The 72089-nt window shown below is 41.6% G+C and overlaps 1 protein-coding gene across 1 annotated transcript; it reads right to left on the bottom strand.

Annotated features, from left to right (window-relative positions):
• Window positions 1–19450: 19450 nt before the first annotated feature.
• LOC132403246 (extracellular calcium-sensing receptor-like) lies at window positions 19451–47721 on the bottom strand. Its single transcript, XM_059986677.1, has 6 exons — window positions 47690–47721; window positions 42136–42415; window positions 39530–40354; window positions 37103–37327; window positions 20465–20588; window positions 19451–20370 (listed from the first exon to the last, which is right to left on the bottom strand). Exons 2-6 carry the CDS (start codon window positions 42385–42387, stop codon window positions 19451–19453), a joined length of 2346 nt encoding a protein of 781 aa, XP_059842660.1. The 5' UTR covers window positions 42388–42415; window positions 47690–47721.
• Between the last annotated feature and the right edge of the window lie 24368 nt (window positions 47722–72089).

Below are 72089 nucleotides of genomic sequence, written 5' to 3'. Positions count from 1 at the left end.
TGTGTTTGAGGTAACTTTGGGGAATCTACCTGTGTGTGATAATCCTGGCCTGGGTTGGTAGTTTTATCACTTGAAGATGGTACCTCAGTGAGAATCCATAAGTGGATTCTGTTTGAGTATCCTGTGGCCACCACTTTGGGATGACCCGTAGCTGAAATCGGGTGTGGCACCACTTGTGTTGAAAGGAGATTCGGTGAAGATCACTGTCGGTGATACTTTGTGTGCGGAGTGGAACAACTTCGGAGATAAAACCTACTGCTATTGTTATTTTGGAATATCGACGTAATTGCCTGCTCACAACATACGCTTTTGGATTACAAAACTCTCTCTCTGTCTTACCAACAACAGCAACCTTGTGCGTTGAACTGACATTTGTTATATACCATTGTATGACTGTTTTTTTTCACAACCTGATCTGGAAGAAGTTTCGGGGACCTTTATGTACACGCTTATAATTGCATATACTCTGCTAACCGGTTTGTCTAATATTGTTTTATATTACTTTATCACGTAGTTACTAATAAAATAGTGTTTAAAACTGTGTGTCAATTTCTGCTCGTCCTTTTTAACCCGTTTCATGGTACGTAACAAAGTAAAAAAAAAACATAGAAAACCTACAGCACACTAATGCCCTTCGGCCCACTAACCTGTGCCGGAGATGTCCCTACCTTAGAACTACCTACGCTTTACCCAGAGCCGTCTATATTTCTAAGCTCCATCAGTCTCTTAAGACACGCTATCGTTTCCGCCTCCACTGCTACCGTCGCCAGCATATTCAACGCACTCACTACACTCTGCGTAAAAAAAAAACTACACCTGACTTCTCCTTTGTACTTAATGCTATGGAGTAGTGCCCCTGGGACGACATCAGTTTTTAGACGTTACTTTCTGGACAATGTACACCTTGTTCATGTTCCAAAGTCTTTCCATTTCCTCTTTTAATTCAGTATGATTCTGGTGTTTTTAACTCGTCGTTACTCTAAGTTATGTAGGTTTGGAATGGCTATATCAATTATATAATTTTTCTTGTTGGTTTATCCTCTATTATTATAGAAGAATAATCATTATGGACTGTTACTATTGGTGTTATTGCATTTCCATTGCCTGTTTCTGCACTTCAACTGTTTGTAAGTCTTAGAAGCATAGAAAACCTACAGCACATTACAAACACTTCGGCCAACAAAGTTTTACTGAACATGTCCCGATCTTAGAAATTACTAGGCTTAACTATAACCCTCTATTTTACTAAGCTCCATGCACCCATCTAAAAGCCGCTTAAAAGACCCTATCGTATCCGCCTCCACCACTGTTGCCGGCAGCCCATTCCACGCACTCACCACTTACTGAGTGAAATCCTGACCATGACATGTCCTCTGTACCTAATCCTCTGCACCTTAAACCTAGGTTGATTTGTGGCAACCATTTCAGCGCCAGGAAAAACCCTCTGACTATCCACACAATCAATGCCTCTTATCATCTTGTACACCTGTATTAGGTCACCTCTCATCCTTCTCCGCTCGAAGGGGAAAAGGCCAAGTTCACTCAACCTGTTCTCATCAAGTATGCTCACCAATCCAGGCAACATCCTTATTAATGTGCTCAGCACCCTTTTCAATCCTCCGCATCCTTCTTGCAGTGATGCGACCAGAACTGAGCACAATACTCCAAGTGCGGTCTGACCATGGTCCCATATAGCTGTAACATTAACTCTCACTTCCTAAATTCAATTCCACAATTGATGAAGGCCAATACACCGACCGCCTTCTTAACCACAGAGTCAACCTGCGGAGCTTCTTTGAGGACCCCATGGACTCCGACCCCAAGATCCCTCTGATACTCCACACTGTCAAGTCTTACTATTAATACAATATTTTGCCATCATTTTTGACCAACCAAAATGAACCAACTCACACTTACCTGGGTTGAAATCCATCTGTCAGCTCTCATCCCAGTTTTGCATCGTATCAATGTGCCAGGGTAACCTCTGACAGCCTTCCACACTATCCACAACACGTCCAAACTTTGCGTCATCAGCAAAGTTAGTAACCCATCCCTCCACTTCCTCATCCAGGTCATTTATAAAAATCACGACGAGTAAGGGTCACAGAACTGATCCCTGAAGCACTCCATTGATGACAGATCTCCATATAGAATATGACCCGTCAACAACCACACTTTGCCTTCTGTGGGCAAAACAGTTCTGGATCCACAAAGCAATCCCCGCTTGCATCCCATGCCTCCTTACATCTCAGTAAGTCTTTCATAGGGTACCTTATCAAATGCCTTCCTGAAATGCATATACACCACATTTATTGCTCCCCTTTTATCAATCAGGCTCGTAAGGCACAATCTGCACCTTTACGAAGCCAGGCTGACTACTCCTAACCATATTATACTCCTCCAAATATTCATAAATCCTGCCTCTCAAGATCATCTCTATCAACTGACCAACCACTGAGCTAAGACTCACTGGTCTATATTTTCCTGAGCTATCAATTCTCCCTTTCTTGAATGAAGGAACAACATCCGCGACCCTCCAATCGTCTGGAACCTCCCGCGTCCACATTGATGAGGCAAAGATCATCACCAAAGTCTTAGCAGTCTCCTCCCTCGATTCCCATAGTAGCCTGGGTTACATTTCTTCCGGTCTCTGAGACTTATCCAACTTGACGCTTTCAAAAGCTCTTGCACATCCTATTTCTTAATATTTACATGGTCAAGATTTTCAGTCTTCTGCAAGACGTCACTACAATCACTAACATCCTTTTCCACAGTGAATACTGAAATAAAATATACATAGGATATTTCTGCTATTTCCTCTGGTTCCATACACACATTTCCACTGTCACGCTGGTAAGTCCTATTCTTTCTCAGCTGATCCTTTTGCGGATACTTGTAGAATGTCCTGGGTTTTCCTTAATTCTGACCACCAAAGCCTTTTCATTGCTTCTTACGGCTCTACTAATTTCCATTTTAAGCTCCTTTCTAGTAGTCTTAAAATCTTTCAGAACTCTAACATAACCTAACTCTCTGAACCTTTTGTAAGCTTTCCTTTCATTTTGATTGGATTTATTACATCCTTTGTACACCACGGTTCCTATATCCTACCATAACTTCCTTGTCTCATTGGAGAGTGCCTATACAGAACTCTACAAAAATATCCTCTGAATATTTGCCACGCTTCTTCCGTACTTTCCCCTGAGAACATCTGTTTCCAAGTTAAGCCTCCAATTTCTTGACTGATAGCCTCATAATTCCCCTTAATCCAATTAAACATTTTTTCTAACTTGTCTGTTCCTATCTCTCTCCAATGTTATTGTAAAGGAGATAGAGTTATGATCACTATCTCTAAAATGCATCCCACTGAGAGATCTGATTCCTAACCAGGATCATTTCCCAATACCAAATCAAGTACAGCCTCTTCTCCTGTATGCGTATCTACATACTGCGTCAAAGAATATACCTGAACACAACTAACAAACACCAACCCATCTAAACCCCTCGCTCTAGGGAGATACCAATCGATATTTTGGGAAATTAAAATTTCCCATCACAACAACTGTGTTATTATTACACGTTTCCAGGATCTGTTTGCCCATCTGCTCCTCGATATTCCTGTTACTTTTAGGCGGTCTCTAACACACCTGCCCCAAAATAGGTCCCAATGATCCAGAAATATGAATCCCTGCCCCTGCTCCAATCCCTCAGTCAAGCATTTATCCTCCACCTCATGCTATTCCTATTCTCATTGTCGTGTGGCACAGACAGTAATCCCGAGATTTCTGTCTTTGCGGTCCTGCTTCTCAACTTCCTTGCTAACCCCCTGTAGTCTTCTTTCAGGACCTTTTTTTCTTTTCCTGCCTACGTCATTGGTACAAATATGTACCACGACGTCTAGCTGTACTCCCTCCCACTGCAGGATAACTTGGACGCGATCTGAAACATCCCGAACGCTGGCACGTGGGAGGAAAACTATTATCCGAGTTCCTTACCTGCTTCCATAGAATCGACTATCTGCCCACCTAACTATAGATTCCTCTATCACTACTGTGTTGCTGTTCCTTTCCCTACCCTTCTGAGCCAGAGGGTCGGACTCTCTACTACAGGCATGACCACTGTTGCTTCCACCACGTAGGCTATCCTCCCTAACACTACTCAAACTTATTGTTAAGGGGCACATCCACAGCCGAACTCTCTAGTACCTGACTCATCCCCTTCCCCCTTCTGACTGTGACCCACTTGTCTGTCTCCAGTGGCCCCGGTGTGACCACCTGCCAGTAGCTCTTCTCCATCACCTCCTCGCTCTGTCTCACCAGGCGAAGGTCATCGAACTGCATCTCCGGTTCCCTAACTCGGAACCTCAAGTGTTGCAGTTCGACACACCTGATGCAGATATGGCCGTCCAGGAGGCTGAGAGACACCAGGACTCCATACATCTGGCACTGAGCACAGAAAACTGGCCACACACACACCTGCTTCTTACCTTGCCTCATCCCGTTACCGCCTAAGCCCTTTGAGCCAAAACCCTACACCTTGCTGACTCTTATTCCACTACCCACTCCGACGCTGCCGCCGGAATGGCTGCCTTCCTTTTAAGCCATTCGCGCTCTGCTGGCTGACGTTACGCGCCTGCGCATCCCCGCCTCTCTTTAATCCGAGCTGTGAAATACTCCCCTCGATTCGAAAACTCAGCAGTTCACTCGCAGTCTTCTTGCGTGGACTTCTTAAAATTGATTCTGTTGTATTTTATTGTTTTACTGGGAATGCCCGCAAACAAATGAATCTTCCTTTCTGCGTTGCAAACTGTATTATTTCATGGCACGCATGCATGCATGCATGTACTTTAGCAAACGGCAACAAACTTGTTTTTAACTTTGATCCTGTCGGTGTGCCTGATCTACAGTTAACGGAGTATCAGTCAAATTTGATGACGTGTTATCCCAGGGTAGATTGACCACCGATACACAGGTCCAAGATTCATCATTCAAACCAAAAAATTTAAAAAAAAATACATTCTGTACTATATATTTTTAATTAGCAGAAGATAACACAAAATTAAAATCCTCATAGCAAGTTAATAATAAACGTTTACTGACAGTTTGCATTTTACCGCTTTAGGCTGCGTTCTAAAAGACATGTCTTGATCTTCCACGTCGGCGTGGACACTGAAAACTCCGCCGAGGACAATATCAGCTTCCTTGGAGACTCCGAGCAAACCGAAATCACCCCGGCGCCTGCAATTTGGTTCCTCCGTAAATCGGGCGGACATAACGCCAGAGAGTAACAGCAGGCAGCAACGTAGAAGATGCATCATTACCGAGAGAAGCTATCTCATTCTAATGCCCCGCTCCTTTCCTCGAAGTTATATACCGATGTTTCGTGATAAGGTAAAAGTTCAGAGGCGCCACTTGACTCTTCCTCGTGGGACTGAGGAATAATTTCCAAAAAAAAAAACAATTAATATCACAGTCACTTGAGGGAAAAAGAAGTACTCTGTAAATCATCGGGTTCCGTAACAAAGAGCAGCACCATAGACCTAATCAAACTGTCTTCCCCGGTGTATTCTGAAATGCCTCACGGCATGCACAAGTTTTGGTTAGTCTCAACGAACTAATTCATCTAATCAATAACGCAATATTTTGCATTAATCCCGACCGCAGGGCGGTATTTGTTGCTTCTCATTGTGAATCATGAACTAAACAATGTGAGTTCCGTAGGGAGCTAAGTTACGTATGGTTCTAACAGCACCAGTTCGTGCAAGGTAGGTCCAGAGAAGAGCGGAAACGGGAATTGTGGGTCAAAGGGCATGTTGCTATGCAGATTCACTCTTCGCTCACTGATGCTAATTAAATCTTTCTAGAGTAAATCTTGGAAAAAAGGTGGGATGGATATATTTAAAGAGGCTCGAAGGAGAATCTTCTCGCACACAGGGTGAAGGGTTTCTGTACATGCTGACAATCTGTCCAATCACAGATCTGAAAATACTTCGGATAGATGATTGGACAGAAAAGGTTTAAAGGAATATGGGCTAGACAAGCGCCAAGACGCAACCTCGTCGGCATTGACAACTTGGGCTGAAGGGGCCGTTTTCATTCGGTATAACTGCACAAATCTATTGAACAAAATGAAGAAATCTGTAGTATCGTGGGTATGCTATGCTTAGAGTATTGCATACCTCTCTGCTCTGTATGTTATTGAAAATATCTGCAGACATTTGCAGAAGCGTGGCATCTGCAAATCTACGAATAAACAATTCCTACTTCCTCATCCAAGTCCATAAGACCAGAAGACCATAAGATTTGAGAGCAGAACTAGGCCATTCGTTTCATCGAGACTGCTCCGGCAGTCAATCATGGGCTGATCTGATTCTTACAGTCATCCCCGCTCCCTTGCTTTCACTTCATACCCAAATTACTTACCGTATATGTCATATATAAAAATCACAAAGCACAAGGATACAGAATAAATCTGAATCTCCAGGCAAAATGCACACCATTACAAACGGCTCCTGCTTTCTAAGTTCAAGCAAATTCAGTATCACCGCAGCCATATCTCCTTATATTCCAGGCCTACTGACTTTCTGTATGAGTCTACCGTGAGAAGCGTTTTCAAACGCCTTACTAATATTCATATATACCGCATCTACCTTTCTGCATTTAACATATTATATATATATATATACAACAGAACATATCACAATTAAAACACGGAAACAGGCCATCTCGGCCCTTCTAGTCCGTGCCGACACTTACTCTCAGCTAGTCCCACTAGCACGCACTCATTCCATAACACTCCATTCCTTTCCTGTCCATATACCTATCCAATTTTACCTTAAATGACAATACTGAACCTGCCTCTACCACTTCTACTGGAAGCGCATTCCACACAGCTACCACTCTCTGAGAAATGAAATTTCCCCCTCGTGTTAGCATTAAACTTTTGCCCCCAACTCGCAAATCATGTCCTCTTGTTTGAACCTCCCCTACTCTCAATGGAAAAAAGCCTATCCACGTCAACTCGATCTATCCCGCTCATTATGTTAAATACCTCTATCAAGTCCCCCTTCAACCTTTTACACTCCAAAGAATAAAAACCTAACTTGTTCTGCATTTCCCTGTAACTTAGGTGCTGAAATCCAGGTAACATTCTAGTAAAACTTCTCTGTACTCTCTCTATTTTGTTGATATATTTCCTATAATTCGGTGACCAGAACTGTACACAATACTGCAAATTCCGCCTTAACAATGCCTTGTAAAATTTTAACATTACATCGCAACTCCGATACTCAATGCTCTGATTTATAAAGGCCAGCACCCCAAAAGCTTTCCTCACCACCCTATCCACATGAGGTTCCATCTTCAGGGAACTATGCACCATTATTCCTCGATCACTCTGTTCTACTGCATTCTTCAATGTCCTACCATTTGCAATGTATGTCCCATTTGGATTATTCCTTCCAAAATGTAGCACCTCACATTTATCAGTATTAAACTCCATCTACCAACGCTCAGCCTACTCTTCTAACTGGCCTAAATCTCTCTGGAAGCTTTGAAAACCTACTTCATTATCAAGAACGCCACCGACCTTAGTATCATCTGCATACTTACTAATCTAATTTACCACCCCATCATACAGATAATTAATGTACATGACAAACAATATTGGAACCAGTACAGATCCCTGAGGCACACCAATAGTCACCGACCTCCAACCTGACAAACAGTTATCCACCACTACTCTCTGGCATCTCCCATCCAGCCACTGTTGAATCCATTTTAGTACTTCAATATTAATGCCTAACGATTGAACCTTCCTAACTAACCTTCCGTGTGGAACCGTGTCAAAAGCCTTACTGAAGCCCAAATGGACAACATCCAGTGCTTTACCCTCGTTAGCTTTCCTCGTAACCTCCTCAAAAATTCAATAAGATTTGTCAAACATGACCTTCCACGCACAAATCCATGTTGACTATTGCTAACCAGAACGTGTCTATCCAGATAATGATATATACCATCTCTACGAATACTTTACATTAATTTAACCACCACTGACGTAAAGCTGACAGGCCTATAATTGCTAGGTTTACCCTTAGAACCATTTTTAAACAATGGAACCACATGAGCAATACGCAAATCCCCCAGAACCATCCCTGTTTCTAATAACATTTGAAATGTTATTTCAGAGCCCCTTCTATTTCTACACCAATGTCCCTCAAGGTCCTAGGGAATATCCTGTCAGGATCCGGAGATTTATCCACTTTTATATTCCTTACAAGTGGCAGGACTTCCTCCTCTTTAATTGTTATAGTTTCTACAATTACCCTGCTTGTTTCCCTTACCTTACACAATTCAATATCCCTCTCCTTAGTGAATACCGAAGTAAAAAAATTGTTCAAAATCTCCCCCATCTCTTTCAGCTCCAGACATAGCTGTCCACTCTGACCAATTTTATTCCTCACTATCCTTTTGCTATTAATATAACTGAAGAAACCCTTCGGATTTATTTTCACCTTCCTTGCCAAAGCAACTCGTATCTTATTTTAATTTTTCTAATTTCGTTATTAAGATACTTTTTACATTCTGTATATTCCTCGAGCACCTCATTTACTCATGCGGCCTGTATTTATTGTAGATCTCCCTCTTTTTCCGAACCAAGTTTCCAATTTCCCTTGAAAACCATGGCGCTCTCAAAATTTTAACCTTTCCTTTCAACCTAACAGGAACATAAAGAATCTGTACCCTCTGAATGTCACCTTTAAATGACATCCATTTCTCTATTACATCCTTCTCATAAAACAAATTTTCTCAATCCACTCCTTCTAAGTTCTTTCGAAGCTCCTGCAAGTTAGCCTTTCTCCAATCAAAAATCTCAACCCAAGGTCCAGTCCTATCCTTCTCCATAATTATATTGAAACTAATGGCATTGTTATCACTGGAACCAAAGTGCTCCCAACACATACGTCAGTAACCTGACCTACCTCATTCCCTAACAGGACATCCAAAACTACCCCATCTCTAGTCGGTACATCTATGTATTGCTGCAAAAATCTATCCGGCACACATTTTACAAACTCCAAACCATCCAGCCATTTTACAGAATGGGCTTTCCAGTCTATGTGTGGAAAGTTAAAATCTCCCACAATCACAATCCTGTGCTTACTACAAATATCTGCTATCTCCTTACAGATTTCCTCCTCCAATTCTTGCTCCCCATTAGGTGGTCTATAATATACCCCTATAAGTGTTACTACACTTTTCCCATTCCTCAATTCCAACCAACTAGTCTCCCTAGATGAGTCCTGTAATCTATCCTGCCAAAGCAGCACTGTAATATTTTCGCAGACAAGCAATGCAACAACTCCTTCTCTTGTCCCTCCGATTCTATCACAGCTGAAGCAACGAAATCCAGGAATATTTAATTGTCAATCACACCCCTCCTACAACCATGCTTCACTAATAGCTACAACATCATATTTCCAGGTATCAATCCATGCTCTAAGCTCATCCACCTTTCTTACAATGCTCGTAGCATTAAAATAGTTGCGTTTAAGAAACTTTCCACCTCTTTCTCTCTGTTTATCCCTAACGATGCAATCAACTTTATTATTTTTATTTTTCCTTTTCCCCTACAACTTCGGTCTGAGCGCTTCCCTTCTCTATTGCCTGCCTATCCTCCCTCACACACTGTCTACTATCTTTCTCTATTTGTGAACTAACCTCCACTCCCCTAGTCTCTTCCAATTGATTCCCTCCCCCCAGCCTTTCTAGATGAAAATCTCCCCAGTAGCCTTCGCAAATCTGCCCGCCAGGATCTTGGCCCCCCCTAGGTTTCAAGTGCAACCCGTCCTTTATTTACAGGTCACATCCGCCCCTAAACAGCTCCCAAAAATCCAGAAAATCGAAACCCTGCCCACTGGTCCAATCTCTGAGCCATGCATTTATACTCCACCTCATTCTATTCCTACTCTCACTGTCGCGTGTCGCAGGCAGTAATCCCAGGATTACTATCTTTCTCCTCCTTCTTCTCAACTGCCTTCATAGCTCCCTATAGTCTTCTTTCAGGACCTCTGAGTTACTTCACATTTTGACTGTATTGCGCTGAAACAATCCATTAGCAGCCTTCTTTTCACATTGTCTACGTCGAACTGGTTGCCTACTTGGCAAATGCTATTTAATTGCATTTGATACAGATCTTTCTGAATATCTCGTATTAATTAATGAAGTCAGTGTGATTTCAACTTTGATTAATCGATTAACAATTCCTTTCTGCAAAACGCTTATTTGAGGCAAAATTAGTCAGGTGTGTCCTGGAATGATCCCGGACGTGTTCTTCAAGGAACACGTACAAAATGCTGGTGGAACTCTGCAGGCTAGGGTGCATCTGTACGGAGAAGCGCTGTCGACTTTTCGGGCCGAGACCCCTCTTCAGTGCTATTTCCTCACGCAGACGGTGATGCGAGTGTGGAACGAGATGCCAGCGGAAGTGATGAATTTTCGATTGATTTCAACAGCTAAATAGAAATTGAATGAAGGCGAGTTTGAGAGGGGCATGGGGTCTATACTCCGAGAGCAGGTCGATCAGCTTAGCAGCTTAATAATTCGGCAAGGATTCGATGGAATAAAGGATTTGATTATGTTCTCTAATGTTCTGTGTCTCTTTTACTCAAGGCGAACGAGAGAAGAGACCTTACAAGATCTGATGTTACTCATGAACTAGGATTAGTGTCCGATCACGTGATGGTTATGCACTTCGGAAATTGTGATTACAAATCCCTGATGTTTACTGTAGTCTCGAAGAAAGCCAGGAGCAGATGGTATACTGCATTACCGATTGCAGTGATGTGATTGCAACGCATTTCAGAATCAGATTCAGATTCAATTTATTGTCATTTGGAAACCACAAATGCAATACAGTTAAAGAATGAGACAATGTTCCCCCAGAATGATAACACAAAAGCATATGACAAAACAGACTACACCAGAAAATCCATGTAACCTTTGGCAATCCCCAATCCAGAGTCCGGAGAGGCTGCTGCGTATTAATATCGTGCTATTACTCTATCGGGACAGCCCAGAAGTGTCATCACGGTTCCGACGTCAACATAGCAAGCCCCATCTTACTAACTCTAACTCGTACGCATTTCAGTAAACCGGAACACCCGGAGAAAGCCCAGGCGGTCAAAGGGAGAACATATAATCTCCTTACGGATAGCTGGATTAGTGTGGTAGTGGTGGTATCAAGCCCTAATTTTACAGTTGAAATACGCTAGCTGCTACTCTACAGTGCAGCAGCTATATGATAGGATGTAGGGAACTGCGCGTGTGTGTGTTGGGGAGGGTGAGAGGTAATTAACTAGACTGCAAAACATGAAAGATATAGGAGCAATAAGAGGTATATTAGGCAAATAGGATACATTCTTCGATTATTTGAAGTAAAGATGTTAAGAGCTGAGAGAAGACAGCAAACCTGCTCATACACTTTCCATAACGAGAGTACAAAGCACAGTTGAATAAGAAAATATTCATTAAGATTTTACAGCTAATTAGCATTTGTTTGTTAGAGTCACGTATACAGTATAAAACACGCCCTTCTTTTTTCTCCGAGGTTCGTGATCTTTTCGTGGTGGATTGACGTGTGACGTCCCGAAATCCGGGGAGCTTGACGCCTGGAACGCAGATACTGGGAGGGTTACCAATGCCAGTAAGGTCAATGGGAGAATACAGGCAAGACAAGGACATCAGCGGTGGCGCTGCAGAGATGATGACATATCACAACGACAATGTAGGCGGAGGAAGACTAAGGCAGTGAAAGGACCCGAGTCGCCTTGAAGTGTGTTGGCTGTCCTTCCGTCAGACTTTCCAAGTTAAACTAAGTAATGCACCGGCATTATCCATGGAGGAAATACCATCACACACGACTAGAATGACTACACTGCAATTTAGTTGTTGTTGCTACTGTTACGGATTCAGCAACAATAAATATATGAGTGAGGCAGAGGTTTTGATAACAAATGAAACATTTATTTAACACTGAAAAGCAAAACCCCAAAAGGAAACAAACCACTCACGTAACCGGAAATCAGCTGCTGTGCGGCAGCTTAAACAGTTCTTAAAGCAATGAAGCTTAAACAGTTCTGAAAGCGATGTTGCAAAAACAGTTCTTCGAAGTAGTATTGCAAAACTTCAAAATGCTTACAGTACATTTAAGGGAGAGATTTTTAAGACGATTTAAATTCTCTTTCACGTCGTGTTGCCGCAATTTCCAGTTGATCTACTTTTCCCAGGAAGAATTTACGAAGATTTAAAACAAAACGGTTTAAAGGCACTGACCTTTCCTTTACAAAACTGTACACAATCCTTTCTGCTATTCACCGGGATTAACACGAGCACAGTCAAGGAATTCCCTCCGAAAGAGGATAAAACAAGGTCGAACCTATTTCACCGTCGAAATCGACTTTCCTCGTCTTTTAACTCCCGAACTCCACTCTTCATTCTCCACTATTCTCAACTGGCAGTATTATAAAGAAACTGCTGGAAATGACCTTTTAAACTTTAGGCATTAGATAAAACTCCATCTTTCAACTAAATCACGCAGTGGCATGGAGTCAACATGGCAAATCCAGCCACGAACTGCCCCTCTTCACAGGGAGGGGTCCTCCTTTTATACCCTTTAAAGAAACCTGTCACATGACCTCTACTGGCGGGGAACTGACGTCATTCCACCATCACAAGACTATTACCTCAAGTCCAGTATAGCTTCAGCACCCGTCACGTGACACGTACACCACTGTCACGTGTCACGGGTACGTAACACTACGAATGAAATGCTTGCATTGTGAATTGAAGCTAAAGTAATAAAATAATGAAGTACAACGAGCAGAGGTTCAAAAATGTTTTAGATAGGGGTATCCTAGGTTATGGGTAGAAGACAAGATACTGGAGTTGATAGGGGTAATAAGACAGCCAAGATGAAATGGTTGAGCAGACGAGATGGGGTGAATGTCACAATGGTGCTCTGACATCCTAAGGCCTTATGGAACGTTGTGTGTCCTGAGCTGCTGGCCAAGTTGCTTCTTTTTTTTCTCTTTTTTTTCCAGAAGCTTACATGCCCAAGGCATCAAAACTATCGCTTTTCCCATGGTCCCTACACATGTCCATCGAACGAACTCTGTGTTTTGGACTAATGCTCTTGTATTGAAACTCCGAATGCAGCAGTTACTGCTTTCTGGGAAAATTGTAAAACTCAATCAACTGATAATTTTAAAATAGCACCAAACAGCCTGACGAGGAAACAGCATTTGAGAAGTTGGTCTGTAATTGCCAAGTATCCCCTTCACTTTCAATGCCTGAAGTCACGTAGACACATGGGAATTACCTTAGAGTGGATCATTGAAATCATTTAAACAGAATAATCATGGCAACAACTACAAAGGAAAAGTAGTCTAACAGCAGAAGATAGATGTTTCTAATAGGTTAACCTCAACCTGCGTGAAATTGCCTGATCGACATGACCCGCTCTCCTGAACATATAGCATTCTCTTTCCTGAACATTCCATGTGGAAAATTCCTCTTTACTATGAAGACGTCTTGAAAGCTCTTCATCGGGTCTACTAGAAGCTAAATTATTTTTATTGTCAAAACTCGGTCAATTGAAAACACATTCTCTATATCTGCAGGACAGGTCCCTTCGCTGTGTCATTCCATCGACCCGTCCTTTTGCATTCAAGGGGGAAATATTCAAGTCTAAACTGGAGATCTGTCATTTTTTTGACGCTGCAGTTTCTCTATGTTCATTCATAATTTAGATGCGGCTGCAAAGGATTATGTACACAGCTAGCTGAATCCCGACCACCATGCTCCCCACCACCGAGGTCATATTTAGCAGGCAGTGCCTCAAGAAAGGACAATCCTTCACTCTGTACTGCATTGTCTGGGGTGCGTCCTCTTCTCGTTATTATCATCAAGGAAGAGGTACTGCAGCCTAAAGACCTACGATTATGGAATAGCTGTTTGCTTTCTGTGATTAGATTCCTCAGCATTCCACAAACACTACATTCTTTGAGATCTTAACTTGTTTTTGTTATTGATGGTATCTCCACAATGGACGACGGCAAGCCCACTGCAAAAGGAAGGAAGTTAGTCACGAATGCTAGCAACACATCCCGTAAAAAACCTAGAGGTACAGATCCGTCAACAGAAGCTGGAAAGACATCACTCCTGGCCGAGGAAGGACCTTCGGCTCAAAAACTATGAAGTCGTCTGATGAAATCGGAGGCCCCAGAACTGATAAATCGTCCATCGGCCAAGGAGAATGCACTCAAACAAGCTCTGTCTGCGGCCTATGCCCCTGCATGAGTGACAAACTTAACAGCAAGACTTTATAGTACTTCTTGCCACTGTACCACTGCCGCAAGACAAAAAGTTACGTGTCATACACCTGCTTGGTTTATGCATACATCTTATCAGCCAATCATGAGATAGGAACTAAATACGCTAAAAGTGACTTTGACTCTGAATTTATTATTCTTAAAAGGGCAGGATGGTTTGTGCATCTCAAAAACTACTAATCGCCTGATATTTGTACGAAAAACAGTCTCGGAAGTCTTCAGAAAATGGCGGGAAAATAAGAAGAAAAAAACATTAAAAAAACATAACATTCAGTGAACGGTGCTTTTGTTTGCAAAAGGCTCTTCCCTAACGATAGAGGTCAGTGGAAATATACCAGATTGGTTCAAGATGACAGCAAGCCGACGACATTAAATCAAGTAGCCATGCATTATAACTCTTGTGTGTAGAAAGAACTCTTAACGTACAATATTTTAATCTTTGAAGTGAAAGGGCTACAACAGCCGAAGTCCACAAGCATGAACTTTGGAACCACGTTATTATGTACAATAGATACCAAGAAGGCAATAAGGACCATAAGGTCATAAGACAGAAGAGCGGATTTATTCATTTGGGCTATCGAGAGTTCTCCGCATTTTCCTTATGTCTGATTTGTTATTATTCTCAGAACCAATATTCTGGATTCACCATGTATTTTACAATCAAGAATCCATGACCTGCTGCCTTACGTATTCGGGAAGACATGGCCTCCACATCTGCCTTTGGAAACGAATTCCATACCTTCAGAACTCTCCGGATAACTAAAGTCTTCCATATTTCGAATTCAATGGGACGTTTGTGTGGGGTCCAACTCTTTATGTGCACTTAATGTTATGGTCCGGTCCGGAGACTGCATTCCGGATCTTGATCCGGTCCGTGGACCTCGATCTCCAGGTCTTGCAGCCATCCTTCCTGTCACCCTTAAGCCAAATTGGATCATCTTGGCTTAAGAAGGTGCACTTTCTGCCTGTCATCTGGCAGGTGGATATAAAGGACTCTCTGACCAAGCCGAGTTTGGGGGGGGGGGGAAGTTTGGTCATCCTGCTCTGAACCTGTTTTGTCCTCTTCGCTGGTTGTCTTGTACGAGCTCGTTTGCCATGTTCCGAGGTGTTTCGACTCTATTCGTTACGGTCGACCCGGCTTGGAGGGCCCATAGCTTCATCCTCAAGTTCGGTGCTTTACGCCGGACCAAGTTCCCTTCCGATCCCTTGCCTCCGTTGGGTAGTATTCCGGAATGCCGTTGCCCGGCTGGGGGACTCTGTCCCCTTCCTACTCCTCACATCTCATGGTTTGTGCAGCTTCCTGCCCAGGTGTCCTGCGTCTTGCCTGGCCTGCGTGTTCCCGTCTGGGAGGCGGACCTGCCCAGGAGTATGCGGCCCACCCTGAGGTCTCTTTCCCTTCCTAGCCCTTGCTCCCTACGGGTTGTATCCGCACCTGCCCAGGTGTTCCGCGTCATGCCCGGGCCTCCGTGTTCCTCCCTGGGAAGCGGCCCTGCCCAGGAATTATGCGGCCGCCCAGGGAACTCTCCGGCCTTGCCATGGACTCCAAGACCCTGACAATCCACGGACACCAAGGCCCATGCAAGCCACGGACCCCAGCATCCAGCTTAGCCCCGAACTCCGGGACCCAGCCTGGCCCCGAACTCCGGGATTCAGCCTAGCCCCGAACTCCGGGATCTGGCCTAGCCCCGTATTCCGGGATCCAGCCAGGCCACGAACTCCGGGATGCAGCCCAGCCACGAACTCTCTCTGAACGCCAGGATTACCTAGCAGGCCCCGTCTCTTTTGCACGCCCTGGCCTCCCCATTTGCTTCTATCCTTTAGTTATTCCTGCACTGCCTCTAGTATTTCAGTGCCCGCGTCCTGCACTTGAGTCCAGCCTACTGTCTCCATGTGACACTTAAGAGAAAATGTAATGGCTTCTAAATTGCACAGCGCATGAAAGGACTGGGGGAGAAGGTACAAGACTGGAAACGAGACAAAATTGGATCAGGCATGATGAAATGCGCAGCAAGTTCGATAGGCCAAATGGCCTAATTTTGCTTCCCTCCTATGGCCTATTGGCCATCATCATTTTCCCTTGTCCGATATGGACTCTTCCCTCCCCTTTGTACTTCATGCATCTGAAGGAACTTTGGATATTGTCTTTATATTATTGGTTAGTTTAATTTCATGTTCCATATTTTTCGTCTTAATAACTTCTTATTTGTCCTCTGTAGCGCTTTGGAAGCTTTCAAATCCTTCTAACTTCTCACTATCTTTTGTTTTGTATTATATCCTCTCATTGGCGTTTATTTTGGCTTTGACTTCTCTTGTAAGTCAAGGTTGTGGCAGCTTTCCTTCAGAATACTTCTTTCCATTGTATATATCCTGTACGTTCGGAATTATTTTCAGAAACTTCAGCTATTGCTATCCTGCCACCATTTCCGATGTTCCTTATCAAGCAATTTTGAAAAAATCCTCTCTCATGTGTCTGTAATTCCCTTTACTCAACTGTAATGCTGATACATCAGATGATTAAGTTCTTTCTCAAATTTCAGTATGAAATCAATATTATTACGATCACCTGCGCTGCAGGTAAATTTACGTTATGTGTATACTGCGTGCATTCAGATATAACACCCTCTGTCCTTTATTCCCCTTCTCGGTTTTGTTTGTCTTTTACATTGTAACTCAGCCTGTTGACTACTTTGTTACCAAGTCATCAGCCTTTCATTACTAACAGCCTCGCTAGTGATTCACTTCGCTTGTAACCCATCTAGCTCATCCTCAGAACTATGCCTCCTGTTTCACCCCGCTGTCAAATTAGCTTAAACCGTCCCGAATAACGCTATCAAACCTGCCCGAAGGATATTAAACTCCCATTAGTGTAAGAGTAATCTATCCCTTTTGTGCGGGGCGCACTTCCCCTAAACAGATGCCAATGATCCATGAAGATGAACCCCTGTACCCTGCATCAGTTCCTCAGCCACGCGTTCACCGGCAAATCACCTTGTTGTTACCCTCTTTGGCTCGTGGCACAGCCTGCAATGTAGGGATTATTACCCTGAAGTTCCGCTTTTCCATCTTTCTGCTTAGCCTCCTAAAATCCGTCTTCTGAGCCTGCTCAGTTTGTTTGTCAATGTCATTTGTGCCAATATGCACCAAGACTTACAGTTGCTCACACTCCTCCTTGAGAATGCCATTTGTCCGATCTGAGAGAAGCCTGACGCTGGTTATAGGGAACAACATATCATCCGAGTATCCCACAGAACCTTGAGTCTGTTCCTATCATAAAGGAATTTCCCTTCAAAACACTGCAGTTCTCCTCACTTCGCCTCTCTTCTGGCTCACAGGTCAGTGCCATGGACTGGTCATTTTGGCCCCACCATGATTGGCCAACCCCTCATCAATATCTAAAGTATTACGCTTATTATTGAGGAGAATGCCCCGAAGTGCCAAACCCACTTTCACGTCTGGCACACTCAGAAAATGGCTGCTTTAAGAATGACTGATCCGCTTGCAGGCATTATTTTTATTCATCCATTCTAATGAATCCCTTTTTGTTGATTAATCTTCGCCCAAATCGCAGAAACTGAGGTGAAGATTTGCCTTTTAAAACTTGATCGCGGACCCATTTGAAAAAAAAAGTCATCCAGTTTACGCACTATTGTTAGCATTTTGAACCGAGCAATTTGAAGAAATAAATCAAAGCAGCTTAACGCAGGAATAGACAGAAATAGTCAATTCTTAAGAACAGTGATCACACACTTGTTTTAAGAAGGCGATAGCGTGCCTCCTTCTCGTGGACATTTAGTTATACAGAACCTTATTTAGCAAAATTCCTTTTGAATGGTAACCAGACTTTGAAGACAGTTGACATTAAAATAAGTCTCCATGACGAAGTAAGAAGTCTTCTCACTGTGCACACACGAGAGTGTATACGAACGCGGAGTTATCTTAGGTAGGTTATTTATAACTGTTAATCATTAGGATAGAATTCAGACTGTAGTGTTGAAAAAGTGGGTTGTTTCTATGGATCATTGGCCGCTGAGGGATTCCAGCGCGTCCTCCCTTCAGGAGAGAACCGGCAAGGCTTAAAGGGCATTGTTTTAAGGTGAGAGGGAGAATGTTTAAAGGAGTTGTCTGGGACAGTTCTTTTTAACACGGTTAACACAATGTTTCTGCAGAGCGTAGTGGTGGATGTAGTCAACGTAGTTTCATTGAAGAAACATTAAGGTAGGCACATGAATATTCGTGCAACGAAGGGTGACGGATAATCTGCAGTCTGACAGATTAGTTTATTCCGTTTAATTTGACATAAAGATTGGCACAGCCATTGTGAGACAAAGAGTCTTTAATATGCTGCAATGTTCTGTGAATCAATTCCCATGCGAATAATAACCAACACAATCAAAATAACAACCGAACTGCGTTATAATACTTGCAGCTCTCTAAAATTTAGTTAGGTTGCATCAGCAGTATTGCATACCGTTGTGGTCACGTCACTATGGAAACGACGTGGAAACTTCGGAGAGTGTGCAGAAGTGGTTTACCAGGATTATGCCTAGATTAGAGATCATATACTATCAAGAGAGGTTGAACAAACTTGTGTTATTTATCTATTGCAGCTATGGCTGAAGGGAATTGTGCTAGAGGTTTATAAGATTCTGAGAGACAGACCGAGTTGAAATGTCAGAGGGCATGCACTTAAGGTGGGGGGCGGTGTAATTTCGAAGGAGATGTGATGGTTACGATTTTGTTATTACACAGAGTGGTGGGTGCCTGAAATGCTCTGTCTGTGTTGGTTGCAGAGACAGAAACATTAGAGACCTTTACAGAGATCGTTAGATAGGTGCATTCACGTTATGAAAGTGTAAGGATATTAACATTGTTGAGGCAGAATAGATCATTTTAGTTCGTAATTTGATTAGTAACTCTAGTGTTTCAGAATAACGTTGCGAGTCAAAGAGCCCATTCCTGACCTGTTTTGTTCTACGTTCTATATCCTTAACCCAACAAACAAACAATGCACACAGAAAATTTAGAAAATAATGGATCAATCACATAACCAGCTTTCTTCCTTATTCACTTTTCAATCGTTCCGGATGTCATTTTCCCCATGATATGTCTCTTTGTGTTGTGTTCTCGCTTAAAGAGTATAATGTAACATTTGGGAGCAAAGATGCAGAACAGCAACGCATAGCTAGACGCTAAAATAGCAAACACTTCCACCGCCACCGTGTACTTCCCAGGGGAACTCACGTAGGCTGGGATGAAGGTAATCCAAACTGCGCAAAAGATAAGCATACTAAATGTGATGTGTTTAGCTTCGTTGAAGTTGTCTGGAAGTTGTCGAACGAGAAAGGCGACCAAAAAACACACACAGGACAGGAATCCAATATAACCGAGCAGGCAATGAAAGGCAAATTCAGACCCAAGGTTGCATTCAAAAACTATTATCTCGTTAAAATGTTCTGTACTTTTCCATGGGTATGGCGGCGATGTTGTGAGCCAGACAGTACATATTAAGCACTGTAGTGCAGTAAGGCTTAAGACGGTGAGTCGCTGCTGGGTTGGGCCAAACCACTTCATTATGTTATTGTTGGGCAGAGTCGCTTTGAAAGCCATGACAACAACGATAGTTTTACCCAAAACGCAAGAGATACAGAGAACAAATATAATACCGAATGACGTGTGGCGAAGCATGCAAGACCATGTTGATGGTTCTCCGATAAATGTAACTGAACAGAGAAAGCAAAGCATTAAAGCAACGAGAAGAAGGAAACTTAGCTCTGAGTTATTAGCTTTAACAATGGGTGTATCTCTATGAGTATAGAACGTTGCAAATACCAGAATTGTAATACAGATTCCAATCAACGCCAGCGACACCAACATAATCCCCATGATTTCACTAAATGACAGAAATTCGATCTCTTTTGGTATGCACTCAACCCGTTTCTCATTTGACTTGTACTCTGGTGGGCATTTAATGCAGCCTGTTGAATCTAAAACGAAACATATCAATATTTGTAAGGGAGTGAGACAAGTTTATATTTTGTACTGCCATTTAATTGATAGAATTAAAGACAGATATCTCACCGGTGGTGTTGCTAATTTCTCCTTGGGGACATTGTACGCAGTCATAGCAACACTTCGGTTGTCCTTTTCGCAGTGCCGTCCGTGTTCCGGGATCACAGCTTTCAGAACAGACCGCACGTGGAATCTATAGAGAGATTAAACACGGTATCTGGCCATGCCCAGTAGAAGTAGGAGGAGGTGGTTCACACCCTCCAAATATGATCTCATTCCAGAACCCATGGAGGCAACTTAAAGGGCTTTGCAAGTCATGTTCTCAGTACCACATAAAAATTGCTGGAGAATCTCGACAGGTCAGTGAACATTTTGATAAATATTTAACCAACCGCTTCAGAAGTGCAAGTGGAGGGTGAGACGCCAGAATAAAAAGGCGAAAGGAGGGTGGGTAAAGAAACAGGTAACGGATGGAACCGAATGGGTGAGAGAAATAAAGAACTGGAGAAGAAATTATTTGATTGGAGTGGAGAGTAAACTATGGGGGAAAGCGAGAAAAAGAGGGGTAACCTGTGCATGAGATAGGTAAGTCAGACGAAGAGGTAATAGACCAGGCTTGGGAACAGAAGAATAGAGAAGGGTATGTGCAAAATTTTCAGAAGGAGAAATTGATGTTCGTGCCATCAGGTTGCAGGCTACCTAAACAGAATATATGGTGGTGCTCCTCAACCATAAGAGTGGCCTTATCAGTATGCAAAAATGAAGCAATGGACCCACATGTCAGTATAGGAATGGGGACAGGATTAAAATGGCTGGCCTCGGGGATATTGAGCGTTTCGCAGATGGACAAACTTATGCCAGGCGACGCCACGGTAGAGAAAGATGCTTTGGTGATAGCGGATACAGTGGAAAACTTCATCTGATTCTACGTGGAAGGGTTGCCCTGGCTGGAAGGGTGCTTGATGCCCTGAATGGGGGCACGGGAGTAGATAAATATGCATGTATAGCATATTTGTCGTTTGCAGGGCTATATGGCAGGAAAGAGCTTAGTGGGGAGGAAAGAATGGACAATTGGTTCAGAAAGGGAGCAACCGGTGCAGAAAGCGAAGAGTGGTGTGGAGGCAAATACATGTTTGGGGCTAGAATCCAGCTGAAGATGGATGAAGTTGAAGAGAATGGTGTGTTTAATACGGTGGTCCATCGGGTGGTAGTGAGGACAAGCGAAACTCTATCTCTGTAATGAGGCAGGAAAGTGTGAGTGTCTGAGAAATGGAGGAGATGCGGGTGAGAGTGGCATCAGTGGTCCTGGAAAGGAAAGGTACTTATTTGGAACAGATGCGGCGGAGACGAAGGATGAGTATATTTACATAAATCAAGGTAGGAAGTATGCTTAAGATCACCGTTGGAATTGGTAAGTTTATAAAAGCTGTCGTTAGGCAACTTATCTCCAGAGATGAAGACAAATAAATCGAGAAAGGGGTGCCATGTATCTGTAATGGATCAAGTGAATTTAAGGGTATGGCAGAAGTTGGAGGCAAAATTGATGAAATTGACTGGCTCTTGAGAGCATTAAGCAGTTGCAGTCCGCTCAGTTCTAAGTATTTAATGATTTGTTTTATTTTTCTTTTGTATTTGCTGAAATGTTCATCTTTGGCACACGTTGTTTAGTCCTTTTTTGTGTGTGTGCAGCTTTTTTTTAATGGTTTCTGCAGTATTTCTCTGTTTTATTGTGAATGGCTGCCTGAAAATAAATTTCATTGTGGTCTATGGTAACACATAGTACTCTGATAAGAAATTTACTTTGATCTTTGAAAGGTTGAGCGATTTAAGGTTAATATATTGTGCCAAATTGAATAGCAGGGCGGACCAGCCGGGTCCCTGTTTGTTTTTAGAGATTTAAGGGATTAATGCGTGGCTATTCAAAGAAAGCAGCCTCGAAGTCAATGTTGAGTTGTTTGCGATATTCACAAGTGCATGTATGCTCACATGCAACGTAAACCTTGTAGCAACATGCGACGTACATAACATCTGATACACACCATTCACAAGAAAACGAAACAGAATATCAACAAGATTTTTACGAGAAATAAAGTAAAAGCAAAAGCAGAAAATAAAACTGATGCATCTTCCTGCAAAGTGGTTAACGAGGTTATGAGGATTAAAATTGATTAAACTTTAAGGGTGATGTTGGATACCAGGACAGGTTTTCATATGACCCTTAAAATAACGGAAGTCGGTGGAAATGGTGAAATTGACGAGCGGTTTGTAAATCGTTAGGGTACGGTGTGGCTTAACTGGGGGCAATTAATTTTAATTTTCTTTTTTATGGTCTCGTAGACGGAAGAAAGCTAAAAAAGAAAACAAAAATCAGCGTTTTGAGATGTACGCGGGAATGCTGTAGTGATCAAGTCCAGTCACTGGGGCCCCGCACGATGTTCAGCAAAGTGACGTATTGGTAGACGCCGACTGAGTATATACTTGGTCCGAGCTCACTGAGTGTCTGAAAGCCGATGTTTGCACTCCAGTGCTAGTCCTACAACATGGAAACAGGCCCCTCGTCCAACTTGTCAATACGACCATGTTTTCCCAATATGTTGGTCCGGCCTGCCCACATATGGCCCACAGCCTACAAGCCCTCTCAACCCATGAACACTTACAGATTTTTTAAAATACTTGAGTGTGCCTGCCTCAGCTACTATTTACGGCAGCTGATTCCAAATACCTACCCGTTTTTGTGTGTAAAGTTTCACCTCTGAACTGAAACAACATATCCTTTTTACAACAATCACTTCGTGGGGGGGGGGGGGGGACGACTATGCGGTTTCGCCTAATAAACAAAGCGGCTATCATTGGAAATTGAGTAATAGCTTCAAAGTTACTTTTTGGCTGCAAAGGGCCTTATTAGATCCGAGTACAATGTCAAACTAAAGTGCATTCTTGAATGCTGTTGAGATTCAGGCTTTTACCAAGTGACCATTCCAACTTGCGTTAATATTTGGTGTGGTCCTGACAATGTGAATTCAATAACTTAACTGTTTATGGAATACTTACAGTTAGTGCTCATAGGCACAAGGTGATTTTTTTCATATAGCATAATCGGTGAAGATGATTCGGTTCAAGTAAGAATGATTAAACGTGCAGGTGCTGATAGTAATTGAAAGATACAAGCAGAAACATACCCTTCATCCCGCCGAGTCCCTGCTGACCAAGGGCAACCGATTCAGATCAATGCACAATATGATCCATTTTTCATTATCCCCATACTTTTATGAACTCTGAACAGATTTCACACTCGCTTACACATTGGGGACAATTTACAATTACCAATGAATCTATCAACCCACACGTCATTAACGCGTGAGAGGAAACCAGAACAACGGGCGTGGTCACTGGGAGAAAATGCAAAGTCTACGAACAGAACACGGGAGGTCAGGATATGAAGGAGACGTTCTGACTTTGTTAAGCTCATTGATGTGGCACCTAATATGCAAGCAGGCGGTTAGACCCTAATAGAGATCTCTCAAAACATAACAATTTAAATATATTGCTGAGACAGGCTGACAGAATCCGTGATCGTGCGAATTCTTAACCAGTGTATGGCAAAAATTTTAAAAAAAATAATAATAATCAATGTTGTCGCTGATGAAGACATGATAGACAATCATAAATTTCTTGGAACAGTTTATTCGATTAACCTTACTAATATATTCTCGCGGCAACTCTGTCCTCACTCTGTCAGACATGAGCCGACTGATTATAATTAAGCCATTCAGCACATCGAGAATTCTCTGATTTTCTATTATGGCCGATTTTTTATCCTTCTCAGTTACCTTATCCTTCTTTCTTTCGCAACCTTTGACGCCATTACTAATTCAGGACCTATAAAACTTCCCTTCAATTCTATCCAATGATTGTGTTTCCACAGCCACTGTGCCAATGAATTCGACAGATTCACCACCTTCTGTCTAATTACATGCCTGGCATCTCTGTATAAAAAAAGAAGTCTTTGTATTCTGCGGCTGTGTACTCTGTTTCCAGACTCTAGGGGAACATTCCCTCCATATCCGCTATATCCAAGCCTTTCAATATTCCATAGGTTTAACTGAGATCCACCAATACTTCTAAGCTGCAGTTAGTACAGGAACAGGGTGTTTGCACAATTAATTTCTTAATTTGCTCCACGTTTAGGGTATAGTCTACACCTTTATTCCTTCTTCAAATGCGCATGACAATACACTTTCATACATTATATTTAATCTGCCAATTAATTTCCTATTCTCCAAATATGTCTACAACCTCCGGCATACTCCCTGCTTTCTCAATGCTGTTTGATCCACCACCTATCATCGTCTCCAATTTGTCACAAAACCATCAATACAGTCATCCAAATCCTCTCTTTGTCCTACTTAGTTCTCTTACACTCACTCTGCAAAGTAAAATGAACCTCTCTTCTCCATAAGACCATAGACAATAAGACAAAGGAGTAATAGTCGGCCATTCAGCCCATCGAATCTGCTCCGCCATTTCATCATGAGCTGGTGCAATCTCCCCTTTAACCTCGCCTTCTCACCATAACCTTTGATGCCCTGACTACTCAGATACCAATCAATCTCTGCCTTAAATACACTCAATGAACCGGCCTCCACTCCTGCCGGTGGCAACAAATTCCACAGATTCATCACCCTCTGGCTAAAAAAAATCACATCTCCGTTCGGAATGGGCGCCTTGCAATCCTCAAGTCATGCCCGCTCGTACTAGACCCCCGCCCTCCCGCCATGGGAAATAACTATGCCACATCCACTCTGTCCATGCCTTTCAACATTCAAGATATTTCTATGAGGTTCCACCTCATTCTTCTAAACTCAAAGGAGTACAGTCCAAGAGCAGTCAAACGTTCCTCATATGTTAACCCTCTCATTCTCGGGTTCATTCTAGTAAATATTCTCTGAACACTCTCCAATGTCAGCACATTCTTTCTTAAATAAGAAGCCCAAAACTGCACACAGTATTCCAAGTGAGGTCTTACCAATCCCTTTTAGAGCCTCAACATCATATCCCTGCTCCTATACTCTATTCCTATAGAAATGAACGCCGACATTGCATTCGCCTTCTTCACCACCGACTCAACCTGGAGGTTAACCTAAAGGGTATCCTGCACAAGAACTTCCAAGTCCCGTTGCTCTCAGAACTTAAAAATCTCCCCAGTTAAATAAGAGTCTGCCCGTTTATTTATTTTACCAAAGTGCATGATCATACACTTACGACATTGCAATTCATTTGCCACTTCTTTGCACATTTTCCAAATCTATCCAAGTCTCTCTGCAGACTCATGTTTCCTCAGTACTATCGGCCCCTCCTCCTAGCTTTGGATCATCAGCATACTTAGCAACAAAGCCGTCTATTCCATAATCCACATCGTTGATATACAACGTAAAAAGAAGCGGTCCCAACACGGACCCTTGCGGAACACCACAGGTAACCGGCAGCCAGCCAGAATGGGACCCCTTTATTCCCACTCCCTGTTTCCTTCCAATCAACCAGCGCTCTATTCACGTAAGTAACTTTCCTGCAATTCCATGGGCTCTTATCATGTTTAGCAGTCTCATGTGCGGCACCTTGTCAACGGCCTTCTGAAAATCCAAATACACATCATCCAGTACATGTCCCCTGACTATCCTACTTGTAATTTACTCAAAAAATTGCACTAGGTTTGTCAGTCAAGATTTCCTTTAAGGAAACCATGCTGAGTTCTGCCTATCTTGTACTTCAGAACCACATCCTTGACAATGGACTCCAACAACTTCGCAACCACAGAAGTCAAGCTAACAGGTCTATAAATTCCTTTTTGCTTCCTTGCCCCCTTCATAAATAGTGGAGTGACAGTTGCAAACTTCCAGTCTTCCGAAACCAGGCCAGTATCTAACTACTTGTGAAAGATCATTGCAAATACCTCCACAATCCCCACTGCCACTTGCTTCAGAACTCGAGGGCGCTTTCCATCCGGTCCAAGGGATTTACCTACACTTAGACTATCCAACTTCCTGAGTACCTTCTCTATCGTAATTGCGACTGCGCATATTTCTCTTCCCTGACACCCTTGAATGTCCGGTATATTGCTGAGGTCTTCCTCAGTGAAGAATTATGCAAAATAGTCGTTCAGTTCCTCCGCCACCTCCTTATCTCCAAAAAAACAAAGTTTCCTGGGTTTCAGCACCTAAGTTACAGGGAAACGTTGAACAAGTTCCGTCTTTATTCTTTGGAGCGTAGAGGGTTGAGGGGGGGACTTGATAGAGGTATTTAAAATTATGAGGTGGATAGATCGAGTTGATGTGGATAGGCTTATTTCCGTTAAGAGTAGGGGAGATTCAAACAGGAGGACATGAGTTGAGAGTTAGGAGACAAGAGTTTAAGGGTAACATGAGGGGCAAATTCTTTACTCAGAGAGTGGTAGCTGTGTGGAACGAGCTTCCAGTAGAAGTGGTAGAGGAAGGTTCGGTATTGTCATTTAAAGTAACATTGGCTAGGTGTATGTACAGGAAAGGAATGGAGAATTATGGGCTGAGTGCAGGCCAGTGGGACTAAGTGACAGTAAGCGTTCGGCACAGACTAGAAGGGCCGAGATGGCCCGTTTCCGTGCTGTAATTGTTATATGGTTATATGGTTACAATTACTCCAGCATCATTTTCTATCGGTCCTATATTTACTCTCACCTGTCTTTTTCTCTTTATATACTTGAACAAGCTTTTAGTATCCTCTTTGATACTATTTGCTAGCTTCCTTTCATAGTTCATCTGTTCCCTCTTAATGACCTTCTTAGTATCCTTTTGTTCGCTTTTAAAAACGTCCCAATCCCCTGTCTTCCCACTAAGTTTTGCTTCCTTGTATTCCCTCTGCATTGCTTTCAATTTGGCTTTGACTTCTCTTGTCAGCCACGGTTGTATCGTTTTTCCATTAGAAAATTTATTTTTCTTTGGAATATATCTGTCTTGCACCTTACTTCTCGCATAAACTCTTGCCACTGCTGCTCTGCCGTCCTTCTCGCTATTGTTCCTTCCCGGTCAAACTTGGCTAGTTCCTCTCTCATGCCACTGTATTTTCTTTTACTCCACTCAAATACGGACACATCGGATTTCGGCTTCCCTTTCTCAAATTTCACAGTGAACTCAATCATGTTGTGACCACTGCCTCCGAAGGGTCCCTTCGCTTCCATCTCTCTAATTACCTCTGGTTCATTACACAATCCAGTACAGACGATCCCCTAGTGGGCTCAACAACAAGCTGTTCTAAAAAGTCATCTCGTAGACATTCTACAAATTCTTTCTCTTGAGATCCAGTGCCAACCTAATTTTCCCAAAACACTCGCATGTTAAAATCCCCTACAATTATCATAACACTGCACTTCTGTCAAGCTTTTTCCATTTCCTTTTGTAATGTGTAGTCCACATCACTGTAGCTATTTGGAGGCCTGTAGATAATTGCCATCAGGGTCTTTTTACCCCTGCGATTTCTCAGCTCAACCCATAAAGATTCTGTACCTTCCGATCCTATGTCAACTCTTTCTAAAGACTTAATAACATTTCTTACAATGAACGCCACGCCACTCCCTCTACCTAACTGCCTATCCTTCTGATACACCGTGTATCATTCGACGTTCAGCTCCCAGAGACATGCATCCTTTAGGCACGTCTCAGGTGATGGCACAATATCATACCTACTAATTCGTAACCGTACAACAAAATCATCTACCTTATTCCTTATGCTGCGTGCATTTAAGTATAAAACCTTAAGTCCAGAATTCGGTACGTTTTATATTGATTGCACTGCAACTCATCCCAATGGCTGCAAATTTGAACCATCACCTGCCTGTCCTTCCTGACATCATTACTGCTCACTACCTTAGATCTATTTTTTGTTTTCCCTCTCCTCCGCTCCCATCCTCCTGCCAAATTAGTTTAAAATCTCCCTTACAGCTCTATTAAACCTACCGGCCATGATATTGGTCCCCCTAGGATTGTGTAATAGTGTAAGCCGTCCTTTTTGTACAGGTCACACCTGCCCCAAATGAGGTTCCAATGAACCAGAAACTAGAATCCCTGCACCGTGTTCCAATCCCTCAGCCCCGCATTTACCCTCCACCTCATTGCATTCCTACTCTCACTGTCGCGTAGCACAGGCAGTAATCCCGAGATTACTGCCTTCGCGGTCCTTCTTCTCAACTGCCTTCCTAACTCCCTATATTCTCCTTTAAGGAACTTTTCCCTTTCCCTATCTATGTCATTCCTACTTACATGTACCACAACCTCTGTCTCCTCACCTTCCTACTTCAGGATATCTTGGACTCGAGCAGAAATATCGGGGACCCTGGCACCAGGGAGGCAAACTACCATCCGGATCTCCTGACCGGGGTGGAGTTTCAAGATGGCGACGTAGACATCTGCCTTTTAGGCGCTCTTCATTTTTTAAGCTATGATCACCCTTTAATTAAACGTTTTCGTGCTTAATCATATGGGTTTATATTTATGATTTTTTTTCTTTTTAAAATTAACACTGTATTTAATTTTTTCCAACTTAAAATGTCTGTACCTAAGAAATCGTCTAACTGCGAAAATATCGGAGCTTGAAGAAGTCGATAAATCATTTGATATCAAGCTTCAATCGCAGGCAGCAGTTATTGAAAGCCATGAAGAAAAGTTTGCGGCTCTTGACAAGATAATTTGTGAAAAAATACGTACAATCGAAACTTTGAAGGAGAAGGTACGATCGACCACTAAGATAGTGGAGCAGTATAAGTTTAAAATCAACGATCTTGAAAACCGGTCTCGCAGACAGAATTGGCGTATAATTGGATTTCCCGAAAATCTCGAGTCTGGTGACTTAACTGAATATTTCTCTAATTTATTGTGGGAAATTTTTGGTGAGGACGCATTGCGGGTTAAACCTACTATTGATCGTGCCCACAGAGTTTCGAGATTTTCAGCTGCGAAAGACAAGCCACGAGCTGTGATTGTCCGTCTCCATTATCCTCGCGAGAAAGAGCTTTTAATTCGATTAGCTCGTCAGAAAGGTATGATTTCTCACAAAAACAACAAGTTTCGTATTGTGGAGGACTATTCATTCGAGGTAATGAGGGCGAGAATTGCTTTTAAACCGGTGATGGCGGAGGTTCATTCGATTGGACTTAAACAAGCTTTAAGATACCCAGCGAATCTCAGAATTACGTTGAGCGACAACAGTCAGCGTTTCTTTAATACTCCGGAAGAAGCGAAGAAATTCGTTGAAGAATATCGCTCTTCTAGTCCAACTTGAACTATGTGTTATGTGGAAAAACTTTTGGAGAGAAGACAGCATTCCGTTTTAGGCTTTAACTTATGAAGCTGCGGTATGGCTTTTTATTTGGTCTGTAGACCTGGTTTTTTTAAATTATTATCATGATTTACAGATGCTTTTTTAACTTTACTATAATGTCTTTTTTCTTAATTATTTTTTCCCTCTGGATTAGATATACATGTTAAGACTTTGTAATAATGATTTATTTTTTAAGATGTCGTTTCTTCTTCCCATAAGACTTTGCTTTCCGTAAGCGTTTATTTGGCTGTATTTGAGAATGGGACGAATGTTTTGAATTTTTGAACCCTTTTTAATTCTATTTTGATAACCTTTAAAAAAAAATGATTGGTGAATTTACTTCTATATTTTGTAATATGGTCCTTTCAAAATGTCGTTTTTTCTTCCCATAAATCTTTGTTTTTGAAACGTCATTTCCTTATATTTGAATATGGAATTTTTTTTAAAAGTCATATTACACTATTTTAAACTTCAATGGTTATCGTTTTTTCAATAATGATTTTTTTGCTTTTTTATATTACTTTTTCATTTTGATTGATATATATTCTTTCTGTTTACAACCCAGTTTTTTATATCTTGGTGTTATATACTTTCTCTTTTCTTTCTTTTCATGAAGTCGCCATCTTGAAAATGGAGCTAATATTAGTGTTAGTTTGTGCGCCTGCCGCTTGGCTTTTTTCCGTGGTGTTAGGGGAGGGGGTAGGGATCTTCTTCCACGCTTTTGCTTTTTATTTTTTTGCTTTTAGTTTATGGGTCGACTTTAAATTATTAATATTGTTGGGTTGTCATGTTCTCCGGTAGCTCCTGAATCATTTTTCCTTCTTCCTGATTTATGGGTTATGTGTCTTTTTAACCTTTTATGATATACACAATTAATATTGGCATGATGGATAAGTCTGTTAACTTTATCTCTTGGAATACTAATGGTTTAAATCATCCGATTAAACATAAAAAATATTTAAAGTATTCCATAGACTAAATGCTAATATTATTTTTGCACAGGAGACCCATATTAGGAGGGAGGACAATCAACAATTATTTAGGTTCTGGTAAGATTTAAAAATTCCACTCGAATTCTACCGCCAAAATTAGGGGTGTGTCTATTTTTATAGACCCTTCAATTTCGTTTACACATCATGAAATTATTTCTGATCCACAGGGCAGATTTTTGTTGATAACTGGTTCACTTTTTAATCGAAAAGTGGTTCTAGTTAATATTTATGCTCCAAACTTTGACTGCCCTGAATTTTTTAAACGTTTATTTACTTCCCTTCCTAATCTAAATGAATATATGTTCATAATGGGTGCAGATTTCAATTGTTGTTTGAATCCTTCAATGGATAGATCTAAACCTATTCGAATTCTTCCGAATAGATCAGCCTCACTTATTAATTATTTTATGGTTGATTCGGGAATTACTGAAATATGGCGGTTTTTGAACCCTAAAGATAAAGAATTTTCATTTTTTTCATGTATATCACAGTTATTCTAGAATTGATTATTTTCTTATTGATCATCGTTTATTAACAGATGTTATTGATTGTAAATATGATTCTATTGCTATTTCGGATCATGCACCTTTGAAGTTATCTATCAAGATTTCGGACTTTTCTAATAATACTAGATCTCGGAGACTTTACGGTACTTTGCTTCAAGATCCAGAATTCATCACCTACATAAAACAGCAAATTGACTTGTTTTTCTCAACAAACTATACGGAAGAGATTGACAGAGGAATACTTCGGGATTCTTTTAATGCTTTTATCCGTGAACAAATTATCTCATATTCTGTCGATAAAAGAAAACAAAGATATTTAGATATTGCTTTATTAGTGGATAAAATTAAAGAAATTGATAAGATTTATTCCGTGACTCCTACCAAAGAACTTTATAAGAAAAGAGTCGAGCTTCAAATGGAGCATAGCTTACTATTATCTTCTTTAATTGAGAATCAATTAATTAGGACCAGGGCCCAATTTTATATCCATAGTGATCGAACTGGTAAATTATTAGCTAACCAATTAAAAGCTATTTCGACTAAGCGACAAATTATTAAAATTCGTAAACAAGACGGCAATCTGACTACTGATCATAAAGAAATCAATAACATTTTTCAAGATTTTTATAAATCTTTATATCAATCAGTATTTGACGGCGATCTGTCCATGATGGATAACTTTTTTAACAATTTGAATATTCCCAAACTGACAGATGAAGATCGTAGCTTGTTTGATGCTCCTATCTCTCTGGCCGAAATAGCAGAGGCCATCTCATCAATGAACTCAGGGAAAGCTTCTGGTCCTGATGGTTATATTATAGAACTTTTTAAAACTTTTTCTTCTTTGCTTTCACTTGGCTATGTGAAGTTTTTAATGATGCATTTGTTAAGAAGAGATTACCTCAGTCTTTTTATGAAGCTAATATCTCTCTAATTCTTAAAAAAGATAAGGATCCCACTTTATGTGCATCTTATCGCCCTAGATCACTATTAAATATAGATTCTAAGATTCTTACAAAAATTTTAGCTATTACGTTAGAAAAGGTATTAGCACAGATTATTTCAGAAGACCAAACTGGTTTTATTAGGAATCGGTATTCCTTTTTTAATATTAGAAAATTGATTAATATAATTTATACTTCATCACCCACAATTCCGGAATGTGTTATTTCACTAGATGCTGAAAAAGCCTTTGATAGAGTTGAATGGGTATACTTATTTAACACTTTGAGTTATTTTAATTTTAGTCCTAATTTTATATCATGGATCAAACTAATATATCATAAACCTGTTGCTTCTGTTCTTACAAATAATTACAGATCTTCTTTTTTTCAATTATCTCGTGGTACGAGACAAGGTTGTCCCTTAAGTCCTTTATTGTTTAATATTGCATTTGAACCTTTAGCCATTGCTATTCGTGAATCTCCTAATATTTTTGGTATTACCCGTAATGAGAAATTATACAAGTTATCACTTTATGCTGATGACTTGTTGGTATGTATTTCTGATCCTGACAGGTCTATTCCCGCTGTTTTATCCTTGTTGGCTCAATTTGATAGTTTTTCTGGTTACAAACTAAACTTGGATAAGAGTAATTTATTCCCTTTAAACGCGCAAACTTTATTGAATGAAAGGACACCATTTAAAGTTGTTGATGATAACTTTATCTATTTAGGTATAAAAATTACTAAGAAATATAAAGATTTATTTACATTGAATTTTCTACCTATGCTTTATCAAATTCAGCAACTTACTACAAGATGGTCTCCTTTATCCTTATCATTAGTTGGTCGGATTAATGCTATTAAAATGATGATTCTACCGAAATTTTTATATGTATTTCAAGCTTTACCAATTTTTATTCCTAAATCTTTTTTTGATAACATTGATTGAAAAATGTCTTCATTTGTGTGGCAAAATAAAAAAATCCTAGGTTAAGTAAAAGGCAATTACAAAAATCTAAAAAAGATGGCGGTTTAGCTCTATCTGACTTTAGATTTTACTATTGGGCGAATAATATTCGTAACTTAATTTATTGGAAATCAGATTTGGATTCACCATTGTGCCCACAGTGGGTAAATTTAGAATGCAATGAGGCACAGAGATATTCTCTATTCTCCCTTCTGGGTTCTTCTCTTTCTGCCGATTTAGTTAAATTCAATAAACAGATATCCAACCCTGTTGTCAAACATACATTACGAATTTGGTTTCAATTTCGTAAATTTTTTACTCTGAAAAACTTTGTTCTTGATAGCCCTATTTTACTTATTTTTTTTTTAAACCTTCTTTGACAGATCAAGCCTTTAGCATATGGAAAAGGAAAAGTATAAATTGCTTTCGTGATCTCATCTTTGAAGGTAGTTTGATGTCTTTCGACCGACTTTCCAACAAATTTGAGTTACCTAAATCTAACTTTTTTAGATATTTACAAATTAGAAATTTTTTACATAAAATTCTACCACCCTTCCCCAATTCAACTTCAATGGACTTTTAGGTATGATTTTTACCTTAAATCCCTATCAGAAGGGATTAGTGGCTTTTATTTATAATATGATTATGAAGATACAACCAGAAATATCAGGTAGAATTAAACAAGAATGGGAAAAAGAATTTCAATATAATATATCAATAGAAAAATGGGAAAAAAATACAAATGGTTAATTCTTCTTCTATATGTGCTAAACATGCTTTAATAAAATTTAAAATTGTACATAGAGCTCATTTGTCTAAAGATAAGCTTGCTCGATTCTATTCTCATATTAACCCTCAATATGACAGATGTCATTCAGATGTGGCTTCATTGACCCACATGTTTTGGTCATGTCCCACTTTACATAATTATTGGAAGGACATATTTGCTACCATTTTCTCAATTTGGAATATCGATATACAACTTCATTTTATTACTGCAATTTTTGGTATACCAAATGAGGATGATAATCAGTTTTCCCCTTCAATTAGACGAATGATTGCTTTTGTAACATTAATGGCCAGAAGGTCTATATTACAAAATTGGAAAGAAGTAAATCCTCCTACCACGTTCCAGTGGTTCTCTCAAACTATTTCTTTTCTGAGCTTGGAAAAAATTAGAAGCAGTATTTTTGACTCATCAATTAAATTTGAAGGAACTTGGGGACCGTTCATTCGACATTTTCATATGAATTAATTTGGCCTCTTCCAGACCTTCTCTTTACTTATTCTTATTTAGGTATGGAGTTCCGGAGTTTTTGGCACTATCATATACAAATAAACTATTATTGCCCATGTTAGTTTAGTTTCGTTTTTTTATATTTTTCCCTGTATTTTTTATAATTTTTTCTTTTTCTTTTGATGATTATTTTTATTTTTTTCATATAATTATTATAGACTTGATTGATAATGTACTATGTTTTTCTGTTGATATTTTAATTCGATATTGTTATCCTACTATTAATTGAATTTCAAGTCTTATGCATTTATAACCGACTTATTATTATATTATTTTTATATATATGAAATTCAATAAAAAGATTGAAAAAGAAAGAAAAGGATCTCCGGACCGCGTCCACAGAAACATCTATCTGACCCCCTAACTATCGAGTCCCCTGTTACTACTGCCTTCCACTTCCTTTCCCTATCCTTCTGATCTACAGGGCCGGACTCTGCGCTGGAGGATCGGCCACTGTTGCTTCTCCCAGGTAGGTTGTCCCCCACAACAGTATGAAACAGGAGTACTTATTGTCAAGTGGTAAAACAACAGGGGTACTCTCTAGTACCTGACTCTTCACCTTACCTCTCCTAACCGTGACCCACCTGTCTGTCTCCCGTGGCCCCGGTGTGACCCCCTGCCTGTAACTCCTCTCCATCAAATTCTCACTCTCGCAGACCAGACTAAGGTCATCGAGCTGCAGCGCCAGTTCCCAAACACGGTCCCTTAGGAGCTCCAGCAAGGTGCACCTGGCTCAGATGTGGACGTCCGGGGGCTAGGAGACTCCAGGACATCCCACATCCCACACCGAGAACAAAAAGCTGCCCTCACACTCATACCTGCCCTTTCCCGAAAGAACAGGAAAAAAAACTGAATTGTGAAACCTACCTTGACTCGCCCGCTTCCCACTGAGCCCGCTGAGCCAAAGAGCCTCAAGCTTTCACTTTACTCCCGGCTCACTCCTCTGTCCGCAAACGACGCTGCCCGGTGTTTAAGGCTGTGTCCTATTTAAGTCCTCCCCGCTTCACTGCCCGACGTCATACGCCTGCGCATTCCCGCCTCTCTTAACTCCGATGAGAAGCAAAATTCAAAATGGCACCCGCCGCAATCCCGTTCTGCTCCTTCGACTTTCTTCTCTTTCTCTATCTCCACCACAGAGAGGGTGTACGTAGAAAAATTGAATTTCAAAGCCATTAATAGGATAAACAGGGTATTCGTGAAGGAAGTTACAGAGGTGGAGCGGCGTGAGGTGGTGAATTAGCTAGTTACTTCAAATATTAAAACACAAAGTAATAGGAGTGAGAATTAGCCAGTCTGTCTCCGAAGACTACTCCAACACACAATATACACCGTAGTCATAGCCTAGCTACCATATATATTTTCTTCTCTGCGGCAGTTCCATAGACCCTTCGATGTCTGATATTTGAACAAAAAACCTCGGCCACGATCCAACCTCCAGAGCCCTATGAGGTACAGAATTCCAGAGCTTCAGTGCTTTCTGTGACATGAAATTTCCTATGAATGCCCTCTGAAGCTGCAGCTACTCTCGTTGGTGTAAACACGTACAACTGTTAATTTATGCACATGTGTAATCGGCCAATTATGCGGCAACAACTCAACGCGCAAAAAACATGCAGGCACGATCAACATTATTGTTTAAACCAAATATCATAATCTGAAAGAAATGTGATCTTACTGACATCAACCATAAATTAATAATTGGTGCCAGACGGGTGGATTATTTGTCTCAGAAACTGGTAATCTTCTAGGATAGTCATAAGGAACAGTGCGAGTGTTTGCAGAGAATCGTGAGAAACATGAAAAAAAAAACATTGAGCGGTAGTTCAGTAGGCCGAAATGCCATATTACGGAAAGTGGTTAGAGTACAATTGTCAGTCTGGTTCAAGCTGACTGGAACGCCGGACTAAATGAAAACAACTCGCCCTGCAACACCTGTGTGCAGTCCAGCATCCCTGAACGCAGAAAATGTCATACCTTGAACTGAATACGCTACAGCAGCAAAGGGGCACGAAAATACACTCAATGGCCACTTTATTGGATAGCGGAGGCACCTACTGAATTAGGCACTGAGTACATGTTGCTTAGTTAGAATCTCTGCCAACAGTGGAAATATCTCGGTGCTGTAATGATCTTTAAGATCTTATATCTTTTAATAAGATCTGCCTTCAATATTTAGTCAATGTTTTTTTTTAAACCAGTTAACCGACTAACCGTTATAACTTCGGACTGTGCATGAAACTTGTGCACCCAAGGATAACCCGTCACTTTTAAGAGGAGAACTTAAAAAGTCGTTACAGGCGGCGCAGTAATTGAATGTTGAGCTCCTGAACATCCCGAGCTATCATAGCGTCGTGTTAACCGCTACGCTACCGTGGCAGTCAATGAGGATTTCTCTTAGCTCAATCAAAATACCATTACACCTTCAGATAGGCTCACAACCCATGAATCAGCCTCGGGTAGGGGAAAGACCGTTGCTACCATCACACCTGATGCTCTAACTTGTCCCTTATTATTGCATGAAGAAGGAAATGTAAAGCTATTGGTTTTATAATTTTTAATTTTGTGCTCTCATGATTGCATAGTGTTTTGAAGGTAAACTAATGTCAAAGTCATCGATTCAGCTCTACAATCCAAGTTCCTTTCACAGACCACTTACCGTTGGTTGTCCTCCCGTCCATATAATTGTCTCCTCGCCTAATATAAATTTCTGTCCTTCAGGCGCCGCTCCATCATACTGTCCTACTGTTACAGTAACAGCGCCGCGGTCTGTCGGATGCCAGTTTACGATGTCATATATTGGGACTGGATCACCGTTGTTATCAAAATAGATCCTTTCTCCAATCTTTGTCGTAAAGTTTACTGCTTTCATGTAATGTAGAAGCTAAATCAGAAAGTCATAGTGCCGTGAGCAGTAATGTCTAATATCCGGGTTCAAGATGAACAACAAATCTCGCAAAATAATAAGTTCAGTGAATGTTAAAAATAAATAAAAACGAATATATTACTGGAAGACGTCGGCAGGAAATGGACAATTGACGTTTCCGGTCGAGATTTTGTATCTGGTTTGAAAGATAGAGGGGCGAGAGGTAGTTAAAGGAGAGGAGACGAACAAAAGCCTGAAGCAGGTAATTATATCCATATAATAACCATATAACCATATAGCAATTACGGTACGGAAACAGGCCATCTCGGCCCTTCTAGTCCGTGCCGAACGCTTACTCTTACCCAGTCCCACCGACCTGCACTTAACCCATAACCCTCCATTCTTTTCCTGTCCATATACCTATCCATTTTTTTCTTAAATTGCAATATCGAAATTGCCTCTACCATTTCTACTGGAAGCTCATTCCACACAGCTGGCACTCTCTGAGTAAAGACATTCCCCCTCGTGTTCCCTTAAACTCCTGACTCCTAACTCTCAACTCATGTCCTCTTGTTTGAATCGCTCCTAATCTCAATTGAAAAAGCCGATCAATGTCAACTCTATCTATTCCCCTCATAATTTTGAATACCGCTATCAAGTCCACCCTCAAACTTCCACGCCACAAAGAATAAACATCTAACATGTTCAACCTTTCTCTGTAACTTAGGTGCTGAAACCCAGGTAATATTCTAGTAAATCTCTGTACTCTCTCTATTTTCTTGATATCTTTCCTATAATTCGGTGAGCAGAACTGTACACAATATTCCAAATTTGGCCTTACCAATGCCTTGTACAATTTTAACATTGCATCCCAATTCCTATACTCAATGCTCTGATTTGTAAAGGCCAGCATATAAAAAGCTTTCTTCACCAACCTATCCACATGAGATTCTACTTTCAGTGAGCTATGCGATTTATTTCTAAATCACTCTGTTCTACTGCATTCTTCAATGCCCTACCATTTACCATGTATGTCCTATTCTAACTATTCCTACCAGAATTGAACACCTCACACTTATCAACATGAAACTCCATCTGCCATCTTTCAGCCCACTCTTCTAACTGGTCTAAATCTCACTGCAGTCTTTGAAAACCTACTTCATTATCCACAACACCACCTATCTTATCTGCATACACTCCCCACTATCCAGATCATTAATGTTTATGACAAACAACATTGGACCCAGTGCAGTTACCTGAGGCACAAGCTAGTCACCGGGCTCCAACCTGAGAAACAGTTATCCTCCAATACTCTCTGGATCTCCCATCCAGCCACTGTTAAATACAATTTACTACTTCAATATTAATACCTAAAGTTTGAGCCCTCCTAACTATCTTTACATGCGGAACCTTGTCAAAGGCCTTAGTGAAGTCCATATAGACAACATCCACTGCTTTACCTTGTCAACTTTCCAAGTAACCTCTTCAAAAATTCCATAAGTTATGCCAAATATGGCCTTCCACGCAGTTGTATCCAGGTAGGGTATGATTGGACAATTGAGGAAGGAAAGCAGAGAATGTCCTAACTTTACAAAACTAAATGTGAATGCAGGAATTGTTTCACAAACATGTACAGAAATCAATTAAATGCTAATCTTCCAATGTGCAGTTAACATTATTTAATAACGTTACACAGTAGGGTGAGTGGTAAATTGGTAAATTGGTTTATTCCTGCACATATACCAATATTCAGTGCAAAGTCCGTTTGAATGTAATCCAAACAGATCATTACACCACATTATTTCATCGCAGGGGAACAGTAACTGATGCAGAATAAAGTGTTACTGTGTCAGAGCATCTGAAGAGGAAGTTGGTTTTATTTTATTTTGAGTTACTGGGGCAACAGTTCTGTCTCACCGAACGAGCCGCACCGCCAGCCTACTTAACACCAGCCTAACCAAAGGGCAATTTAAATGAGAATTAACCTACTAAACAGTACGCCTTTGCACTGTGAAAGGGAATCCTGCGCATTCATGGAAAATATTAAACAAATATATCCCGTAGAATTGTATCTGGACTAGATCACTGAAATCCGAGCTTTGAACTAGAATGCCATTGCGCCGACCGCTACACTGCAATGGCGCGACAAAAACAAGGTGGGACGCGGTAGAGTGTGAGCTCAAGGGTCTAAGAGGCAGTTTAATATACTTATGCGTTTACCTGCCACGGTTGGAAATTTGAAAAATTGGCACAAGTCTGATTGGGAAATGGTCCGTTTCCATCTTCACAGCTGAGCAGATCATGCAGGGCGTGGGCAATAGCGTAGATTGACTTATATACGTTGTACGTCACTCTGTACTCAGACACATCAGTGAACTCGTTGTGCGCAATATGTAGATTTTCATTCCCTGTGCATTCTCGAAGACCCAAATCAGGTTTTGAGTCTCCTGTGTTCCGTAACTTGCAACTGAAAACCTTTTCCCAGAATTCCTGCACTAAAGGGTTTCCGGGATAAAGAGACGGGTGAGTGTGCATTAGAAATTCCTTTAACCCTGGCATTCGCACTTTTCGGATCGCGATTCCAATTGTACCGACAACAAATAGTTTACTCTCCTCGGGAGGTAGAACCGGTGTGGTGATCCAAGCTTCGCTTCCTATCCATTGTATACCGGTGACATTCTGCTGTACAATTTCTTGTAGTAAAATGCTCATGTCTGCGTGTGCAAGGAAAGCTAGTATTACCTTTGTGGAAGATTTTTTTATGATGTCTATAGTTTGAAGTAATTTCTCCCTTGGGTACGTTTTGTGAAAAGATTCAGAGAAAGCAATGCAAATTCCCATCTCGTCCATCGCTTCATTGAACGCCTGCATCCCAAAATTACCATAGTCATCATCACTCCTAATTGTTCCAATCCAGGTCCATCCGAAATGCTTAATGAGTTCAGCCAAAGCCCTTACTTGAAAGTAATCACTCGGGATCGTTCTAAAAAACGAGGGATATTCAAGTCTGTTGCTCAGACAGGCACACGTGGCGAGATAACTAACCTAGAGGGGAAAATACACATTATAATATATATATAATAATTATTCATTTAACCTGAACATTATAACTATATTAACTGGCGAGGTTACACTTCAGCCTGTACGAGATTGAAAGTGATTTAATAACTCACGACAGAGATGTGAAAGGCTTTGAATAAGTGTAAGGAGGAAATGTCAATGTTCGGGGTCTGTAAATCAACAGTTTATGGAAGACTACAGTAGACTGAGAGGCTATTCGGGGTGGACGAAACAGCAGGGACGCAGGAGTCCTGATGTGCATTCTACCTGATAAGAACCATAAGATCAGGAATGGCGTAGAAAGGATGGAAAACACACAGTCCTTTTTAAGAGGTGGTACGTATTTGGAATGAGCTGGCAGAAATATGGTCCTACCTGATTAAGTGCATAGATAGGACAGGTGTAGGTAGCTATTGGATACATGCGAGCCAATGGGACTAGCTCGCCGGGCAAGACTGCGGGCATAGACCAGTTAGAACAGAGGAACATTTTCTACGACTATGACGCTCCTTGTAAATAGAGAGATTACCACAATAATGGTCTCTGAAGACCTATGCAAGCAATATCTGGGCACACGAAATGTCTGTTTCAGTTTAATTACCCAGCCCCGCACGCATCCCCACACATCCCCCACTAATAATATTAGTAAATTTTAATAAAGGGCGCATACATAGATATAACTATTCATTTTAATAGTAATTGGTCTAATTACCTAAACAAATGTTCAAACCAGACCTTGCTTAAACACCTTTGATCACTTTCCCGCTGACACAACTCTTATTCGCAGAACCTCAGATGGTAACAAAAAGGTGCAAAGGAGTGAGGAGGAATACCTGGCAGACTGGAATCGCAACAAGAGCATTGCAGTTAACGTTAATAAGAAAAAGGAATTGGTTGTGATATGAGAAAGGGAAAATTCCAGCGTCACACACCCGTATTCATCGAGAGGTGAGCAGTGATATGGGATGTTGTAAAAGCATTATATGGCCAACGAACTCAGTTGTGATGATGAGCCCCACGATACCACAATACACGCGATGGCTATATATTGAATCTGTGATCGGCTTCAGTAGATTTGGTAGATCGCAAAAAATAAGCTCAAATAAATATTTACTTATGTACCGTGGAGAACAGGTCGCAACCCCGTTTGGTATGGAGGGGCAACTCCATGGGACGAGTAAAACAAAAACTGCAGAATATTGTAAACATCCTGCTCCATCATGGGCACTAGCCTCGACAGCATGGAGGACATCATTAATAGTCGAATCCTCAAAAAGGTAGAGTTGATCCTTAAGGATCACAATCACTCATAATATGCCGTTGTCTCTTTGCTACCATCAGAGAGTAGTGAGGCGTCCCGAAGTCGCACATTCGCAGTGTTCGGAACAGCAACTTCCCCAGCACCATCGTGTTTTTACGCGGTCAACGAACCACCCACTGGTCACTACCTTACTGTTCGTGCACTCTATTTGAAATATAACTTATTAAAATTCAAAGTTTATTTTATGTATTGCGTTGTTTAGCTGCCGCAACACGACATATTTATTGACATATTTAAGCGATATTAACCTTGTTTCTGATTCTCATTTTAAACAAATAACAAGATAAAGCAGCCGACTTAAGTAAAAAAAAAGATTTAAATTGTAATTCCTACCAGCTCTGCGTAAGTGCAGCAATATAGGAGCTGATTAAGTGATTATTACTGGAAAAAGCTGATCCAGTTTACGAAACCGTTTCAGAACGTTATCATTCACCAACTGGCTTACCACAGGGATCTTAAAGGGACCAATTAATGACGCGATTCCTAAAGTCATTGATGATCCAGAATCTCCAACGATAGCGGGAACCTCGGGAGCTCTTCGACAGGTGGAATTTGTTGCGTCCAGTCTGTTTAAAAACTGAAAGGCTGCTTTTAAAGATACTTCTGGCGTGCCACAAGAATCGTAAATCCAGTAACCCAGCGTAACGTTTGGAAGAAGTTCCGTGTTCTTGTTAATCTCTTCTATTGCAAAGATCATCGTAATGGCGAAACGGAACAGACGGAAACGGAAGCTGCATAAAAAAGCAATTGTGAAGAGGATCTTAACATTGCTCCTTTCACAAGATGTGATAGTTACAAAGCGCAACCCAGACAGTACCTTTAAAAGGTATCCAGCTCTGATAACTATGCATACTTGGTTACTGTCCTTTTTTACTAAATATCAGATATGTTAAATTTGGATTTTGAGTTAACCTGTAAAGCATTGCACATAATGTCAAATCACTTAAAGAAAATATAAAACTTACAAACAGTTAACTAAAAATGAAAAACTATAATTAGGAGGCCGAGAAAATATACATGCCCTTGAAATTTCGACGCTATCTTTCCTCGGGAGCAAGGTATGTATTACTTTAGCAACTTACCCAGTTTGTTGATATAGAAAATTAATGGATCTCCGGCATAGATACACGCAAACTCGCTAAGATCCAGCAGTATGTTAGATTTTTAATAGGCTAAACCAAAATGAAGGCAAAAGAAAATTCAAGACAAATCAGGGAAATTATAATAGAGAAGCACAAATCTGGGAAGGTTTATGAGATCATATCGAAGGTACTGAACATACCTTGCAGTTCAGTGAAGTTCGTTGTAAGGAGGTAAATCAAATATGAAACCATAACTACACTGCATAGGTCACTGCGCCCATCTAACCTAGTCGCCAGAGAAGAATGGTATTTGTAAGAAGGACTATTGCGTCGCCAACTATCATTCAAGTGAGATGCAGCAGAAATTGGCTCAAACCGAACTTGAGTTCCTGGCTCCACATTCTCGAAGGCCTTTCCCAAAAAGGGTATTTATGGAGTACTGACAACGAAGGGTGATGATTAAAATTAGCATATTATGTCCGTAAAGATTTGGCGAAGCGTTATTGGGAGATAATGTAAAGATGTGGATGGTCTTATGGTCGGATGAGATTAAAATGGAACATTTTGGCCTCATCATTAAGAGATCCGAGTGGCCTAAATCTAATACTGCACATCAACCAGGAAACACTATCCTTACTGTTAAATATGGTGGGGGTAATATTATGATCGACGAAGGCTTTTCAGCAGGAGGGTCGTGAAATCTCGTCAGGACTGATGGAAAGATGAATGCTGCTAAATTCATAGAGATTCTGCAGAAGACCTGTTGTTCTCCCCCAGAAAGGTTAAAGTGAGGAGGAGTCGTCCTTCAACAGGACAATGACAGAACGCCCACTGTCAGAGCATGAAGTTGCTTCAAATGGAGAAAATTGATGTCCTTCAGTGACCCAGTCATAATTCTGCCTTAACCGATCGAACGTTCTGGCTGGTGATGGGAGCAGCGCAGAGCAAAAAAATTTCTCGCAGGTCGGCGGCGGTCGTTTAAAGGGAAAACTTCGTGGGCCTTTGTTGTCATTCCGGCACCCGAAGAGACGGCCGGAGCAACACACAGCTGGGAGAATTTTCGCAGGTCGGCGGCAGTCATTTAAACGAAGAGATTCGCGGGCTCTCAGTGTCACTCTGGCGGCCAATTCAACGGTAGGAGCAACGCAAAGAGGAGTAAATAAATGTACAGAAGGGACGGGGGACCAAACTATGCAAGGGTTGCCTGGAGATGAAAGTTGGCGTGTCAAGCTTTAGATCGAAGGAGATACCGGCTTTGAAGAGATGTTGGCTCTGGGTACGTTTTCCGAGAAAGTTTCAGTAAGTTTCCGGTTTTGCTACTGCGTCATGACTAACTGTTGCAGTTCAGATTACTGCAAGAGTCCTGGGAGATCCAGATTTTCCCAGATAACTACATCTGCGTGTAGTGCATCGTGGGCCAGCGTCCTGTAGACTATGTTAGGGATCTAGAGCAGCATCTGCTTTAGCTTGTACTGAGGAATTATGAGGATACCTTCAGAGTTACTGGGAAGTAGTTTCTCCAAGTTGCGGAGTCTGGGATGTGTGTGACATTTATGAGACGAAATGGGAAGTTGAATAGGCAGTTAGCGCAGCGCACCAGTGTGGCCATGCTCCTCAACTATTCGTATACTGTTTTGGCTATTGGGAGGACATCCTTGGGAAGGCAACTGAAAGAAGGCTACAGGCAATAAGCATGGGTTCGTGGTGCATAAGGGAAAGAGTTGAGAAGGGGAGCGGCACTGATAAGGTACCCATTAGTCAGAGGAAAACACAGGAGAATTTGTGGAAGTGAACGGGACAACCGGATGGCATGTTGCCTCTCAGGTTCCGGGAACAGGGCCATTTGCGATCGCAACCACAGCAGTTTGGAGGGCACCGGAGAGCAGCCAGATGTCTTGGTACATGTTCATAAAAATAAAGTAAGATGGAAAGCAAAGAGGTCCTGAAGAGAGAATTCAGGGGTTAGGCAGAAAGTTGAGAGCTGTGAACTCCACAGTAGTTATTTCTGAATTGCCACCTGTGCAACACGCCAGTAAGCGTAGAAATAGGGTGAGAGCTTGTACATTGGACAGGGCGTCAGACTATTTAAAAAGAGAGCTTCGTTGGCTTTTGGACATTCTGGAGGCCCAAACAGCAGCGGCAGTGAAGCACTACGATGTAAATAAAAACAGAGAGGGACAAATGTGGCGGCCATTGATGGGAAAATGGCAGCGGTGACAGTAGGAGAGTTAGGCTTTGTCTCAGGAGACGTCGACAAGAAGTGGCTAAGGCCAAAGAAACAGGTTAGAATATTTGGTCTTGGTTGCCTATGTTCTGTGCAGGGAGGATGGTAAATATGGCAGTGGAATTCTCCTGCTGTAGAACGTGGTAATTCATGGAAACAGATAACCTTCCTGATGACAGGAAATGCAGCCAACTCTATCTCATGAAAGACTGTATTAAGGAGCTGGATCTGGATTTGCAATGAACAGAGAATGAACATAGAGGCAGAGCAATTGAGTGGTACGACTTTTGAGCAGGTGTCTACACCCAGTGTGCGGAATTCAGATAGTAGCGAACACCGAGAGGGGGAAAGGGAGAAATAAATCAGTGCAGGTTCCCTGTGTGGCCATGCCGCTTAGCAACAGATATGCTCGTCTGGATACTGCTGAGGAGAAGACTGATATGGAAAACCGCAGCAGCAGCCAGTCCAATAACATTGTGATCGACTCTGAGCGTCAGAAGTGTAGGGTGCAGTCAGGCAGTTCAATCTTCATAGGCGATTCGATTGATAGAGGTTACATCGATTCCGCGGCAGCGAGGAGTTGCCAGGATATTATATTGTCTCTCTGGTACTAGGGTCCTGGATGTCTCTGAGAGGTTGCAGAATATTCTTGAGGGTCAGCAGCCTGAGGACGAGGTACTTATATGTACCAATGACATCTCCAGGAGAGTGGTAGAGTCCTACTGAGTTTGTTTAAGGAGTTAGGAAGGAGACTGAAGAACAGGACCTCCAAGGCTGTAATCACCGGATTACTCCCGGTGCTACATGCCAGGGCAGTTCAGAACAAGAAGATAGCGCAGATGAATTAGTGGCTTAGGAGAAGGTACGGGGGCAGGGTTTCAAGTTGGTCTATCGCCGAAGAATTTTCTGCAGAAGGGGGGACCTGCAAAGGTGGGAAGGTTTGCACATGAACTAGAGGGGAACCACTATTTTTGAGCGAGGCTATCTAGTGCTATCGGGGAGGGTGAAAACTGGATTTGCAGAGCTGCGAAACGAAATGAAAGGCAGAGGATAGAGCAGTTGGTGAACAAGTAGAGACTGCTTGTAGGAAGTTTATGAGGAAGGATAATCAATTGACAGAGCAAGCATGTACTCAGCCAGATGGTTTTAGATGTGACAATTCTAACTCCAAATGTATTGGAAGCTAGGAAAATGAACAGAGTGTTGATCAATGCGTAGAACTGTGACGTTATGGCCATTACAGAGTCCTGGATGTCTCGGGAAAAATGGCTGCTGAGTGTGCCGGGCATTAGGTTTTTCGAAAAGTTCAGGGAGGGAGGAAAGTCAAATGGGGAACAGCTTTGCTAATCAAGGATAATATTACTGCTGCAGAAATGGTGGAAGCCAAGCAGGGATTGTCTACTGAGCCATAGTGTTGGGAAGAAGGAAACTCTACAGGGTGTTTGTTTTTTTTTCCCCCAGAAACCCGCAAAAATAACAGACATATCGTAGAATAGATAGGGAGACAGATGCTGGAATGGTGCAGTAAAATTAGGTTTGTTTAATGAGTGATTTCAACTTGTCTAATATTAAGGTGCATCGCCTTAGAACAAAGGGTTTAAAAGGGGTTAGATGTCTTAAGGAAGGTTTACTTATGAAATAGGTAAAGATACAAACTAGTGGAGAGCCGTACTTGGGAAATTAACCTGATCAGATGTCAGTTACCTTGATGGGAGATCATTTTGGAGTTAGTGATTACAAACCTTTCTGTTATGGTACAGTCCGGAGCCCGCATTCCGGGTCTTGATCCGATCCGCGGACTCTGGATCTTGCAGCCGTCCTTCCTTTCACCCTTGAGCTCAATTAGCCACACCCGTGGATCATCGTGGCTTGCTGGGGCTCAAGGAGGCGCACTTGATGCCCAACGGCAGGCGGTGTATACAGGGGGTTCGGGGATTGAGTGGAGTTGGAGAAGTCGTCCTGCTTATCCTGTTTCTCTGATTGCCCTGGCTTGGAGTTCCCCTCGTTAAAGACGAGTTCTTCGAGTAAGTCTGTCAGTCACCCTGGACCTAGTTCCCTTCCTATCCCTTGCCTCCGTCGGGCAAGCCCAGCCGGACTGCCGTTGCCCGGCGGGGGACTCTGCACATTTCCATCCCTCGCTGCTGACGGGTTGTGCACCGCAACCTACCCTGGTGTCCCTCGACCTGCTCAGGCCCCCGTGTTCCTACCTGGGAGGTCTGGCCCCTGCCTAGGAGTTATGCGGCCCGCCCAGTGAATTCCTGGTCCCTGCCTGAACTCGAAGATTCTGCCTTGCCTGAACTCCACGATCCTCCCCTTGTCGGAACTCCAATGCTCCATTTGCCTGAAATCCAAGATCCCCCCCCCCTTGCCTGAACTCCAAGATCCCCCCCTTGCCTGAACTCCTAGATCCCCCCTTGTCTGAACTCCTAGATCCCCCCTTGCCTGAACTCCAAGATCCCGCCTTGCCTGAAGTCCGGGATCCTGCCCTGTCTGAACTCTAGGATCCTGCCTGCCTGAACTCTGGGAATCTCCTGCCTGAACTCTAAGACTCCCTCGGAACCCAAGCATTACCTTGAACGCCACGTCCCTCACGCACACCACAGTCTCTCGTTTAGTTGTTCCCGTCCTGCCACTAATACGTCAGTGTCGGCGTCCTGTGCTTGGGTCCAGCCTCCTGTCTCCTTATGACAATTTCTACTTTACCATAGCACTCTAAAGGAATGGGGACAGATTACTTAGGAAAGCATTCGACTGGCGTAGGGTAATATATGCTGAAAAATGTAGGGTCTTGGGAACGCACATTGGAAGTAGATCTTCTCGGGGAAATGCATAGCATTTTGCATAGGTATGTTCTATTGAGGTAGTGAAAGGTTGGGTGGTTCACAAAATTATGGTGTAAAAATGATGTAGAAAATCTAGTTAAGAAGAAGAAAGTTTCAACACTCTTGGTACTCTTCGAGTTGTAGAAATTTACAAGGGTTCCTGGAGGGAACTCCAGAATGAACATAGGACAGCTAGAATGGGGCTTAATAAGGCCTTGTCGAGCAGGATAAAGGAAAAGCCTTCTACAAGTATGCGAAGTGCAAGAGGATGCGCTGTGTGAGAATAGAACTTATCAGGTGCGAAACGGGAAGCATGTGCATGGAGTCTGAGAAAGTAGCGGAGGTATTTAATGAATTCATTCACCAGAGAAAATGACTTTGGCAATTGTGAGGATAACTTACAGCGGACTGAAACGCTTGTGTGTATAAACGTTAATAAAGAGGATGAGCTCAGGTTGTTGGGAAGTATTAAGTTAGATAGAAAGGGGCTGGAAGAGATATATCCCAGGCTACTGTGCGAAGCGAGGGAAGAGTCTGGTGAGCCTCTGCCGATGATCTTTGCATCATCAATAGGGATGGGAGAAATAGCAGAGGACTGGAAGATTGCAAATGTTATGCCCTTGTTCAGAAAACTGAATAAAGCTAACACAAGGAACTACAGACCAGATAGTCTTACTTTAGTGATGGGCAAGTTGTTGGAGAAAATACAGAAAAGTAGAATATATGAGCATTCAGAGTGACTTAATCTGTCTAGGGATAGGCAGCATGGCATTATCAAATGCAGCTCCTGCCTTATGAGCGTTATTGAATTCTTTGAGGATGCAACAAAGCACATTGTTGAAGGTAGACCACTAGATGTAGTGTATTTTGATTTCATTACGGCACTTGATAAGGTTCCCCATGCAAGGCTCATTCAGAAAGTAATCGGGCATGGAATCAAAGGAGACACTGCTTTGTGAATCCAGAAGTGGCTTGCCCACAGAGGCAAAGGGTAATTGTTGATGCATGTAGGTCGGAGACCACTGGTGTTCAACAGGGATCTGTTTCGGGACACAGCTTTGCGATTTTTATAAATGACCTTAACGAGGAGAAGGTCGGTGTGTTAGTAGGTTTGCTGATGTCACAATATTTGGGAGTGTTTTCGATGGTCTGATGGGCTGTCAGAGCTTGCAGCCGTATATTTATGGGATGTAGAACTGGGCTTATAAGTGGAAGATAGAGTTCAATCCAGGTGTGTGAAGTAGATCATTTTGGAAAGTCGGATTTGAAGTCAAATATACTACTTATGGTAAGACTCTTGGCAGCGCGGAGGATTACCGAGATCATTGAGGTTGACTATGTTTTCAGATGACGTATGATGTGCTGGTCTTCATCAACCGTAGGATTGAGTTCAAGAGCTCTCAGATAGTGTTCAAGCTGTATAAGACCACCGTTAACTCCACTTCGAGTACTCTTAGATCTGGTGAAATCACTGCAAAAGGATGTAGATACTATAGAAAGAGTGCATAGCAAATTTACAAGGATATCGCCTGCATTGCAGAGCATGCCTTATGAGAATAGTTTCAGAGAAGTTGGCCTTTTCTCCTTGCAGAGACGGGGTGTGAGAGGAGTGCTGATTGAGGTTTACAGGATTATAAGAGACATTGATCGTACAGATAGACAAAAGATTTTTCCACGGTGAAAAGGGTAACTCGATAGATTTAAGATGCTTGCAAGTAGGTACAAGGGGATTGTCAGAGGTACATTCTGCACACAGAGACTGGTTGGTGTGTGGTATCAACTGCCAGCGACCCTGGTAGAGAGGGATACAATAGGGCCTTTTGAAAAGACGATTAGATAGGTACATGTAGCTAAGAAAAATAGAGGGCTCTGCGGTTGGACAATTCTAGGCAGATTCTCGCCTAGGTTACAGTGTTGGCACAGCATTGTAGGCCGGATGACCTGCAATGCGTTCTGGATATCTATGTTCTATGTACTATGTTCAGGGGCTTGGCGTATCGGGATATATTCTGAGGAAGGCATGGCCTACACTAAAGGGGAGGATTGCACCTAACCCGAGAGGGACCAATATGATCTTGGGCAGCTGTGTTACATGTGTTGAGGATAGTTTAAGTTAACTAGGGAGGGCTATTGGAAACAGAGTGATGGGACTGATGATAGGGTGGCTGGTCAAAGCAAAGGCTAATAATTTAACACTAATACTTACCAACAGATCCTTGCCAGCACGGTAATCAACAAACACATTAATTGTTAAAATTGCAACTACTATCCACCTCACTCGTTATTTTCCCTGCATTGAGGTAAAACATTTTGAGTACTCTATCCGGTACCACTTTTTTTTCTGCATCCCTCATCCTTAAAACTTACTGTGATAGCTATAATTTTCTGTAAAACCGTGGGCGACTGGGAAATTTTAGGTAAAGTAACCCTTCGGAGAGTGAGATCACAATATGTTTACTTGAAACTTGACAAGGAGAAAATAAAGCCTGACATAACAGTATTGTAGTGGAGTGATGGAAATTAAGGTGGAGTCGATAAGGAGTTCTCCAAGGCAAATTGGAAAGGCATGCTAGTAGGAATGACAGCAGAGGAACAATGGCTTGAGGTTCTGGGAAAAATCAGGAAGGTAATGGATATATATATATATATATTCCAAAAATAAAGAACTACTCAGATGAAAGAAAACAATACAAACGAGTTCAACAAGCAAAGTCAAAGCTAATGTGAAATACAGCAAAGGAAAAATTAGCGGGAAGGCAGCAGAATTGGAAGCTTTTAATATCGTACTAAAAAAAGAAAACAACTAAAAGAATCATGAAGAGGTAAAATATTAATTATTTAAGCAAACCAGCAGTTAACCTCAAGGTGGAGAGGAAAAGATTTTTTCAAATATATGAAATATAAAAGAGAGATGTGAGTGGATATTGGATGCTAGAAAATCAAGTTGGAGCAATAACAACGGGGACGCTGAGTTGCAGGGAGTTGGCAGGGGAAGTAAATGTGTAGGCTGTACTAGTCTTCACTGTGGAAGACACTAACAATCCACCACATGTTGAAGAGTGTGAGGGAAAAGAAGTGAGCACAGTTACTATTACAAGGGAGAAGTTGCTTTCTCCAAAAGCTGAAAGACCTAAGGGCACATAAGTCAAGCGGATCAGATGAACAGCTCCATAGTATTCTGAGAGAGATAGCGGTGGAGACTGTGAAGGATTTAGAAAAGATCTCTCAGAAATCATTTGATTCTGACATGATGCAAAAGAACTGGAAAATGCTAAATGTCACTTCACTGTTTAAGCAAGTAGGAAAGCAACAGAAAGGAAATTCTTGAGCAATTCGTTTGAGCTCAGTAGTTCAAAATATGTTAGAAGCCATTGTTAAGGATGGTTTATGGAGTACTGGGTGATACAGGACAAGATAAGAGAAAACCAGAATGTCACCCTTTAAGCAAATCACCCTTTAAGGAAAATAATGTCAGACAAACCTGCTGGAAATTTTTGAGGAGATTACGATTTAGATGGATATGAGGAATGCAAGGGATGTTAAATATTTGAATTTTCGGAAGGCCTTGGAAAGGTGTCATGCATGAGGCTGCTTACCAATTTAAGAGCTCAGGGTATTATAGGAAAGTTTCTAGCATGGCTATAGCATTGGCAATTTGGGAAGGACCAGCAATGTAAATAAAAGAATCATTTCCAGTTGGCTGCCAGTGATTCGCAGTGCTCCGTGTTGATACCATTACTTTATATGCTCTTTATCAATGATTTTCATGATGGAGCAGATTGTGTTGTTGCCAGAGTTATAGGTTTTTTGATGATTGGTGGCGGGGCAGGTAGTTCTGAGAAAGCACTTAGATTAGGAAATAGGGCAAATGAAATATAATGTTTGAAAAGGCATAGCCATGCACTTTTATAGAAGAAGTAAAAGTGCAGACTATTTTCTAAATGGGCAGAAAATCCAAAAATCTATAACGCGACAGGACTTGGGAATCGTTATGCAGAACACCCGGAATGTAGTCTTGCAATTTTAGCCGGTGATGAGGAAGGCAGATGAAATCTTAGCTTTAATGTCAATAGGTATAGAATACAATGTAGGGATGTGACACTGAGAATTTTTAAGTCACTTGTGATGCCTCACCTTGTGTACTGGGCATAGTTACAGGCTTCTTAGCAAAGGGAAGATGTCATTGGAGAGTGTTCAGAAAGGTTCACAAGGATGGCTCCCAGAACTAAAGGGTTATATGAGGAACGTTTGATGGATCTGGGTCTGTACTAGCTGGAATTTAGAAAGATGAAGGGGTATCACATTAAAAATGTTCAAATATTCAAATGGCTAGAGAACGCAGATGTTCAAAAGATGTTTTTCATGGTGGGAGAATCAACGAAAAAGGGGCACATGGTCAGCATAGTTAGGTATCCATTTAAATCAGATATGGAGTAGTTTATTTAGCCAGAGGGAGGAGCATTTGTGGAATTGGTTACCACATGCAGCTGTGGAGGCTAGGTCGTTGGGTGCATTTAAGGCGCATATAGATAAGATCTTGATTGGCCATGGTATTAAAGGGTATGAGATGAATGCTGCGAGGTAGGGCTCAGGAGCAGAACAAAAAATCAGCCATAATGGAATAGCGGATGTCACTCGATGGGCCAAATGGCTTAAATCTTCTCCTTTTTCTTCTGGTCTTACGGTCTCATGGACGTATTCTCAGGCAAGTCCTCAAGATTTATGCCATTCCCCAAGCTGAGCAATTTGGCAAGAACGATTGGATAAATCATTCTCCAGCACTTTTCCCAAAATGTATACAGACTTTTACAAAAATACTATATTATCTGCGACAGGTAGTACTGCTATATACTGCTCGGAAATGAATCAATAATTTTCAACTGCCGAAATGTCAGTCTTTGTATTTTTCGTTTTACATGATTTGCAATTTTACTCTTTTTTTTGAGAAGGATCTGCTGTGAAAAAAATGAGCATGTGATTGCGAAATAAAAGTTTCATTTAATTTGACGAAAATTCTAGACTGTAACACATATTTATCTGAAAAAAGCATTGGGACTGAATCCTGTTCCAAATTACTGCATAAAACAAGCTCAAGCAGCTTTACTACCAAAATCGAGACACGATAAAAGGCAGATACTACAATACAGGTCAAATAGTTAATCTGCTGGATGATCGCAACATCTGTGAGAGGAAAGGGATTGTAAATGTTTCGGCTGGAGAACCCACATCAGGACCTGAAGCAGGGCTTGGACTCGATAGTTCCTTTCCTCCAAAAGATCCTGAGATTTTCAAGCCGATTGTTCGTTGCATAGTATTAGGTTACTTCGATATTTGGATAGAATAATATATAAATCATGTACAGAAAAAAAAACAATTCGAATTACCATGCCCTGATTCTGAATGAAAAATAAGTTACTTACGAAATGTTATATCAAGATTAACGCCGTCCTGAAATGAACAGAAATTTTCAAACTATTTAAATCGCAGCAATTAAATGGACAAGGATTTTAAATTAACCGCAGACTTTCGGAATTGATGGGAAGAGAAACTGAGTTTATGTCTCTGAACGAATATTATTGGCTATATCAATAGATTGTAGGCGCCTTTCACCCCATGCCCTTTTCGCGCAGCTGCCGACGGGCAGAAGGTCCCACATCAGCTGCCAGCCAGCTCAGGAACAGTCCTGAACCAGCGGAGATAACTTCCTCATCTGAAACTCCACTGATTCCGCAGCCTATGGACTTACACTCAAGGACTCTACAACTAATGTACCCAATATCCATTTTCTTTATTTAATGATATATTTATTATTGTTATTTAATTGTTAATTTTTTTTCTCAGCTCAATCTTTTAAAACCTGAGGTACGGGCATCATCACGTATGCTCATTTCCTGATTGCTAGAAAATTCCGGACTATTCTGCTGACATTTAGCATTGTGGTTATCTGAAGATTTACTTAGATATTACTGTGTATCCCCTATTGATTAATGCTGATGTGCATTGCATTTGGGATGTCACCAGGTATGGTTATTACCAGCGGGGCAATGCATACTTTGTTCGTGTTCTAAAGTCTTTCAATTTCTTATTTTAGTTATTTCTGGTGTTTTTCACGTCTGGATTTTTGTAAATAATGAGTGTCCTGAGATGTTTATATCTATTAACGACGTTGCTCTTGCTTGTTTATCTCGGATTATCTTATCCGGACAGCAATTACTGATTATTATTATTGATTTTATTGTAGTTTGCACTGTCTGCCTTCCGCATTTTGGTTGTTTGTCAGTATTTGCGTGCACTACTTCATTGATTCCATCTATTTCTTTGTTCTACTGTGAATAGCCGCAATAAACTGAGTCTTAGGGTATTATATGATGCCTTACACGTACTTGGCTGACAAATTTACTTTGTACTTCCAAAGCTGAACTCTTCTCCGATTTTGACAGAACTTACGGCAGATAACAGTGCAGCTTAACAACGGACCATTCGGCCCACAAACTATTGCCCGATTAATTACACGAACAATTACGCTAACAAACCATTCTTTCTATCGATAACATATCATATACCTCCGCACCACCATTGGGCTTCATCCATCGTGGAACTGAATTTATGAGCAGAGAGGTAATATTGCAGCTACATAGGACCCTGGTCAGACTCCACTTGGTGTTATGCGCTGAGTTCTGGTCGCCTCACTTCAGGAAGGATATTGAAGCGATAGAAAGAGTGCAGAGGAGAATTACAACCATGTTGCCTGGATTGGGAAGCATGCTTTATGATATTAGGTTGAGTGAACTGGGCCTTCTCCCCTTGGAGTGAGGAAAGATGAGAGGTGACCTCATAGAAGTGTATAAGATGATGAGAAGCATTGGTCGTGTGGATAGTCAGAGGCTGTTTTCCCCCGGGCTGAAATGGTTGCACGACAGGGCACAGGTTTAAGGTGCTGCGAGTAGGTACAGAGGAGATGTCAGGGGTAAGGTTCTTACTCAAAGAGTGGTGAGTGCGTCGAATGGGCTGCTGGCCATGGTGATGGAGGGGGATACTATAGGGTATTTTAAAAAACTTTTAAGTAGGAACATGGAGCTTAGTAATATAGAGGGCTATAGGTAAACCTAGTAATTTCTAAGGTAGGGACAAGTTCGACATAACTTTGTGGGCCGAATGGCTTGTGTTGTGCTCTACGTTTTCCATGCATCTATGTTTCTATTGAACGTTATATGCGCGATTCATTGTCTTTCTAAGAGCTTCTTCAACATGCGTCTCCATTTCTTCCGAGGTTGTACATTCTGTCACCTTCCACTCCCTGCGGAATGTGTCCGGACAGAAACATAAAATGTATCCTTTTCCATGGCTGCTCTTGAACTGTTGAATGTTCACTAAAATTTCATGTTTTTAATCATAACACCATAAGAGCATAAGACATTGCCGAATAATTGGTTCATTCTGACTATCGAATCTGCTCCGCCATTCAATCATGGTTGATTTCATATCCATCGCAGAAAACCATTCTTCTGCCTTATCCCCATAACCTTTCACGCTCTCGATAATCAAAAAAAAAAAACTATCCGTATTTTCCTTACATAAATCCAGAGATCTGGCCTCTACAGCCGCCAGTGGTAACGAATTTCACAGATTCACCCCTCTTCGACAAAAGCAAATCCTCATAATATCCATCCTAATGGAGTTCACTGTGTTCTGTGGAAATTACATCTGGTATTGGACTCCCCCACTATAGGAAATATTTTATTGACACCCACGTTATCTTGTAATTTCAAAATCCCATAGATTTCAACGACACCCCGTCCCCTCGTTATTCTAAATTCCACTGAAAATGCGCCCGATACAATAAAATTCAGCTGAAACGATGAGCTTTTCATTCCCAGAATAATTGTTATGAAACACCACAGATTCTTCTGCAATGACAGCACGGCCTTTTTTAAATGGATAGATACTTTATTCATCCCCAAGGGGAAATTCAACATTTTTCCAGTGTCCCATACACTTATTGTAGCAAAACTAATTACATAAGTATTTAACTTAATATAAATATGATATGCATCTAAAATCACCCTCCCAAAAAGCTTTAATAAATAGCTTTTAAAAGTTCTTAAATAGTTACTAAAGTGCATTGAGTGGTAACTTAAGCTCAATCCTAACCCCGGCACTTTAACATGTCTTGCCCCTGGTGGTTGAATTGTAGAGCCGAATGGCGTTGGGGAGTAATAATCTCTTCATCCTGTCTGAGGAGCATTGCATTGACAGCAACCTGCCGCTGAAGCTGCTTCTCTGTCTCTGAATGGTGCTGTGCAGAGGATGTTCAGGGTTTTCCATGATTGACCGTAGCCTACTCAGCGCCCTCCGCTCTGCCACCGATGTCATACTCTCCAGTTCTGTGCCCACGACAGAGCCCGCCTTCCTTACCAGCTTATTAAGACCTGAGGCGTCCCTCTTCTTAATGCTGCCTCCCCAGCACGCCACCACAAAGAAGAGGACGCTCTCCACAACTGACCGATAGAACATCTTCAGCATCTCATTACCAACATTGAATGACGCCAGCCTTCTGAGGAAGTACAGTCGACTCTGTGCTTTCCTGCACATGGCATCTGTGTTGGCAGTCCAGTCTAGCTTCTCGTCTAACTGCACTCCCAGATACTTATATGTCTTAACCTGCTCCACACATTTTCCATTAATGATCACTGGCTCCATATGAGGCCGAGGTCTCCTAAAGTCCACCACCATCTCCTTGGTCTTGGTGATATTGAGACGCAGGTAGTTTGAGTTACACCATATCACAATGTCCTGTATCAGTTTCCTATACTCTTCCTCCTGACCATTCCTGACACATCCAACTATGGCCGTGTCATCAGCGAACTTCAGCACATGGCAGGACTCAGAGTTATATTGGAAGTCTGATAAGGTGCCGGAAACTGTTCATAATACATTAAATGAGTGCAGCGCCATATAAGCTTCAATATTACACCCTTGTTTTTATATTCTACTCCTCTCCAATCCAATATTAAAGTCAAACCTGCCTTCCTCATCACGGGCCAAATCTGCAAGATATCCCATCGGATTCCTGCAAAAGGACTCCCAAGTTCCTTTGCATCTCGGAGTTTTGAATATGCTCCCCATTTCGAAAATGATCTGCACTTTTATTTCTTCCACGAAAGTGCATGAACATACAGTTCATGAAATTGTATTCCATCTGTCACTTCTTATATCATTATGATTCTATTGTGTTTAATTCCTTCAGCAGCTTTGTGCTTCCAAACACAACGAGCCTCTGCAATGGTCACCCAATTATAGAAAAGTTGTCAACAAAATACAGAGAGTACAGAGAAGATTTACTATAATGTTACCTGGGTTTCAGCATCTAAGTTACAGGGAAAGGTTGAACGAGTTAGGTCTTTATTCTTTGGAACGTGGAAGGTTGAGGGGGCACTTGATACAGGTAATCAAAATTATGAAGGGGATAGATAGAGTTGATGTGGATAGGCTTTTTTCCATTGAGAGTAGGAGAGATTCAAACAAGAGGACATGAGTTGAGAGTTAGGGGAGAAAAGTTTAAGGATAACACGAGTGGAAATTTCGTTACTCAGAGAGTGGCAACTGTGTGGAACGCGCTTCCAGTAGCAGTGGTAGAAGCAGGTTCGGTATTGTCATTTAAAGTAAAATTGGATAGGTATATGGACAGGAAAGGAATGGAGGTTTATGGGCTGAGAACGGGCCTGTGGGATTAGGTGAGAGTAAGCGTTCGGCACGGACTAGAAGGCCGAGATGGCCTTTTTCCGTGCTGTAATTGTTATATGGTTATATGGTTATCTTCGTATCCTCTGCTAATTTCTCTGCAAAACCTTCTGTTCAGTCATGTCAGTCATTGACATAGAAACTTAAAAGAAGCCATCCCAACACTGGCCTATGCACAGAACAACTGGTCACTTACAACCAATCAGAAAAGGTTTTTTTTAATTCCTGACAATCTGCCTACGTTCTAAGTATTCTGGTACATTTGTTGTAATGTAATCGGCTCTTTTTCTGCTCATCAGCATCTTGTGAGGCTCTTTGTAAAGGAATTCTGCAAATCTCAGTACATACATCACATTCTCTGATTCATCGTTGTCCTTCCTGCTTGTTATTTCTTCAAAGAATTCAATCAGATTAGTAGGCATGACTTTCCTTGTAGAAAACAGGCTGTCTTAATTCTATTTTTTCTCCTCCTCCTGTATATCGAAATGTCATGCAAAAAAAAAAGACTACTCCATCTTCCTTGCCATTGAAGTTAGCCGAACTGGCCTATAACTTTCTTTCGACTGTGCCCGTCGCTTCTGAAAGAGCGGTGTAACATTTGCAATATCCAAGTTCAGAATCTATCGATTCTGGTATAATGTTGACTAATTCCACCACAATGTCTTCAGCTATCACTTTCAGAACCAACACCGAGATGTAGCTAATCTGGTCCAGGTGAATTACTTACTTACAAACAATTCTGTTTCCCAATTACCTTCGCCATAGTTGTAGCAAGAAAACTCATTTCCACACTCTGACACTCTGGAGCTTCTGGCATACTGCTCGTTTCTTCCACAGTGAAGACTGGTGCAAAAGAGTTTTTAATTAACTCCGAAACTTCTGTTCCTCATTTGCCAACTCACCAGCGTCAATTTCCAGCAATCAATTATCTATTCTCACCTTTCTTTTACTCTTTACATATCGGGAAAACAATTATTGTGTTATCCTTATTTGATATTGCTGGGTAGATTATCATATTTCATCTTACCCTCCTTATGGCTATTCAGTTGTGATCCGTTGGATTTCGAAAGCTGTCCAATTTTCTAAATTCCAAGGATTTTTTTTTTTGCTTTATGATATGCCCTCACTTTTGCCATTATGTTGACTCTGCCTTCTCTTGTCAGTCACAGATACGTCCTTCTTCATCAAGTATGAATCTGCTTTGACACATATCTCTCCTGTGCACTCTGAATTGCTATCAGAACTCTGGCCACTGTTGTTCTACCGTCAATCCTGGTGTTATAACATTCCTATCGATTTTGGCCAGTTCCTCACCCAGGGCTGTGATTACTTTTACTTGAAAATATTACTGATACTTTTTATTTCATCTTCTCCCTCTCAAATTGAAGGGTGAATTCTAGCATATTATGATCACTACCATTATCTCAAAATCCCTAATCAAATCGGTTCATACATGACACTCAATCCCGAATAGCTGACTTCCTAGCGGGCATCTTAAACAAAAACGTAGGAATTCTAAAGCCTCTATCTCCTAGACTGCAAAGTCACAGCCAACCTAATTTTCCCTATCAAACTGCATGGGACCATATGACCACAAAATATAGGAGCAGAATTAGGCCATTTGCTCCATCACGTCTGCATCGCCATTTACTCACGGCTAATCCAATATTCCTGTCAACCCCAGTACGTTGTCTTCTCCCAGGTTTCCGCATGCCCTGAGAAATCAAGAATCCATCAATCTCTGCTGCCATGGATGTATGTGGCTAAAATTCTGCAGATTCACCACGCTCTGGCCTCGCTACTCTGAGACTGTATCCTCTGGTCTTATAGAGACCAACTTTTAGAGCCATCCTCTTTACATCCAATCTATCAAAGCCTTTCAGTATGCGATAGTTTTCTATTATGTCACCCATCCTTCTTCTGAAATCTATTGAATACTTGCTAGATCCATGAATCAATCATATGGCAGACCATTCAATTATAGAATAATATTCTTGAGTCTTCCTTGAACACTTTGCTCTTTCAGCACATCGTTTGAAAGATGTGGGGCCCAAAATTGCTCGCACTACTTCCAAAGCGGCCTCGCCAAAGATTTTGCAATGAATTAGAAGATAGTTAGCTTCCAATTCTTCAAATGAAGTTCATAACCATACACTTCTCGATACTGAAATCTATCTACCATTTTTGCAAAATATTCTGCACTGTCTATCCGTCTGTTGCCGCTCTGCTTCCTCAAGTCAACATGCACCTGTCTTTATATCGTCTGCAGACTTTGCAAAAAAACCATCAATTCCATCATCCAAATTATTGTCAAATAACGCAAAAAAATATCGGTCCCAATATAGCCCCTTTGGGATATCACTTATCATCTGCAGACAACCGGAAAAGGCTCCGTTATTCCCACTTTTTGTCTCCTCCAGAGAAACCACTGCTTTATCCATGGTAGAAACTTACTTTTGGCTCCAACCTTGTTAAGCAGCCTCATGTGTTGAAGCTTGTCAAATTCCTTATGGAAGTTCAAAGGCACAACATCAACCGATTCCCATTTGTCTATCCAACAGAGCTGTCAGGCTACCTTTTCCCTTAAGGAAACAGTGGCGACCACAACACATTTTATCATGTGTTCCCAAAACCACACCCTTAGAAATCGACTCCAGCAGCTTCCGAATCACTGAATTCAGACAAACTGGCTTAAAATACAGTTTCTGCTGCCTCTCGCCCTTCTCGATAGGCCAAATGTCCTAATTCGTATCCTAGGCCTGATGGTCTTAAGGTCTTCGTGAAGAGTTGAGTGACATTTTGTATTTTTCAGTCTTCCACAATCATGCCAGAATAAATTGATTCTTGAAATATCATTACTTATTCCTTCACAGTCTCTTTCAGCCATCTCTTTCAAAACCCTGTGGTGTACACATCAGGTCCAGGTGAGTTATTTACCTTCAGGCTTTTAACTTTCCCAATAACCTTTTCTCCAGGTTTGTAAACTGCACACACTTGATTTTCACTCTACTTTTAAATTCACTTTTGCTTGTATCTGTTCGCTGTGTTTTCGTGATGGGTGCGTGACCCTCCTAAGTGTTTCTCCTTGTATGAAAATTAAAATGGATCTAGGCAAGGGCATTGCAGCCATGCACACCAGTACTTGCCCATTGCAAACCTGCACTTTATCTTCGCACCATGCAATACAAGTCCTTATGCATATGAAAATAAACACACCTAAGACTTTCATCCTGAAGCTGTGCGTTGTCCATGGATAACGACGTATCAGTCATATTTTGCTAATTTGTTAGCGCCGTCAACATACGGTTCAAGATTTAACATTCAAACCAAAGCGAAAATAAAGATTATACTATATGTATTATTAATTGGTAGAGTGCAACAATCAGAACGTCAAAATAAAAAAAAAAACTCCGTTCAGAATCACCAATACGTTCTATCGACAAACAATTAGAAAACCTTAACAAGGCAATTACAAATTTTTACTGACCGTGTGCATTTTACCGCTTTCGGGTGCGTTCGAAAAGATGTGCCTTGATCTTCCACGTCGACGTGGACACTGAATACTCCGCCGAGGACAATATCAGCTTCCTTGTAAAACCCGAGCAAACCAAAATCACCCCAGCGCTTGCAATTCGGTTCCTCTGTCAATCGGATGGGCACAAGGCCAGACAGTAGCAGTAGGCCGCAATAGAGAAAACGCATCGTCGCCGAAGGGAGCTGTTCTCATTCTATCGCCTCTCTCCTTAGCTCGTCATTATATACGGATGGCTCATTACAAAGTAAACCTTCAGAGGCGCCACTTAGCACTTCCTCAAGGGACTGAAGCATAATTTCCAAAGAAGTGATTAATGGCACAGTCACGAGTTAAAAACAATCCCCAGAACTATCGGCATCACCGGGTCCTTCAACAAAGCAGCACTCTAGATGTAATCAAGATGTCTTCCCCGATGTAACCTGAAATGCCTTACGGCGTTCCCACTTATTACTGAGTCTGTACGAAATAATTGATCCAATCACGAAAGCATTTTTTTTACATTAAACCGGACCGCAGCACCCATTTTGCTGTTTCACTTTGTGAATCGCGAATGAAACGATATCCGTTTGTAGGAAGCAAAGCTCCATTTGGTCAAAACAGCACAAGATTTTTTCAAGGATGGACGATAGCAGAGGGGGAGACAGGAATGTCGGGCCAAAAGGGAAATCTCTTTCCAGTTTCACTCTACGTTCGCTGATGCTGTTCAGAATATTTCTAGTCTACTAGATATGGTGCTGAACATACTTCTTCTCAGCTACATTAGACATAATCCACAGCCTGTAATTTCACTTGTAACGCACTTTTCAACCGTCTACAGTGTAGTCTGACGCTTTACGATTTCCTGAAGGACTCCCCGAAATTGATTTGCAGGAATCCAGACAAAGCTCCTTGAAGTTGAAAGAGAAAAACTCTGAACGGACTTAAAACCAAATTAAAGGCCCGAGAAAGGAAAAGGAATCAGTTTTCAGCCCTATTACTCGTGCTATCCAATATCGCCACCTCAGTACATCCCGTTGGCCTGCGTTAAGCACGTAACCCTCTCGTCTCGGGACTATCATTGGGGTGAAGGATGTTGAGGTTCATGACTCTAGGGAACCACACAAGCGGGCTAATGAACAGTTGTTGCCCTATATCAGATATGAACTCTCGCCTCTGCCTGTAGATTCTTTCTCAGCGACTCTGGTATCGGTATATCTGATTAGTTCCGTGAATTATGTTGTATTTATTTAATTTCCTGTGCACGTCTGCTAGAAAATGAATTTGAAGTTTGTAAATGGAATACATCCTAAGAATGTGGAACTCGCTGCCAGTGCAATTTCAAAGTCTATGTGAAGTTTTAATATCTGCATGAATGGAAGGTGAATGGAGAGTTATAGTCTAAGTGCAATTGGGTTGGACTGGACAATGTAAATGATTCCGCAAGAACTACATGGGCTGCAGGACTGTTTTTGTGTTATGTTTTCTATGACTCTATAACGAAGAGATACTTTCATAGGTAGTTTACTTTACCCTTTGAACTTCAAACACGTACAGTTTTGCAACGTGGGAAAAAATCGGAGCTCATTTGAGGGAGGAGAAGTGGGTTGCCTTTCAAGACGACTATCCTTTCATATCACTGTACGCAACCTGGAATCAAAAAACCCCTTGTTTAGTAGCATTGGGTCATGGCCTACACAATATTTGGGAACCACTGCTTCAGAAATGGGGAGAGAAAAGTAGTTTTAAGAGATAAGATGAGCTTTGTTTATCACATATACTTTGAAGAAAGCAGTAAAATGCATGACCTCTGTGAAATCAGCGAGGATTCTCCTGGGCAGTCTACAAGTGTCGCCAGCTTCCGTAGCCAGCGTAGAAAGCCTACAAACCATTAACGAGCGTTAGGTCTTTGGAATATGGGAAGAAACCAAAGCACTGGGAGGAACTCATGTATGACGAGGCAAACATACGGATTCCTTAAAGACTGCAGCAGAATTGAACTATTGTTCCTCGTGCAGTAATGAAATTTTGCTGACGTCTACGTTATGTATGTCACCAAATTGTTCATATGCAATGAGCTCTGGGTGAGTGCTCTCAGCTTGGAGTCAAGAGTTGCTGGTTAAAGTCGTGACTCACAGCTTTCAATGCAATATTGCAGAATGAAACGCAATTGAGTTAATAGGAGTTTAATAAGACTACAAACTGTGCAGATATAATAATAATAATAATAATAATAATAATAATAATAACAACAACAACAACAACAACAACAATAATAATAATAATAATAATAATAATAATAATAATAATAATAATAATAATAATAATAATAATAATAATAATAATAATAATAATAATAATAATAATAATAATAATAATAAACAATAAACAATAAATATCGAGACATGAGATGAACAGTCCTAGGACGTGGGTCCATAGGCTATTTTAGTGTAATTGACTAAGGTTAACTACTGTGCTTCAAAGAGTGATGGTAGAGGGTAACACATGTTCCTGAGCAATCGTGTAGTGAGTTCGGAGATCCCTGTACCATCTTCTGACATTCGTCTGTCCAGTGAAAGTAAGGAGGTGATAGAGTGGAGTCATAGGCAAGTAGTCATAGTGGGGCCTCGGGAGACAAATAAGTGGGTAACAGTCAGGGGAAGGATAGGCAAGAGTTAGATACTAGAGAATGCACCTGTGATTATCCCCCTTAAATATAAGAATTCCTGTTTAAGTACTGCTGGGGGGGTCGGCCTAACTGGGGAAAGCAACACTGGCCGCGCCTCTGGCAAAGAGTCTGACCCTATATCTCAGGAGGGTGCTGAAAGGAAGAAAGCAGCAATAATAGGGGACCCTATAGTTAGGGGGTCAGGCAGGCGATTCTTTGGATGCACGAAAAAACACTGATGGCAGTTTGTCTCCCAGGTGCTAGGATCCTGGATGTTTCGGATCGCGTCCACGATATCCTGAAGTTGGAAAGTGAACAATCAGAGGCCGTGGTATATATTGGTACTCGCAACAATAGCAGGAAAATGGAGGAACTCCTGAAAACAGACAACATTGAGCTAGGAAGAAAGGTGAGAAGCAGGAATACAAAGATTGGAAACTCAGGAATGCTGCCTGTGCCACTCCTACAATGAGTGTAGGAATAGAGTGTGGCGGATGATAAATGCGTAGCTGTGGGATTGGACTGGAGCAAGGGGCAGGAATTCAGATTTCTTGATCATTGGGACCTCTTTTCGATAAGCGTGACCTGCAAAAAAGGATGGGTTGCCGTTGAATCGGAGGGGACCAATATCTTGTCAGGAAGTTTTTCTTTGGCTTTTGGGAAGAGTTTAATTTAGAATTGCTGGGGGCTGGGAACCGACCTTATGTGACGGAAAGGGGCGGTTTGCTCAAATATAGGGAAAGGTTCGAGACAGTACGAGATGGACGATGGGCAGGGGATAGAGAAGTGCTATGTTCAGAATCGATGGTTTGAGATGTGTCTATTTTAATGCAAGAAACATCTTGAACAAGGCCGATGAGCTTAGAGTGTGCATCAGTAATTGCAGCTATGATTTTGCAGGCAATACAGAGACTTGGATGAATCAGTGGTAAGAATAGTTACTTACTGAGATTCTAGGCTTCCGATGTTTCAGAAAGGACTGGAAGGGATGCAAAAGTAGTAAGGGCGTGGCACTGCTGATCATAAATAGTGTCACGGCTACAGAAAAGGAGGAATTCGTTCAGGAATTGTCAGCTGAATCTCCGGCGGTGGAAGTTAGAAAGAGGAAGGGGTCAATAATTCTACTGGGCGTTTTTTTTTTCTATGCCGCACAATAGACATCGCAGAACTGATCGGGATACCGATTCTGGAAAGTTAATCATAGCATGGTTGACGCGGTGGGAATTTTTTATTTCTCAAGTATTGATTGGCATTCCCTCGAGCAAAGGCTTCAGATAGGGTCGAGCTTGTTAGGTGTGTTCAGGAAGGTTTCCTGACACAATATGTAGATATACGAGAGGAGAGGCTGTACTTGATCTGGTATTGGGAAATTAAGGAAGTTAAGACTTGGCAGTGAAGCGTTGCCATTCTTTGTCCAAATCCCGACAAGCACTACGACGGAACGAATGGAGTTAAATACTATCACAATGAAATAATAATTAGATGAGACGTGCATATTCACAAGCTCATTTGTCATAGCTAATGTTCTGCCAGATCTGTGCTTGTGACAGATGCAGGGATGATAGAGGAATTGCATGTATATTTTGCATCAGTCTTCACAGTGCAAGTCATCGGCAGCATTCCGGACATTCAACATTCTCAGGGAAGTGCAGTATGCGCGGTAAAATTATCGACTGAGAAGATGCTCAGGAAGCCTAAAGGTCTGAGGGTGCATACATCTCCTGGACCTGATGGAATGCACCCTTGAGCTCTGAAGAGTAAATGCCGAGGTATTAACAAAGAACTATCATGAGTCGATAGATTCTGGCATTGTACTGGATGACTGGAAATTTGAACATTTTTGTCCGTTATGTAAGAAAGATGGCAGAGAGCAGAAATGAATACATATACCTGTTAAACACATCTGGGGTTGGGAAGATGTATGGGTCGATAGTTAGGGATGAGATTATAGAATACCTGGAGGCGCATCACAAGACAGCCCAAAGCCAACATAGTGTCCTGAATGGAAAATCCTACATGACTATCCTACTGCAATCTTTTTAAGACGTAACAAGAAGAGTAGGCAAAGGAGATGTAGTTCATGTGATATACTTGGATTTGTAGAAACTCTTTGACAACTTGGCAAATATAATGCAGCTTAGCAAAGTAAGACCCCATAGAATTACAGGGGAGTAACGAATATGGATGGAGCATTCGCTGTTCCGCAAAGAAACAAAAAAAAAGGATAGTGGAAATAAAGGGATACTATTGTTGATGGCTGCTGGCTACCAGTGGAGTTCCACAGTGCTTGGTGTTGGGAGCACTGTTAGATGGGGAAAGAATTCAACATTTAGACATGCAAAAGGACTTGTGAGTCCTTGTGCAGTATACCCTGAAGATTAACGTCCAATTTGAGACAGCGATGAGGAAGGAAAATGCAACGCGGGCATTCATTTCTAGAGGTATAGAATATAAGAGAAGGGATGTGATTTTAGGCTCTATAGGCCACTTGTGACACCACACTTAGAGTATTGTGTACAGTTTTGGGCTCCTTATTTTAGATAAAATATACCAGCATTGGAAAGGGTTCAGTGAAGATTCACGAGAATGATTCCAAGAATGAAAGGCTTATGGTATGAGGAATGTCTATCAACTCATGGGCTGTGTTCCCTAGAGTTCAGGCGAATGAGGGCGGAGCTCATAGAAATATTTTGAATGCTAAAAGCCTGAACATATTTGATATGTAGAAGTTAATTCCCATGGCAGGGGAGACCAGGATAAGACGGCCCGGCTTCAGGATTGAAGTATGTTTATTTGGAACAGAGATGCAGGGAAGTTACTTTAGGCATAGCGTGGTAATTCTGTGGAATTCTTTGCCTGTAGCGGCTGTGTAGTCCATGTCATAGTGTGCATTTGAGGCAGATATAGATAGATTCTTGATTAGCCGTAGCATCAAAGGGTATGAGGAGAAGGCAGGGGAGTGGGTATAACAATGAACTGAATCAGCCCATGATTGAATGGCGGAGTAGGCTCCATGGGCCGCACGGCCTACCTCTGCCCCTATATATTCCGGTCTGATGGTCTTATGACTCGCAGGCACCCGGAAAAATTGAGCACGTTCCCGCACAGAATTACTAGGTCAAACATTAATTGATAGATGGAGAAGCCCGGGAAAACAACGAATCCATTGACATCACATGACAGAGCAATAAATGATCACACCGTGATCATTAGGAAAGAAAAGATGAATTATGAAAGGAAGCTGGAAATTAACATTAAAAAGGATACTAATAGTTCTTTTTAATACAGGACGAGTAAAAGAGTGACACTGGTACATAGATGACTGATTGAAAATGATGCTGGAGAAATTATAATGAGCAACAAAGCGATGGCACAGGAAGTAAATGGGTATTTTGCATCATTCTCCACAGTGAAAGATATTAGCAACATACCTGATAGCCAGAGGTCTCAGGGAATAGAATTAGGTACATGCAAGATTACTAGAGAGAAAGTGCTGGGGAAGGTAAATGGACTAAGGATAGATAAGTCTCCCGGGCCAGATGAGATGAACTCATGGGTTCTGAAGGAGGTTGCTTTGGAGATTGCAGCGGCATTGGAAATGATCTTCAAGGAATTAATAGACTCTGGCATGATACCGGAGAACTGGAAGGTACCAAATGTAATTCCGCTGTTTAAGAAAGTAGGGAGGCATCAAAAAGAAAATTACAGACCAACTAGTCTGACATCGGTAGTTGGAAAGTTATTGGAATCAATCCTCAAGGACGAGGTTATGAAATACCTGGAGGTGCATGTCAAGATAAGCCCAGGCCAGTATGCTTTCATGAAGGGAAGATCCTGCCTCACCAACCTATTGTAATGTTTTGAGGTAATCTCAAATAAGATTGACAAGTGAGTGGTTGTGGATGTTGTAAGGTGCCGCTTAAGAGGCTGCTTAATACGATGAGAGCCCATGGAATTACAGGAAAGATATTGGAATGGGTCGAGCATTGGCTAATAGGCAGAAGTCAAAGGATGAGAATAAAGGGATATATTCTGCCTGGTTGCTGGTTACTAGTGGTGTTCCGCTAATATTTAAGATTGTTAAGTGCATCAAATTTCTTCGTGTTCACCTGGTGAAGAATTTCATCTGGTACATCACCACGAGCTCCATAGCAAAGAAAGCCCAGCAGCATCTTTACTTTCTGTGAAGGCTGAAGAAAGTCCATCTCCCGCCCCCACACCCTATCCTCATCACATTCTACAGGGGTTGTATTGAGAGCATCCTGAGCAGCCGCATCACTGCCTGTTTCGGAAATTGCACCATCTCGGATCGCAAGGCCCTGCAGCCATTAGTGAGATCAGCTGAGAAAATCATCAGGGTATCTCCTCCCGCAATTACGGGCGCTGCATCCGCCACTACACGCTGCATCCGCAAAGGAAACAGCATTATGAAGGACCCCACGCACTCTTCATGCAACCCCTGCTCTCTCCTGCTGTCTGGGAGAAGGTACCGAAACGTTCAGGCTCTCAAGGCCAGACTATGTAACAGTTCCTTCCCCGAGTTATCAGAATCCTCAATATCCATAGCCACCATATTGCCCGATTGTCTTGTTTATTATTTATTGTAAACCCTGCACTGTTTTGTGCACTTTATTCTGTCCTGGGTGGGTCGATTATCTAGTGTAGGTTTTTTTTTTACGTAGTTCAGTCTAGTTTTTATACCGTGTCAGGTAACACCATGGTCCTGAAAAAGAACGTTGTCTCATTTTTACTATAGACTTAACAGCAATTATGGTGAAAATGACAATAACAGTGATTGGACTTGAGTTGACTTGAATTGATGACACCAAGATAGGTGGAGGAGCAGGAATTGTTTAAGAAACAGAAAGGGTGCAGAGAGACTTGGAGGAACAGAAAAGGGTGCAGAGAGACTTGGTCAGTTTAGGAGATGGGAAAAATGGCAGATGATATACAATGTTGAAATATGTACGGTTTTACATTTTGAAAGAAGAGATGACCGGGTAGATTATTATCTACCGATTATTATCTATTATTATCGAGTAGAAAATTCAAAAAAACGGATGTACAAATGGACGGGGATCCTCGTGCACGATACCCTTAAGGTTAACCACTAGCTTGGATCGGCAGTAAGGAACGCGAATGCTATGTTAGTATTGATTTCAAGAGGAATAGTGTATAAGGAGTAAGGAGGGGTTAATGAGTCTCTATGGCGCACTGGTGAGACATTTTCTTGGAATACTGTGTACAGTTTTGTACCCCCTATCTTCGAAGGGATGTACTGATATTAGAGAGAGTTCAGAGAAGATTAACGAGAAAGATTCCTGAAAAGCAGGGGCTAACTTATTAGGAGCGTTTGTCGTTTCTTGAACTATATTCATTAGAGTATAGAATAATGAGAGATGTACTCATAGAAACATTTCGAATGTTGAAAGGTTTGGACAGCGTAAATCTGGAAAGGCTGTTTCCCTTGGTGGGTGAGTCCAGGACAAAAGGGCACCGTCTCAGAATTACAGGGAACCCATTTAAAAGAGATGGTGGAAGGTTTTTTTCGTGGTTGTACGGAATTCTTTGCCACATACAGCTGTGGAGTCCCGATCACTGAGGTTGTTTAAGGAGGGGATTGATAGATATCAAATTAGTCAGGGTATCAAGGGATATGGGGGAAAAAAACGGAAATTGGAACTTGATGGGAGAATAATTTTGCTCATGGTGGAGTAGCGTAGCAGACTCGATGGACCAAAATGCCTACTTTTGTTACTTTGTCCTGTGATCTTGTGACAGGGTTCGAGAGAAGATAAACTAGATCTCCTGCCTCAATGTCCGATGTTCCGTATTTGAAAAGTACTGCACTTCCATTGTCGATTTATCGTTTCATTCTTGGTCATCCGTCTCCGGGCGTAATAAAGTCAATCAGAAAGACAACCTGCGGCTCGTCGATAGCTCAAATGCAAAGAAACTTCTCGTAATTGTTGTGGTCATTCAGTGCCCTAAGAAAAAAAAACTTTTTATCCTGATGTGCATATCCCCTTTCGGCTGTTGCATATCCTATCTGACAGCTTGAATAAGCCATACCGTTTGGTAATAGTTGATAAGGGGCCCTATCACAAATACGAGAAAATCTGCAATCGCTGGAAATACAATGCAGCACATACAAAATCCTGGAAGAATTCTATAGATCTTATCACTGACCACAGTATCGGGCATTCCATGAGTACAAAGCATTATGCATAAAATAGTTATGTTCATCTATCAGGTCGATAGCTTCATCGCTTTGGCCTCTCTCCTTTTAGAATGCCCAAAAACAACTAACAAAAACATCTGACCGTCCAATGAACCTGGTTAGTCTACGTTTCAGCATCTGCAGGGTTTCATTGGCCAATGCCATGGAACAATATTTACAGGAGTGTTTAAAGGCCCAGACTGCTGGCATGGGTGGCATGCATGAACAATTTGCATAATCGCTCCATCAATCTTCGGCCACTAAACGTAGTTTCGGGTTAGCGCCTTCATACATGATATTCCTGGATGCGAGCAATGCCCAAGAAAGGTGAAAGTAATCCTATAGGAAATACAATACGACTTTCCCGCTGTAGACAGCCATAATAGAGGGTAACCTTGTTTTGAAGTCTGGCATAGGGTGGCGCAGTTCTGGGCCCATTAGTTGGGCACCATCTTCATTATCCCAATATAACATTTCGCTCATTCTTCTTTTAACTGGGAAATGGTGATTGGAGACTGTTGACCCTGTCCATCATTAGTACCGGTTTACCTGGAAGTTCTAAAGACATTCTCAGAAAGGAAGATATTTAAAGCATCCGTGGTGTAATTGTTTCTACCATAAATAGAAGATATTGTCTATTAATGAGCCGACAGGTATAGCGCCCACCGTGGCATCCTTGCTAATGCTATCTTCGTCACGGCCTGGTTCGCAACAGGCAATCTCACCAATGGATTATGATCCGTACGAATCTCGAGAAGGTTGGCCGTCCACGAAATGGTGAATACGCATAAGACCAAATACAACTGCCAATGCTTCCTGTCGGAATATGTATAGTTTCGTTCGGCCAGATTAAGGGTGCATGACGATAAAAGGGATTGGCTTTTCATCACCGTCTGTATCTGTCTGAGTGAGTACCGCACCAGAATCATAGTTAGAAGAATCACGACAAAAAAATATTGGCGCTGCAGGTCGGACGTGCATTAATGCTTCGGATTAAGTCAACACTTGTTTCACTCTCCGAAAAGAACATTTCGCTGAGTGAGGCAAATATCTGAAGTAATAATGGAACATATCTAAAATTAAACGATGATATTTGAGCTTCAACTGAAGATTTTCTTTAGCCTAATGCCTACTTTTGTAATCCATGCAATAACCCGAACATTCTACATGATCCGCCAGATGGATGCATTTTTCGTGCTTTATTCGTAGAGCACATTGCATCAGTCGGGAAAATATTTTATGAAGATTATTCAGGTGTTGTTGTCGGATCGACCAGATAATCAGAATATCATCTAAGTAAGGTATTGTATTGCGAGGTCTTTGATGCAAGATTCGATGGTACGCTGGAATATTAGAGACAGATAGTAGAGGTTGAAATAAACTATTCGAGCTGGAGGTCTTTAATTAGTGAAGATCCGCATTGATCTGTGCTGGACCTTTTTTGTGATATATATGACACAAAGCTGATGAAAGTACTCTTTGTGCGGCGTACGTAGTGCGTCATAAAGGCTCAACATTATCTACATGCTCTGTATTCTACTCCTCTGCAAATAAATAGCAACATTGCATTTGCTTTATTTACCACAGACTGAACCTGAACGTTAAACTTCTGGGAGTATTGCAGGAAGGCACATAGGTGCCCCATTCGAACGATCACCCCATTACATAATAGTCTGCACTATTTTTCCTTTTACAAGTATCATGCGTTTCCATTCACTGTATTACATCTCCCATTCTTGCTGATTCTTCCAATTTGTCTGCCCTGCTGCAATTGCATTGCTTCGTTAGCACCACTTACCCTTCCAGCTATCTTCGTGTCATCTGCATACTTTGTAGAAGATAGTGCTCCCAGTACTGACCCTGAGGAACACCATTTGTCACTGGCGGAGAAAGCAGAAAAGGTATTTTATTCCCACACACTGCCTCTTGCCTGTCAGCCATTCTGCCATCCATGACAGTATCTTTCATGTAACGTCATAGCATTTAATCTTCCTAAGCATCCTCTTGTGCAGCACCTTATCAAACGCTTTCTGAAAATTGAAATAAATGAAAACCTCTGTTTCGCCTTTGTCCAATCTGCTTGGTACTTCTTGCAAGATCTCTGACAGTTATGTCAGGCAAGATTGCCCTT

This window comes from Hypanus sabinus, chromosome 2 (genome assembly GCF_030144855.1).
Source record: "Hypanus sabinus isolate sHypSab1 chromosome 2, sHypSab1.hap1, whole genome shotgun sequence".
Classification (NCBI taxonomy): domain Eukaryota; kingdom Metazoa; phylum Chordata; class Chondrichthyes; order Myliobatiformes; family Dasyatidae; genus Hypanus; species Hypanus sabinus.
This window is presented reverse-complemented; position numbering and strand designations above follow the sequence as displayed.

Bases quoted from the DNA above. Each gene is read 5' to 3' on its own strand.
- LOC132403246 (XM_059986677.1), bottom strand. From the start codon at position 42,387: ATGATCTTTGCAATAGAAGAGATTAACAAGAACACGGAACTTCTTCCA. The intron at 37,328-39,529 runs GTAAACGCATAA...TTTCTGATTTAG, and splicing joins CAAATTTCCAACCGTGGCAG to CTTCTACATTACATGAAAGC. The intron at 20,589-37,102 runs GTAAGTGGTCTG...ATCTCTCTATAG, and splicing joins GGACGGGAGGACAACCAACG to ATTCCACGTGCGGTCTGTTC.